Source organism: Accipiter gentilis, chromosome 12 (assembly GCF_929443795.1).
Source record: "Accipiter gentilis chromosome 12, bAccGen1.1, whole genome shotgun sequence".
Classification (NCBI taxonomy): Eukaryota; Metazoa; Chordata; class Aves; order Accipitriformes; family Accipitridae; genus Astur; species Astur gentilis.
The window spans coordinates 21,649,535-21,721,623 of NC_064891.1; the positions used below are offsets into that span (position 1 = coordinate 21,649,535).

Genomic DNA, 72,089 nt, shown 5'->3' on the forward strand with positions numbered 1-72,089 from the left:
CAGCTGGACTTCATGCTGCTAATCACAACCCTTTGAGGCCACAAAAACCAGCACAGCTGGTTTTTAAACCACCTCACTGTCCACTTATTTAGTCTGCACTTCATCAGCTCGTCCATGAGGATGTTACAGGAGACAGTGTTGATAGCTTTGCTAAGGTCGAGGTAAGCAACACCCACTGCTCCTCATCTCCTCCACCAAGGTAGTCATCACATTGGAGAAGGCTATCCAGTTGGTGAAGGATGACGACTTCTTCATAAATCCTTGCTGACTACCCCTGATAACCATCTTGTCCCTCTTATGTTTGGAAACTGCTTCCAGAATTAGTTGCTCCACCACCTCCCCAGGGATTAAGGTAAGGCTAACCAACCTGTAGTTCCTCAGACCCTCCTTACCTTTCTTAAAGGCAGGGATGACACTTCTTTCCTCCACCAGCCCCCAGGAATCTCACCCAATTGCCATGACCACTCAAAGATTATTGAAACTGTCTCCTAGTCACTCTTCACACAACACTAGGAGCATCTCTGTTACGGATTTATTAGTTGTGGGCTTCTCACTCCTCATTTTTAAGGAGGCTATAATAGCAGTGTAGAAAACAATCCACATTTTTAATTTTTCACAGATAAACCTTTTCACTGAAGCACCAATGGAATAAATACTAATTTACAGATTACTAGTCCCAAGGTTCTAATGACAAGTCACTGAAGAGCTTAAGACAAATTTGTATCACTCCATCTGGTGGAGGCAAAAGCTGAATGTCTATTTCAACAATGACCATGACACAAAAACATTTTGCCATTGTTTTGCATGCTCCCTAAGAAAAAGACCTGAAGGAAAAAATGCTGGTTTTGTACTTGACCGCTCTCCAGAGGCACTTCTTGACTTGAAATCTGAGACCAGTTCTCTGATCGTTATCTTCCAACACAATCTCATTGCTCCAAGTCATTCCAGTGGATAGCTAGAAACTTCCAGAAAAATGGAAATTCAAATACGTTCAGGACTGATGATAAAACTACCTCACTGGAAAATGTTGTAAGAATTTTAGTGAAACTGGGGTTATGCTGTGGTATAGTTCTATATCTCTTACACAAATGAGTTCCCTCAAGCAAATAAATAACATGTTAATTCATAAGCTTTCTACCCCCCCATTTTTCCTCAGGAAACTCTAAATCTCCAAGATGATAAATCACTTTGCCCTTCAGTTCTTTTAAGTAAAAATGCTGAAGTCCTATTATGCTTTTCTAGGGCTCAAGCTACACAGAAAAAAGTGGCAGAGCTTTATGCCTTGCAACAAGCCTGCAAGGAGCCTGTGGGGAGGCGGTTTATGGTAAACGTAGGAGAAACATTGTACTACAGACCCAGTCAGAGAGCTCTGAAGTTGGCTGTTCTTCCCTTTGAAATATTTTTTTCTTTCCTCCCACTTTAGTCTATCTTTGCATAATCTCTTTTATTTTGTTCAAGTGAAGCAGCAAAAAATTCCCCCTCCTCTTTTTTTTTTTTTTTTTTTTTTTTTTTTTTTTGAAATTGAGAAGAACTGCTGGTACTCAGCCTCCGGTGGGAAAAATCACAGACTGAGGCACAGTCCTGGCTCACTTCTCCCACATTATTCACTCTGATGCAGTTAGAAGCCAATGCGCACTAATTGCTGTGATCTCTCCATTTGGCTTTTAACTTAAATAACCATCTGTAGGACAATCTCAGCTGCTTTCAGCAGCCAGAAGCACTTGAAAACAGCAGCCCCCTAACATTGTTTCATTTTTACAACTCTGAGGTCACAAAAGAGACCACTAACTGTTTCAATGAAACTCCATAGGATGGGCTTGGCTGCATGATTTGTTTCTGCTTTAGGATTTAATTTGAACAATATGGACTTTTCTCCATTAGCATAAAATAAATCAGCACTTTGCACTAGTTTCCCACGCATCACTTTCAACAGGCTGCCAACACTAGGATCATGTGGATAGATGACAAGCACTCAAACTACTTACATCTATTAAAGTCCATTGGTCACATCAGCTCTTGGTTTTGATCATTAAGTTGCATATCACTGTTACTTACTTCCCACAGTCACCAGGTTTAATAGACACACATGCCTTGTAATTCAGCCACAGAGCATATTTAGACAGTCATAAATTCAAATCAGGTAGCAGGGGTTTGAATAATATAAGACATTTTCCCTCAGTAAGGCAGTTATTTGAAATACACCATAGCTATACTTGCAGGATTTCAAGGAGATCAAGTATCGGAATTCATATTTTCCTTTCCCAGATTTCCATATTCATGTTAGCACATAAAATGCTGCTTTATATATAAATGATTTTGTTCCATAAATCTAACTGAGGTAAGTTTGAGATTTACTGAACTGGAGTCCAGTTATGTCAGTTCATCTTTAAAATAACGTGGGATGAAACAAATGATCCAAGTTAATAAAGGTAAGCCATTGAGCTAGCTGGAAAGAAGAGAATATTTTTCCACAAAAGACTTACAGGTTTCTTCTTCCCCCACACCACCCCTGCCTTAGTGCACCGTGCCGTAGGGGACATCACAGGTAGACAAGGAAACGCACTGGATTGAGGCAAAAAGCAAAAAATTAGCATGTTCTAGATGCCCCTACTCCTTAACAGCTGTACCATCCCATACCCTTACCAATTACGAGGCCGCACGCAAACTCAGTTTGCGGGCAGGAGACCAACACTCCATGGACAGTTTGGTTTCACACAGGTGATCTCTGCCGCAGGGCCAGCATGCTGCAATACAACATGGCCGCCACCCCACCATGCTAGTCTGAGACTCCACCCACCTCGTTCCTCAGCGGCCCTCAAGGCTCCATAGTGCCCCCACCCCTTCCCCACAACCACACGCTGCTGCGAGCTTTCTGCTTTTGGCCACACAACACACCCCTCACCCTCAAGAGGACAAGCAACATCAAGTCTATCTCCCCTCCATAATGGCAGACCTCCTGCCTCCCTCCCAGGGCTGGCTGCCTGCCTGACCCACCCAGCCCACTCCTGGGGAGCTTTCAACCATTTTCTACCCAAAAGAATAGGAGCAGCAACTCACCTCATGCTGTGGGGTGCAACAGCAAGCTCTTTAAATTGCCAACAGGATTTTTCTGAGACAGGGTGCCGGCTACCACAGCTGGCACCAACCAAGCTGATTACCAAGGGGGCTGTCTCCTCAGGGGCGGCCAGCAGCAGCCTCTTTAAACACTTTTAAACTGCCACCAGGGAAAGCCCAAATAAGACAACACGTTTCTTATCTACAGTAATCAATATGGTGCCGTGTAAAATGCTGTACTTCTCCATCTCAACGAGCTGTTCACCACTTAAATTAAAAATACAAACACAAAATTGAAAGTTACTCCAAACTTTCCCATTATGCCTATGCCTATTGCGTTTCTGACCCATACCCGATGCGGAGAAGGTGTCAGTACTGCCGGGGGAGCCTCACTAGTCAGGACACTGCCAGGAGCAGCATATTTTCTGGGGAGAGAGCAATAACGCAGCCACAGGTGTTTCAGCCGCCAGCCTGGCGATATGCAGAGGCGATACCCTCGATAGAGCAAAACCAGTCTTTAGTACTTTGCTTTTACAACACAGAGGAGCCATGACTGCTTTCCACAAGGTGCACATTCAGTGATTAACACTGAATATATGCTGGGGCAGGGGGGAGCCGTGGCAGTTTGAGGAGCTCACGTCAGAGAAGCTGCTGAAAGCCCCGACTGAGCGGCCTCTGTGAAGAGGGGCAAGCACAGGAATTAATTAGTGTATCTGTGCAGGTCATCTCAAACAGCCCACGCTTTCTCCCCTGGCCTGGCTGCATCAGGTAGGACCCCTCCGGTGGTCACCCTTCCCACAGACCGCTTTTAAATATCCAAGACCCCAGGACTTTGCCACCCAGTCCCGCACCAAAGGAGGTAGCACAGAAAGTGGGTTCAGGCCGAAGCGGTCAGTCTCGCACTTAATGCTTGATTTCCTCACATGCAAAACAAAGCTAAGTACATGCAGTTTTTAGTTGTGTAACCCTGAGTTCTGCATACCAAGAAACCACTTAAAAATAACCACATTTTCTAGTGGTTTTTTTTTGTGAAGCCATACCATGTCCTAAACTATCGATGAGCTAAGACACAGGATACACAGGTTTGGGGAGATTTAAAACAACAAAAAAAAAGAAAGATAAAACGAATCAGGAACTGAACTAGGGCATAGGCAGGAGAAGCATGTGATTCCTGGCTCTGGGTCCAGCAGACAGGGTTGGCAATCTTCCAGGTGTGTCTGCTGCGGAGAGGATTTCTACAAATAATTTTGCAAACTACAGCAGAGATCCAAAATATTTACAAAACATTCAGAAACACAGACTGCCATTCAGCTTTCTGCTCCAAGTGAAAATATGTATCCTATCCATGTTAAGGGGCTTTACCTATACCTAGACATTTCTATGATCATCTTTCAAGATCCAGTTATCTCTGGTCCAAATTATCTGTCATGCTTCTTGTCTAGACCAGTCTGTATATTGTCTATGTAAATTTATATGCCAGTTTTAGTTACAAAAGAAAGATGCACTTGCTGAAGAAAGAACTTGAATATGTATCTAAATACTACAATAAAACAAACTGCAGATGCTTCTCTGAAAACCATGAGAGGTTAAATATGCACATTTTTTTCTAAACACTTCATATTTCAATTGGCAACTATAAGCCAAATTATTCTGCCTAACCCCAAAGCAACACTTCTACAGAAGCATCAAAATTTCATGCAGAAAAGTTTTTTGAAAATGAGGGGATTTTTTTCTTAAGAGCTTACATGGATAGACTAAACATTTCTAGGTTTTTTTAAACATACAAAAATCAGATGCTGTCCACCTGCTAATCACCAAGGTCAGATAGAAAAAATCCAAATTGCTCCACATTCACATCTGAATTTTTGTGTATGTATAAAAACTTCATGTTGTACAACTGTTAGAGCAGTTTGGATTGAACCAAATATTGAACTAAAGAAGTAACTTCAGATTTTGTTAACAAACAATCATTTTCCCTGTATCACTGGACAATTCCAGCACAGCTGCAACCAGCCTCACTGGATACAAAGTCTTCCATTTTTGCATTTGCCCGAGATTCCAGTGCTGCAACAGCTCAACGAAGGGGCTTTTTTACCTTGGTAGGAGTGCAGTAAGTCTTCAGAATGTGCATATGTTTGTATTTGCAGAGTAGGTTATAGCTGGGGAAAAAAAGGGTAATTTTTTGGTTTATGGGAGGAAAGGAGAAAGACCAGTGCCATAGACAAGACATTCATTAAGATAAAGAAATCCCAGTTCTCCAAAGGGAAAAAAAATTAAGCTTTGCTTGAAGATCTTTCATGAAACAATTGAAGTGTGGTCGTTATCATTTCAGTCTCTTAAAAAGTGATAGCTGCAGATTTACATGATTGTCTGACCCAGCCTTGAAATTTGAGTTCTTTAGATTGTTTAAGCCCTAAATTCCATTCCAACCAACTAAAGACAATTTTTATCAAAAAGCTGTTGCACTAGCATGTAATCTTCCAATGAAATCTATCAAAACCACAGCAATAGGCCTAAAATAAGACACTAAAACTTGACAACCAAAAAAATTAGCTGCAATTATGTATCGTCTTATCCTCACTGCATCTACTAAAGTAGTCATCCTCTAAAGCCCATACAGAGCATGTTTTTGCAAGTCTGCAAATATTTTCATTTTCCTAAAGTACGACCGAAGAATCTCCCAGTGATGTTAAAATGTTGGGAGCAGCAGAAGAAAGCAAGACATTTTTCATATCAGGAAGTGAAACAACCTGCATTAATAAAAAAAAAAAAGAAAAACAAAAAAAAGAAAAATTGGTTAAGATGGAACAAACCCAATTTATTTACATATTACTTTCCCTCATTTTAAAATTTTTTATGTAGTTGGTTTATGGCATTTTTCACTTTCTTTTTCCAGACCAGAAGTGAAAAAGTTTAGTTAAAAATAAAAAAATATAGACATGAAATCTTCTATAACATTTACAAAATGTCTGTTTCATGTAAAAGATGAAATGTTTTGTTGTCTTCAAAATCCCCTTTTCACTCTATTGTGGCTGAATCTATGTGCCAAAACAGACGCATGTTTTATAAGTGGTATTCCTTATGCTTACTTATGCTTATGCTTACTGATAAGGCAGTGTAAGAGAGCAGGAGCTGCTGTCTCAGAGCAGATATAAGTGGGTTATTTTTGAGGGAAAGATTCTAATACATAAACCCAGTATTATCTAGTTGTTACTAGTGTTTTTCACTTGTATCGCTCAAGGCATCCCTTAAAGGGAGCCAGGGTCCTTAGTAGGAGACCTATTATTCTTTTCTAAATAAAACAAACATCATCTACAAGGAGCATGTTAGTGGACAAACACTGACAATGGAGAGTAATTTTGAATAAAGTGCTGTACTCATCATACATTCTTAAAGCAAGATGGGAACAATTTTAAACGATTCTAATAGCTGACTGGAACAACAATGGAAACATTGAGAAAACTTCTTTCATTTTACTGAAGCAGAAACTGGCATCTGACTACACACGTATAAAGCTCCCTTCTAGCAGAATACAAGCATCTGAAGATCAGAACATTTGTATGTGTGGCTGCACACCAAGATCAGGTATTTTCAAACCCAGCCTAATACTCAGATGTCTAGTTGAACAGTTGAATGTCTCAACACCCCAGTGTTTGACACAGTTATTTAAATACCTTAAACACGTAGATGTTTTTGCCAATTTCTACTCTAATCTGCTTTCACTAAAGGAAAAGTAATGAACTAGTAGATACTATTTCACATTTAATTAAGGTACCAAGAGAGGAGGTGGGTGAAGGATGAAGAAAAGGGACAGAAAATATTATTCTAGACTACTTGGCCATACTTACTAACATTTCTTTGGACAAAAATTGGCTCCTCTGAAGATCTCCAGAGGTTCCTCCACTGATTGTGTATGAATGCTACAAGAAATACTAGGCAACTTCTACTACCTGGGATCCAGATTGTTGAAGATAGATGCCTCATGGAGTGAGAATAGCTCTTAAAAATAATAAAAATATAATGCCATAGGGCAACATCAGTGCCAGTTCTAATATCATTTTGCTTTTCTGCATAATAGTCTAGTGGGTAACACCATTGGCTGGGAAGTGGAAAATCTATGTTCTAGGTTTTCTTAACCTGAAAGGCTCTGAACTTACATCTTCCAACTTGTAGAAGTGTATCTTAAGCAGCAGGTGAAGGCCCTTTTGTGAGGGTTGAAGTGGAAAGAGGGGGCACTCTTCAGCCTTCCTAAGGCCATGCAGTCAACAACGCCAGTCATGGGGCCAGAAGAATAGTAGGCAAGCAGGACTCTGCGTGCTCTCATCTGAAAGAGGGCACAGTGGGGGATATCATGCTCTGCTACCAAGCAAGTGTATATATTTTACCCTAGACTGTCCCTGGCTATAACCCTAAGTGGGAGAACAGCTGTCAAGATTCATCAATATTGTTGGGCTGAACCTACACCCTACTTGCTTCAGCAACAGAACTAGAATTGACCAACTTCTTATTTGCTGCCTTGTTGAGTATTTGACTTTAATCTTCAAGTAATAGCATGGCCAGCCTTCAAGGGAGGCATGAAAAACAAACTCACTCTGAATTCACAGTACCTGGTGGCTGAGGTGCTTTCCTGAAATACAGATTAAAACTACCTTAGACTGATGCAGCCTTGAAATACAGCCCTACCCTCTTACTCTTGGAGCAGGTGCTGTAGTAACCACCACTGTAAGGGGTGGACAGACATCAATAAACTGTGTTCCAGGAGACCAGGGTTGTGTCTTGGGTGACTTTGGACAAGCCACTTCACCTTAGTTTGCCTCATTAGAATAGTTTCACTTTTGAAAACAACAACAACAACCAAAAAAACCCCAACCAATGCTAACAACCAAAAATAAATCAACTAAAGCTCACTGGTTTTAGCTACAGTAAATTTTCTTTTCCTCTTAGCCCCATTTTTCACTTTCAGCCCATTACTTAAATACCACAGCTGAGGCAGAGTAGACACAAGAGCTTCATGTTCTACAGTCACAGGAGGGCAGGGGCAAGAGGAAGACTATTTTCTGTGAAAAAACAAGGAATAATTGGATATTTCTTTTTTTTTTTTTTAAAGGATAGTTTTTATAGCCCACTGCAAGCAAAAAAATATATACTCCTTAATTATTGAAAGCCTCTGGAAATTTTCAGTAAGGTCCACAACAGGCCGATTGGAAGAATTACTATAAACAAAGAAACAAGTGTATTGGCAGAATGTCTAGTCAGGTTTTTCTGGAGAAGTTGTCATCTGAGTTCTTCCTCTTAATAGCACGTCACCTTGATGTAACGCGTACCATCACCCCCACCCCCACCCCATAAATTATATTTCACACACTGAAGTATAAAATTAGATTTCCCTGAAATTTCTAGCTGTCCATGAGTTTCACTTTGGTTTTGTGAAGAGACGTGCTGATCTTCCTATTGTCTGAAGAGACCATGGTACTTCAGTTGCTGATGAAAACGTGCCTGGCCAGAGTCATAGTATTCAAGCACACTTTTCTTTAGATACTTCTATTTTGGAATTTCCAGCAGGTGAAATACAAATTTCTGTTAAAAGAGGATTTTGTATGTTTAGGGTACTTTTATCAGTCATTTCATGAAGGAAACTAAGTAATCTGCATGAGCACCATGCATATTGGAATTGTTCAGGACACAGCTTCCAAAAATTTGAGCCCGTTCTAGAGTTTAATGTTTTTCATTGGAAGAGATTTAAGTTAGGTTGTGATGAAGCAGAAACTGGCTCCTGACAAAAAAATCCTCCCCCACCAAAACCACAAATATAAGGGTTTAGCAAGAATTCTCCTGAAAAGAAAAGAAAGATTATTACTAACCTTTCACTTATGGGTATAGTGTACTTCATTAACTTGCATTGCATTTGGTTGTTGAAATCCGTATGTGTGTCCACACAACCAGATAGCAGGGCTGTTGTGTAGAAATCACCATAGAAAGGGCTTCCACCATCAGGAAAAAAATAAGACTCATATTTAGAAATACCAGTCCTTCAGACAAAACTCCTATTTCCTTATTCACCCATTTTGTAACATTCAGAGACTGCAAGATTTTCTATTCCATCTTGTGAAGAAACATTGGAAAGAAAACAGTTTTATTGAGTTGATTTCAATTTGAACTGGAAATACCAGTTCATTTGGATTTTTCGGGAAAATAAACAAAAGGTAGGTATCCTCTCACCAGCAAGCTGGTACCAATATACTGACTCAAATATAATTGAAGCCTGTGCCCAACAGCTGTGTTTGCAAAGCTGCTGAAGGTACAAAATATATACTTTTTTTTTTTTTTAAAAGGAGAATGCTTAATCATCAATATTTGGGCCAAAACACCCTGAGTTCAGGATTACTTCAAACTACAGTTTTGTTTTTCCCCTTATAAAGACAGTCCTTGCTTCACACATAAGTCACACATAACCTATTATTCTGAAACACACTGGTCCTTTCTAACATTCGGACACTTCAAATCAATACTCCTGACTTCAGTTTGCACTAGTCTTTAGTTGTCCAAGGATAAATGTTGAGTTGCTTGATTTTACTCTCTAAATCTCAGCACTTCCCTTCCACTCCCTTCTATCTTACACCTTCAGCCTTCCAAGCCTCTACCTCCAGTTGTGTTCCCTCACTTCAGAGATCTCCACTTCTCAGACTTTATTGTTGGTTGCTTACTATCTTGGCTGCTTTCAACCTTCAAATCTCAACTCCCCCTTTGTTCTTCTAGTCACTGGTCTTTTTATACTCTCTCTGCTATTCCATCCTTTATACTCTTCTGGACTTCTTAGACCTATTTCTTCCATTTATGTAAACGATTTCTAACCCTGATCTCTGTCCTTGCTTCATTCTTGCCCCCCAGCATCTGACATTGTCACTAAAGCCCTTACATCTGAACCAGAATATTTATCCCATAGTCTTGCTTAATCTCTCCATTTCATTTATTCTTCACATGCTCCCAGCTCTCACTTCAAATTGAAAACACAGCTTTTTGCGTAGCATTTCAGAACTGCACTTTTTGATTTCTTACATCTTAGCAAAGGGGGGCATCTGTATCTGTATTATTTATATGCAGAAAGCATTTTGGTCATGCACGTTGTGTGACTACATAAAAATTGCATTGTTCTGTGTCTCCACACCACCTCTGAGGGTTCCAGGATTCTGTGTGGTGAAAAAGCACAAGGGAATTTTGGAAGATCGTATTTTCCACTGACAGCTCATTCTGAGCTGAAGTGAGTACACACAGCAGTGACATTTTTAGCTGTGAGTCCAAATGAATTTTTTTTTTTTGTGGTAAAAGCCAAGCTAGCCCTAGTATTCAAAGGCCTGCTGCTATATCCACTTTCTTCAGTTAATACTTGGCCCAACCACATCTACCTCTAACCTGACATTCAGCTTCAGTCTTGTGGGTTTTTTGAATTTGGCATAATCTACATAGCTGCAAAATACTTAGCGCCAGCCTCCACTAGTCTGGAGTTGTCATTAAAACATACCTAATATGTCTTACAGACAGGAAACTGAAGATTCTATGAAAAGCAGATATGTTCTCATAAAGACAGATCCTGCTGTCAGACATTGCCTTATGAGCAGCTAGGACTGAGCATAGCACCTCAGTCATACAGCGCACAATCTCACACCCATGTGCAATGCACCCCCAGGGCAGAGGAAGGGATGTTGCCCCATTTCTTAAGCTTGGGTAAAAAAAACAGTAGGAGAAAGTTCCTGGTGTTTTTCTCCCCTTTGCACCAATGTAAAGGGCAGAGAATGAAGTGCTTTAGTAGGAGAAGATATAAAGCATATTCCTTCATGAATATGGAAGAACTCCCTGATGTTATTTTTTTTCTTAATTGACTGGATTTTGTCCAGAGCAGAGAAATAAGCAGAACTGATTAATTGTAACATTAATGAAGACCATGTATGTTGGGCTCAGACACCTATTTGTTCAGTTGTCAGAGTACCTGAATCCAATACAAACATTTGCAAAGAGCAGAGACAGGGATTACAATATTGTCATAGAGTTCGTGACTTTCTTCCAAGACCTTTCTGCTAGGTCCCATTCATGCTTACTTCTCACTTCTTGCATTCTCTGTGAACGCCCTTCATGGCCCATGAAATAACAGTGCATGAAAGAAAGTTTTAAGACTCTGGAGCCAGGAATATGGAAAGTACAGCTTTTTCTTCCTTGCCTGCAGTAGTTGTTTCCTCCTCTAAACCCCAGGTGTTAGTTTTGCACAGTCATATCCTGAGTTACCGATTCAAGCTAGTTTATGAGATATGGACAACTGTAGCTGCCACAACCTCTCAAACACACTGCATTGCTCTAATTTACATGTATGAAAGTGAAGGGCTTTGCTGCTAACCCCCTCAAACACTTCCACAACTGGCAAAAGTTAAAGCAACTACCTTTATTTTGGATTCCAATTATCCTTCTGTTACTTGTCTGTTTGTTATGTTTGTATGGGCAAGCAGATTATTTAGGTAGACGAGACCTATACTGACAAGACAGGATTTTTGTGCATTTCATAACTCTGCTCACAAGAGAAGAGCAGACAGTTCAGAATGGCATACAAGTTGCAGTTTTGCCATGAATTCATTATCAGTGAGAAACTGGTGGCCTTAGTTGGCATTGGTACAGCAACAAACTGAAAGCTCTAACTTGGCTGAGGAGCTGAACCAGTAGGCCATAAAAAGGGGCCGAATCATCTATCAACGTTCTGGATGATTTCCACCTGAAGTTAAATGTTCAACTATTTTCCCCACCAGCACACAATCCAATTGTGTTGCCAATCGTATTTATAATTAGCACACGCAAACCTGCCTCATTTTCTCAGTTGGCTTCCTAGCAAGTACATGTGTATAGGGAAAAAAACACATGCCCCTTATTGGTACTAACCAAAATGGTTGTTAGTAAAATGTGTGAATGAGAACTGAGATCCAGATTTCCAAAGATACTGAAACATATGTGAACATTTCTATAATCAGTCTAAGCTTCCTGATAAATAAGTAGCCTGTGACCAAGGAGTCACATTTCTCTTTTGCTTCGTTAGCACAAAATGAGTAGAACGAAGTTTCTTCATCTCGGCTCCACCAACACAAGCTCATCGGGAGCTCATTGGAAAGAAACTATTTTGGATTTCCAGGGAAAACAATTTGTGCATTTCTGAGGAACTGACAAATTTAGATTGCTAAATCTCATTTCAACAGCACACAAATAAATTTTGATTTAATGTCTTAAATGTCTAAATGGCTTTCAAAAAATTTCTACCCAAGACCCTTATAAACTGCAACAGTGAGTGAAGCAACATTAAAATAACTTTTTAAACCTGGGGCTGAATTGAACACTGATTAAGGCATTCTCTCTCCCGAAGAGGAAGTCCCATCAGAAATTATTTAAACCTAGGAACAGGCAAGTCCTTATAAACCCTAGAATTCCAACTTAGACATCCATAGTAATTATATATAAATGGCAATGGTGGGAATTTTGTAAATGGTGGTGTAAATATGTAATTCAGCATAATAGCATCTATTTTAGCAACACCACAACAACCAAGCAAAAAGTAGGACAGAAACTTGCAAAAACTAAGTATGAAACCACATATTTGGTTTTATTGTCCCCCCTGCCTCCCTACTCTCCCCCCCCAAAAAAAACCCCACCCCAAACAACAAACCCAAACCAAACCCCACAACAACAAATAAAGTTCTGTTTAAAAGGAACACAAAATTGGAAATGACCGAGCATTGGCACAGGTTGCCCAGAGAAGTTGTGGGATCTTCATCCTTGGAGAAATTCAGAAGCTGTCTGGGCATGGTCCTGGGCAACTGGCTGTAGATGACCCTGCTTGAGCAGGAGGTTGGACCAGATGCCCTCCAGAGGTCCCTTCCAACCTCAACCATTCTGTAATTCTGTGAAATGCACAGATGCTTCAACACCTATGTTAGAATTCAGCAAAATAAAACAAGGGTAGTTGGTTTGTCCAACCTTAAACAATAAATCAGTAGAGCAATTTCTTGTGAAGCTGGCTGCTTGAATAGCCAAATTGCTTTTTGATAGTTTAAAGAGGTAAACAGATCAAAGACATATATGCCAAACTATGTAACAGAAACCACCTCAGTAGTTCTCTTTGCTGAACAATGTGGCTTAAACGTTTATCATTCATACCATTCAATCACAGATACTTTGTCCTGTCACTACTAAACAACTGTTGAAATTGCTTTCTCTTCCCCATTAGCCTCACCAGCAAATATTTTCTTCTTGGTGTGCTCACAAATTTGTGAGCTTTACTTTGATATGAGCCTTCTTTAATGGGTTATATTTTAGGTGAGAGCCAAACAGGCATTTTCTGCAGCACAGCCACTTGAGATCCTCTCCCTGCCTTTAAGTCTCTGATGACTTGCTTCCCTATCTCAGTACTCTCCAGTCAGGGCCCTTCTGACCTTTGAGTTTTTCAATTATGAGCGTTTGTGTGTATGTGTATACGAAAATATTCTAGATTCTGTTCTCACCCCTCAGCGCTGTTTTCAGATATATATACCTCATGTTCTCTTCCAGTACACCAAGGCTACTTTCTAAGGGGTAAATTTCTAAGGGGGAACAGATAGTCCTGGCTCCACTTACTGCAGCTGGTGGCCACCTTCTACTTTCTGACATGGCAATGCACTCCTCAGTCTTTGTTTATATTCCTAATTTGTTCACTGCTTTTCATCCATACTGGGTGTTCCTGCAAATGCATGTCTGAAAGCAAATGGTTAGAAATTTCAGTCACTACTAATCCCAGAAACTGATTCAACTTCTTAAACAAATGTGTTACACAAATATGTTTTTAATAGAAATTTAAAGGCTTTATTAAGATCTAAAAATACCAGGTAGGCATCTTTTAAAAGGTAGCTTCCCCTGGCCCTACATTTTGCCTGACTGTATAACAAATGCAAATCCTGATATTTTTAATCTTCTTTGAAAACCTTAAACACACTGTGCCCTAATTCCAGTTGTATATGTTCGCTGCTTTTATTTCAGTTCAGTTACTAAATGAAAGCTAGCCATAACCTCTCCTCTGTCTAGTACTGAATCTATGCACTTCAAAGAAGTTGATACTTCCTCATTTGCTATTAAAGCTTTTTGCAATGTCATTATTTTAATGAGAATCTTTCCCATGATTACAGACTATTTTTCTATCATCAAGGTCTATCATTGGTCTTGAAATTCAATATACAGATAAGAAAGCAAATCCAGCCTTCTGAGTCACTAGAATGTCTCAAGGTGCCAAGATTCAAAATGCAGTGGTGATGAATTCATTCTTCTTCTCATCACAGTAGGATCAGAATTTGGGATGCCATGTTAATCATCCTCACAAAAATCCCGTTTTAAAATGTTCTTATTTAATGCCGGGATTATACATCTTGATCAAAATGTATTCTCGGGTTACAATAGGGTGCCTATAACAGGGCACAGACAGACTGCCTAGGTGTAATGAGGCTGACAGATGAATAACAATGTTCCTATTCATATAGGCAGACCCTGCTGTATCTGAGCCATCTGCTGCTGAAATTGCAAATCTGTACTGAAGAATGGTAGATTATTTTTTCTCTTCTATTATTCAGACAGCCCTTTTCATTTGATATATCTTGCAGGCACTGGATCTATGCTTACTTGTTCTAAGTGAGAATCCGAGATCAACTTTTTACTGTCAGAAGACACTTTGCAAGCTCAGAATAACACTCAAGTGTGAAATTATATTCCTTAAAAGAATATGCCTAACTGGATGATACTTTAAAAGGAATCCCTTTGTTAACACAAATGAGATCTAAACCTAGAGTTTTAGTTGAAAAGAAGTTGTATGGGAGAAGAAAATAGCAGCCCAATATCTACAGCACAGAGCAAGACAAATGAAGCTCAGTAAATTGCCCACATGAATAGTCTTGATGACTCCAGTGGATTAGGGATGTGAGAAAATTTTGCACAGTTTGGGCCACAGTTACAATGAAAATTAATTTGTTTTAGAAGTCATCAGTAATACTGCTCCTGAAGCCTTGTGAATGCTCTGGGCTTGACCGCTGAGAGGCACAAAGCAGTATGGCTGACTTCTAGAAAGGTCACACAGTTGCTTAACACCAGTCAACGTCGGACACTAGTATTGCAGAACATCACAAAACTTGTGCTAGATGAAGAAGTGGTCTTTGTGCAAAGATTAGATTTTTGCCAACTACTGCAAGTGAGGGAAGAAACAACATCGAAATATATTTTTTCCTAGAAAACAAAGGTTAGTTTGCACTTTGTGATTCACACTTAAAACACTGTATCTACCACTGTTTACTGTTTGTTAACACTAGATTACTGTAGTTTACTGCTATCCCAGAACACCCTGTTAGTAGTAGCTATGTATCTGAAAGCCTGTTACAGTCACTTACTGACTAAACAGATTTGATTCCTCCACATTTTTGTTAGTCACTGCTAACAGCAGAGATTATTCTATATTCTGTACAGAGGAGAGGGAGCTGGACTTTGTTTTGTTTCATAGAGTTGACTTTTAACTGATGTTGTCTTTTATAATGAAAACCACAAAAGATTGGCACAAGTTCAGCCTCCAGAAGTCCTTCCAACCTCAACCATTCTGTGATTCTGTGATTCCATGTGCACGTGTTTATGTGTACAAAACCTCCCAGTCCTAACAATGCACGTGACTCGACCCTCGTGGGGAATGCTTTACTGAGTAAGAAGCAAGTTCCATTGCTCCTAAGCACTCTGCAACAGCGATAAGATAAAACACCAGACAGGAGGCTACCTCCTGAGTAAATTCATGACACCAGATACATGTACTCAGTGACTATGTTAACCAGAGTACATGAAACACAGAATTTTTTCTACATTACTTATGTTTACCTACCCAGTCTGTACTATTGAACTTCCAGAACTCCTGCTGGAGGTAGCTATAAAATATAATAGTCAACCTGCTGAAAATGTTAAGCAAAGGGTCCTCCAGAAATTTCTTTTTCCTTTTTGTTGAAATGGAGGTACAAAACTGCTGCCAGATATACCTGAAATATGTACAAAGTAGTTCCACTAAAATTAGCTCAGGCCTTCCACTTACTAAGGCTACACTACAGCTATGCAAAATGATCCCTCACCAGCTACAGATTTCAGGAAAAATTCTCCTTGTCTGGTGTACTTTTGATGGCACAAACCTGGCAAAAGCACCTCTGCTGCTTCTTGTTCAAAACACTTTTGTATGCAAAAAAAGGTTATGTCCAGAATAAAGTGAAAAAAGGGGTGTTCACAGGTTAACTAAGGCAAGGGAGGGGCACAGGAAAACATATCTCTACAGGGGGATCTCCCACAAACCCTATCAATAGCATACATTAGAGTACACCCCTTCCTGCTCTTGTACGCGGACTGGAGTTCCCAAATCAGACAGCACAGACGTCTTAACTCTGGCACTTCTCTCTACTGTACTTGAGCACACATAGGAGGGGATAGAAAGCCATAGTCAATTATTTGAATAGTATTAAAGCATGATTATAAAGCGGTGTGTGAAAGTAAAACTGGTTTGAGATTCTGTCAATAGACCCATGTCTTCCTATCAAAAGAACAAGTGCTATCAACAAAAACCATCCAGTTCATCTCTAACATGGTTGCTTCCAGCCATCCAGCCTGGTTCAAAGCTTGCTAGCAGGAACATTTATGACACAGAAAGATATTTCATGTGTTTGTGCGTGCGTCTTTGATGCTTTACTTCTTGGCAAGGACTGCTGAAGAACAGAAGTAGTCCTACTGATTTTTGACAATTCACTGCAAGGTGTTTTCACAGTCTTGTTTGAGACAGCGTGAAATGGCCTGCGGTGGTGATCACACCTACTGTCTGTCTAAAGACAGACAGACACACATATTGTTAATAATACCCTGGGCCCTTCAGTCTTTCTCACCCTGTATCATATTTACCATCTACAATATTGTCTGCTTTCATTTATAGGTTAGACCTCTACAGACAGGAAAACACACTGGCTGCTGCTGAGCCTGCTTCTAGCATGTACAATCAGAAGGGAAATAGAAAAAAACAAGTGGATACAAACAAAATTTTAAAGGCCTGAAGGGTGAGTTTGCATAAGAAAGGGTTTAAGAGTTAAAAATGCCTAAGTTTTTACTGCCAGGCTTTTGCCTTTAATCATATTGAAAATGCTTTTCTCTGTTTACGAGATAAAGGTTAATGCAGCTTGTGGGCGAATCCTTCAGTGTGTGTTCATCTTGATGTTAAGCAAGAGTAAGTCTTTCGGTTTGACCAAGATGGCTAATGTGTATAAAAATAGGGATGATACGCAACTAATACGAGTGACTATATAAAATAGCATCTATATTCTTTAGCAAAACATACTCAAACTGAAGAAGCATGCTTTGTTTGCTTCTAACTTGTGTTCCACACTGTAAGTGCAGAAGCTAACTTTTAAACATTTTGTAGAAACTGTAAAATTGCAATTATTACCTCAGAAAGTACAGTAATCTTGCAATTTTCAGCCTCCAGTTATTAAAAGCAGATGTGCTTTCACATTTTTACAGTGCTAAACTTTAAATCAATGTAGTACAAGCAACCCTGTTACTTCAGGGGACAAAGCAGTTATGCTAGAAGTCTATAATGACACAAATGACATGGAAAAGGGGAAAGAGTAACTGTCCACTGGTTTTGTTCATAGTAAAAAGAAAAAGAGGTCAATAAGCCTATTAGCAGATTTTTAAAAAAAGAGAGAGAGAGAGAAAAGAGATCTTGAGCTATGGAACTCACGTCTTCAGCGTGTTGTACAGGTCAAGTCTGCACTGCTGAAAAGGTAGCAAATTTGAAAAGGTTTGAATGTAAAGGGAGGAAGATTACATCTGCTCTGCACTCATCTTTTTCTTAAGGCACCTGTAACTAGTGTTGCTGGCTTCAGGGTACTGGGGTCAGTGGGCTCTAAGTATTTTCACTTTCTTACAAGTTATTCACAAATGGAGCTAGCTATTGTACAAACACAGCTAGCTAGCTGTGGTATTTGTTAGAAATTGGAAATTCAGAACTTGAAGGGATCTGCAGAGACTGTTTGATACAACATTCTTGGCATTGTGCCTGTGTTACGGGTTTGTGTGGCGGGGTTTCTTGGTAGCAAGGGAGGGTGCTACAGGGGTGGCTCCTGTGAGAAGCTTCTAGAAGCTTCCCCGGCTCCAAGTCGGACCCACCTCTGGCCAAGGCCGACCCCATCAGTGATGGTGGTAGCACCTCTGGGAGAACAGATTTAAGAAGGGGAACCTGCAGTGAGTAGTGGGATTGGAATGCGAGAGGAACCCCTCTGCAGACACCGAGGTCAGTGCAGAAGGAGGTGAGGAGGTGCGCCAGAGGAGGGGATGCCCCTGCAGCCCGTGGTGAGATGGCAGGCTGTGTCCCCCCAGCCCGTGGAGGGGAGCGGGGGAGGAGCCCACACTGGAGCAGTTGGGTGCCCCCCAAGATGGCCATGACTCCATAGGAAAGCCCGTGCTGGAGCAGCCTGTGACTGAAGACTGGCCCGCGGAAAGGACCCATGCCAGGGAAATTTGTGAGGAACTGCAGCCCGTGGAAAGGCCCCATGTTGGAGAAGTTCATGAAGGACTGTCCCCCGTGGAGGGACCCAACGCTGGAGCAAGGGAAGAGTGAGGAGTCCTCCCCCTGAGGAGGAAGGAGCGGCAGAGACAAGGTGTGATGAACTGACTGCAACCCCCATTCCCGGTCCCCTGAGCTGCTGGAGGGGAGGAGATGGAGAGAACTGGGAGTGGGGTTGAGGTGGGAAGGAGGGAGGGGTGGGGGAAGGTGTTCTAAGGTTTGGGTTTACTTCTCATTATCCTACTTTGATTTGATTTGTAGTAAATTAAACTGAGTTTGTTTCTTTCCCAAGTTGAGCCTGTATTCTGCCCATGCCTACAAGTGGTGAGTGATCCCTCCCTGTCCTTGTCTTGACTCACGAGCCTGCCTTTATATTTTCGCCTCATCCCACCGTGGCCGGGGCACGGGGGAGTGAGCGGCTGTATGGTGCTTGTTACCAGCTGGGCTGAAACCACGACAGCCTGGAATAGGGGTATTTCGTGTAATCTGCTTTTAAAAGTAATCTCCACTGAGCAAGGTTCCAACACCAGTTTGGGTAGTTTGCTTTTCCCTTCTTGTACTCAAAAAGATTCCTCTGCTATTTGATCTAAAACTTATTTCCTGCAAATTAACACAATCCCTTCTCATCTGTCCTATACTGGAAAAAAAAAAGTATAAATAAAGAACTTAAAATGAGCTTACCATTCAAATAAATATAAGGGCCATCAAACCATAGGTAGCATGTACTGCTGGTCTGACTTCCATGTCCGCAGCTTCTGCAAATCAGGGCTTTCCAGATTTCCACACACTTCTCCCTTTCCATTTTAATAAACACTTCGCCTCCCCCACCTCATGTCAGTCCCACATGCCTCATTTCTAAATCAGACCCACAGAACACGGTTCTTTTAAGTTTTCTGTTGCCTTATTGTCTAAACCTGCTTTTTCAATAGCATCTCCCCACTGTTTCTCAGCAAGCTGCTACTGCCATCTACCCCATCGGTATGTAATGCCTGTCAGTCTCTGCTGATCAGCATGCAATGAAACTGCAGTGCAACGAGCCAAACGAACCACTTCGTGAGTGCACGTGTCAGGCCATATGTTGCAGAGACTTCACTGACACAAATAATTCCAAGTTCACAGGTAGTTTAACTGCTAAGTAGTCAGCATCCACTCTTGTGGGATGAGCCACCCAAGCTAGAACAAATTTTTCTAATTACTTCAGCAATCATAAACATCTTAAACAGTGCAATAACAAAATATGAACACCAAATAAAGACTAGTAAATATTATTTTTAGTACACAAATTCTGTAAAAGTCCAGATAAAATAAAACCACTCTGAAAACATTTCCAAAAGCAGAATCATTCACATAGAGTCTTGCAAACATCAATTAAAAAGCACTGTAAACATGGTTTATATGAATTATTCCTGGCAAATGATCAAATGTTTGTTACTCTTACTTCCTCTGCATTCAACTAACACCGTTTGTTGCCCAGGGCACTCTTGATCTAGAAGCTATAAAAGCATTTAAGCACTAACTGAAGTTCTATTTATTGGAATGAAAACAGAAGATGCACATAAAAAAACCCAAACCATAGGAAGCAGCTATAGCACAACTCTCCCACTCCAAATAATACTGCTGCAGATATAATTCATGTAATTACCTCATTCTTAAACTCAGAACAAACACACAGAAATGAAAAAAGTATCTTTATCTATTGAGCAGATGGAAAAAGTGGTGAACTTTCGAATATTCCTTTGCACTTTGTTTCACTGAAGTCAACTGAAGTTCTTTGGCTTTCATGAAGTAAGTGCAGACCCTAGCAAGAAACTACTTTTATTTGTAGAGAATGTCAATCAGTACCTGAAATTGAAAGTTGACATAGTGGTATTCTCTAGTGTCACTGAGAGAAGTTAATTCTGGCTCGAGAAGATTTATGGACAAACAGAATCTGTGATTTCCTGCAAATTTACAGCTCTCAGCATAGCTTCATTTACTGTAGGACTGACACACCCCATGCTGTTACATATATTTATCTTAACAGCTAAATATCAAGTAGGGACATACTACTGGTTTTGTCCTATAGGCCAGGAGCTCAGTCTCAGAAATAAAGGTCACTTGCCAAAGCTCACACAGGAGAGTTTTGGTAGAGCCATCTCAGATGATCCCCTTACCTCTATGGTCCTCTTTCATCTACCACGTTACTGGGGGGGGGGGGGGGGGGCAGGCCTTTAGGTGCATGTCTTCTGGCCCCTTCAGCCCCAGATCCCACAGTTCCACAGCAGTCACTGGCTGCTGAGAGCACCTGAAACCAGTTAGTAAGTGCTACTCAATTAGGGGAAAAAGTAGTGGAATAATGACAGCATCATCCAATAGAATTCAAGTTTTACGCCTTGACTGACTCTTGATTATTATCATCATCATCATCGAGGGCTAGAACTAGAGGAAGGAAGGTCTGTCAGTTTATATCACCTGAGGAGCTAACCTTTTAGCTACACAGCTGCTGAATTTAATGGACATAATTTTATCCATGCATTAACTTTTTTTTTTGCGTTCTATAAAAATAGTTTTTCCTGAAATTTCCTTATTTCCTCTTTTACAAAATGGATGATGTGCTGAAAACTGAATTGCATGTCTTTTTTCAGGCTATGGAATTTCTCTGGGTACTAGTGGCAGCCTTGTCATAACAGGGGATTTCACACAGATTAATTTACACAGCCTCGCAGAGCCATAGGCCAGGATATGAATTTACATTGCACTAGCAATTTCTGTGTTCACTCAGTGAGGACGCGAAAGCTTTGGCCTAAGGTCAGGTGTGAGACTCTTCTGTTACTCTATTCTATGATAACATCTGCCTAGTGAGAGAGTGCAACAGAGTTCAACTCTGTAAATTCATGCTAAGGCACCATAATAAACTTTTAGCAACATGCCTTACATTCAAGCAACTGGCTTTTTAGACAGCTATAATGCAGCAGAAAAACAGAGCACAGTGAGTAAATGAAAGTTTGCAGTGGCCAGCTTTGTTTAATCATTGCTAATAACTGTCAATAAATGAGTGAAGAAGTACATCAAATATGTAATTTAAAAATAGCTTTAAACAATAACACTGTATATCTAGACTAGTAAATTAAACAATGCCCAGAAACTTCCAGTCATTGGAATAGTATTGATTATGCTGGTAAGCTGGTTTTGGCCTGAGCCAAATTTTGCAAGCTAGACCTTTCCAGGAGCCACTTCCAATAGGTAGTTCACATGTATACAAGCATAAATAAGGACTGTTCCAGCTAGTCTCAACAGTAGCAATGCTCTTGTGCAGGTTTAATTTATTAGAACAGACATAGCCTAAGTGTGCCATTTTCTGTAACTAGGATCTCTTTAATTTCAATAAATTAACTTTTTTTAAGATACAGCTCTTTTGAGAGTGCTGTTTAAATAGCTACAATTGAGAGGACTTTCTTCTTTCCTCCTGGAAAGGACGTAAGGAAAGAAAAACATGAATAATATTACTGAAATAAGGGCAGGATGAGAAATACACCTCATTGCAATATACAACAGAAAATACACAATAAAGGGCATAAATACCAATGATTAAGTTTCCTAGAGTGCCTAGTATCACACAGTTCTCAGAACTGGATTTAATTACGGTATTGATGAGGAAAGAGATTATAAGGCTTGAGGCTTTGCAGCAGTTTGACCCTTCTCTTGTTGCGTTACAGGCAATGCATGCCATGTTAGGTGGCATTTAAGAACCTCCCTGGTTTTAATGTTTCTCCCAGTTTAAATGCTTTGGTTAATAGCATTGATTGAGATTCTTTTGGTAACAGGATTTTCTTGTTAACTGACATTCGAATATTTTGGAGTGATTTGAAATGCTCACTGAAAAAGGGAACATTACTGACTCCAAGTCCCGTGGTATGCACGGTTCGGTCATACAGGTGGACAGACCAAAGGGTCATGCAACAGCTCGCCTGCTGTCATTGTAATGCTCTTTCAAAAGGCCACTCACATTGGTTTTCATGTGTTGAAATTTTTTTTAAGGATACTCCAGGTTCACCAGAGGGGCAGAATTAATTTCTGGAAGCTGATCTTCCCTGTGCAAGAAACACAAATACGTTATTATCACCGCAGTATGCATCTGAGCTACACAAATACAAAATCAATAATGTCAATATAATATTAGTATTAGTTCTGCTGGTATTTTTCCTTATATTAACTTGCTTCATTAATACAGTAGACTATTTTTGCATACCTGAATCTATAGTAAGTGTTACTGCATGTATTCTTATTATTAGATAAGTTACCTAATATTTTAATTTTTAGCAATCAAAAAACTTATCACAGATAAGACTATAGTTGCAAAATAATTATAGTATCCAAAGTGACTCAGACAGAAAAAACTCATTTGAACTGTCCAATTGTCATCTCTCATGCAGGACCTTTAATGACAAAAACTGTCATTAAAGGTAGAATAAAACTGCAAACCAGGAATGATTCCTACTAAAATGTGAGCAGGTACTACCCAGGAAGGGAAGCCAGCTGAGGTAAATTAAACCTTGATTACAAGGTGACTAATTTTAAGAATCCCATCCAGTGGCAAAAAAAATCCCAGCGGAAAAGCAACTACAGTGCAAATGAATACCAGAAATCTGAGTGAAAAGTGAAAAAAATTGGGAAGCTGACACTTCATATTCTATGATATATATAAATATACATACATAAACAAATACCCGAAGATAAAAGCTTGGACTCACCTTTGATTTTTTCCGTGCATACCAAACACCAACAATTACAAGAATAACAAGGAATACAAAGGAAATGCTGATTCCTGCCACTAGAAGAGCAAAAAGAAAGGTACCCATGACTCTAAGCCATTAAGAAAAGATTAATATCTACATTTGTGGCAGATAATTATGCAGCATAAAATGCACTAAAATCTAGGTCTTTATTTTTCCTACAAACAAACCAAAAATCTCATTCAAGTCTGGACTTGTACAGAAATGAACGAAGCCTACTACAGATCATTACAGTAAATGATTTTTTTGGCAGTGCAAAGTATGTGCTATATTCACCTCCAACCTTAATATACCAATAGTTACCACTGCTCACAATATTACTGGTGCTACAGATTTTACTGAAAGAAGAAGTCCCAAATACTAATTATGGTAATAAGAAAGTTAATTACTACGGTTTAGTCTCATGGAGTGATATTCTTATTACTCAAATCACCAGAGAAATACCATGATTTGCAGTTAAGGAGTATCTTTAATAGTCTTTTATAAAAACAGAGTTTTTCAGGCTAATGTAGGCAAGTCCATACATAGCTTTTGTTTTCTGTAACCGACCGCAGTACAAGAAGTTAAAAGTTCAAAACTTAGGTAAAGAAAAAAATTATCTAAGCAGAAGTACATATATTGAGTACCTAATAGAGTTGGCAGCTGTTCCTCTGTTAAAAGTAAAGGAATGAAAATTAGAAACATGAGAAAACTGTACAACTATGTGTAATGAAGCTAAAGCTGTTTTCTCTACCTTTTTTTTGGTGATTACAAAGCACTGAATTTACAGTCAGGTGTTAGAAGGAAACTAACTTATTATTTCCTGCCAAAGTAATAGATGGTAGCTATTAACTACTCTGTACCTACATTCACCATACTTGTATGCTGATTTCTGTTTACCCTCCTTCATACGTGGTTTGTCTGTTTGACAGGTAAGTCTTTGTGTGCCACAGTGCTCTCATATATTTAGAGCTGTGCATTTACATATATTTATAATTAGCATAACTAAGTCCAAGTCAGAACAGCAGCTTCTTCAGATCCTGCCATGCTGAACAAGGAAGAAGGAAGCAAGCAGATAGAAGACTGTCGCTGCCAAAAGTTTCCTCCTTCTTTTTGCCTTTCTTCCATCTTCACAACTGAGCCTTGAGTACTGTCTTGGCAGAAGAAGCACAAAGAAGACACGAGGAAGAAAGAGAGCGGGAAAATTCCTGACTCTTCAGCTAGGAACATTGCCCTAGCAGCTGCTTCAGAGACCACCACCACACAAAGCCTCACAAACGTAGGAATTAAGAAAGCATTAATGTTCTGAAGCGCTGGCCTGTACCTATACGGTTTCCTGCAGCTCGTAGCTGTGATCGTAAGAGCAAAGACAGGGCTTGTGAAAGCAGTCACTTCATAAAGCCGCCAGAAAGATCAGCAGGAGCAGGGTATCACTTGAGACATACACAGAGGCAAGTGCTGGTGATCCTGCACAGAGGGGTGTCGCAGAAAGATTCAAGACACTTAGCAGGTCTATGGGGCCTTTTTCTGTTGTTATCTTCGTCATCAGTTTTCTTCCTTTAGCACCAAACTATCCACTGCTCATGAAAAGTGCCTGACATTTTATACTAAATGACATATTTTCTGCTTCTTGACAGACAATTATTTAGGCTGTGTGATTTGAGATGTCCAAAACGTTCTTTGTGCCTCAGCTTCCACCTTTGTAGAAACAGGGGGAAACCTGTTTAAATCAATCATGGGGTTATATTGCTGCTCAGTTGGTTTGTGTTTGTAATTTTTGTAAGGCTTTTGGATAGAAAGAATCGTTGGGTGGAAAACAACAGGGGAAAAATGGAACAGTGTATTCACAAGTCTTGAGTGTGCACACTGAGGGGAGAACTGACCCACGATTTGGGGGAAGCAACAAATTAAAAAACAGACCTGGAACATCATATTTATGTGGTGGTGTTTCTGATTCAGGAGCTTGTGTAACTTTGGGAGTAGATAAGAAATTATGTGATGATACTGTGGCATTTGCAGCAACATCTGTAGCGTTACAAAGATATCCTAAAATTAAAAAAAAAAGAAAATTATTGCTGGAGTATGCCGTACTATTTATTATTAAGGTTGTCTGATAAATTCAGTTATAAAATGCTGCTTTCAAAAATATCCTGCTTTCAAACGCTCACAATTTGGACAATCTTGCCTGCTGTTTTACGTTTGGAATGTTTCCTTCCATCTGACTTTTCTGTATGAACATTTCAGCTGAAATTGTTAAGACATTTCTCAGAAAAAGTTTTGAAAAAACAAGACTGTCATTTACTCAGCTTTAAAAAAAATATTTTCATAGATAGTCTTCTCAGATATTGTTTCCTAGCTTTGGAGTAAGAAAATGAAATCCATAAAGGAATAGTAGCAGAGCTATAGCCTTTACTAGATTTAGGCACTCTGTGGAAATTAGCAAAACTATTTTCATTTGTTTTGATGGGGCTTGATAGAATACAGCATCTAAATTCACCTGGGATGTTCACTGGTAGTCATTGTCGTTCTCGCTTTTCCTCTTGCCCTACATGCTTCTCAAAGAGGAAGCAATCACATTAATACAGATGATGACACTCATTAGCTTGCTGTAGTTAAATGAAAACACCCTTTCTTTCACATTCCTCCTCAACTTCAATTGCAAATTAATGAAAAAGATTAGGGGAGGGGTGAAAGACACTTTCCCTCAACTTTTTCTGAATGACAGGGAGAGAGGAAAACTATATTCTTTGTAAAGTTATTGGAGCATTAAGCAGATGCTTTCTTACATGGTCTCAGTTGTGACATGAAAAACAAAACAAAACCTCTTTTATGCCAGTGAAGTTCCAGGAGGTTCCACATGGGAAGTAATTGACTCTGAAGCAGCACAAGGGGACAAAGCTGTGCGATGTGAGATTCTTGGAACATACAAGTTAAAAAAAATTAACACCATCAAACATCTTACATAATTCTGGTCTCCCCTGAGATCTCATTATCTATAAAGTTCTTCCTAGAATTATAATGTCATCTCCAGACATAACATCCAACAGCTTCTCTGGAAGGGAGCAACAGATGCACCTGTGATATTGCAATAAAAACAAATGGCACTTACGGGCAGATGCTGCCTCTCTCTCTGAGAATATGTTGCACTTGTTAGCAATGGGTTTAAGTTGCTCAGTGGCTAGGAGAAAAACTTGCTTTGTCACTTTGAAGCTTTTACAGGACTTTGCCAAGCAGAGCACAGGTCTACAGAGGGGGCCTGATGATATACTTATCTCCATGAACTCCTTTGAAGAGGGATGGCATAAGTTCTCAGCCAGGCTTGTGCTCTTGAGAGTGCATGTAGGTTCATGATAAGAGGTCCGTTAGCCAAACCCCTCCACCTCTAAGCATCTTCTTAAATTCTCCCTCTATTGCTGCCTTTAGTGGAACAGAGGTGTAAAGAAGGAAGTGCCTTATGTCTTCACACCAACCTAAGCCTATTTTTTCTTTTTCACAAGGAAACAATGTTGTAGTGAAAATTTATGAAACCAACACAATCGGTCATAAATTCTAACTGCTAATTTTCATTATTATCTAATATTAGACACAAATTATGTAAGGGGTCTCTGTTATATCACATCCAGTCACAAGTTCTGAGTATAAACCAACCCTTTTCATTAGACAGAAATTATATAAGAGGCTGGGGTCCTGCCAGTCCTAATAAAACAAATGGTGCAGTTGGGAAGAAGTTCATGAAACTTGCAGAGTGAGATACCACCCCTTCTCACTTCTACTCAGTAAATTTACAAAGTCTTTGTGGGACAATTAGAAAGATATGGTGCTTATTGTTAAATGGCCTGAAACCATTCAATTTTTTGCTTTCTTTGCAGCATCACTGAGATACTGCCACTGTACCTGTAACTAGCAGCGCTGACAAGAAAAAAGGGATGAGCTGTATGTGTTGTCATGTCTCTAGTTCTACTATTGATTATTAGAATATTGATCATTATTGATATTAACATTTATTTTTGTCATTTGTTAATGAATCCAAGATTACTAATGTCACAAGAAGTCCTGCCTTTTATCGGTGTCTTTCTGCACCTGCAAGGGATTTCTTTAAAACACAACAACCTAACTTATTTTTGAAGTTTTATTATTAGGGGTGCTACAGATATTTGTATGGCAAAATAATTGTATGCTTTTTAAGTCAGTTATATCTTACTGATAGACATGTAACTAAAGTAATCATTCATGTGGTACAATATAATAATGCACAGAGAAAATACCTTCAATGATTGTACAATGATTTATAGATCAAGTTATATGAATTAACAGTTAGAATATACTTAGGAATATCTTCAAAAAGTAATTACAAGTATTGAAGAGAAAGTAATAGCTGAGAAAACAAATATAAAGAAATGTTCACTCACCTGTAAACAACAGAATGAACAACAGTATTGTCTCACACATCTTCATTTTTTCCTTTTGTATCTGGAAAAGAGCAACACCAACAGAAAACAAACCTGAAAAATCCCCAGGTCACTGTCTCCACAGCAAAGAAGCCATGGTCATTACGCCCCAAGGCAACAGACATCAGAAGCCTAACCCCGCTGCACTTATCATTTGCACAGCTGCTTATTGGCAAAATCAGATTGCTTCCTGGAACAGCTGTTACAAGGGCTTAGATGCCACATTGGCTGTGTAACTCCAGGAGCTTTGGATGTACTGAAAAGAATTTACTTACTACCAGGTGAAGTGTGCAGGGAGCACAAAAATTACAAACCCAATAGCTACATGACAAGTTCTATTCATATGTAAAACAAGTTCTGAACTGCGCATCTACTAAAATACTCTGGTTGTGATGAGGATATTCTCATGTCACACCTACAGAGAAACTTTGTGTAGATCTCAAAGTGCTTTGTAAGCATGGAAAATGTATCCTTTCACAGGCGGAAAAGCCTGGACAGATGGAAGTGAAATACCTGTTGATCACAAAAGACAACCAGTTTCTGTTGCACTAGTCACAAATCATAATATATTCCTAAATATTCAGTGCACCATAAAAATAAGTATTCAGAGCAAAAACACTGCCAGCCTGTAAAGTGTAATGATTAGTCACATACCTAGTTATTTAGGATCATTTAAAGAAATGGTATTACGCCTTCCATACCTGCTTCCCAAGTGCATCTCAAAATTGTAGGTCAATGTTCCAGGTGGTCTGACACAGGTATGTACTTCATCTGAGGGTATACCACAGATGATGCTGAGTTAACTACTGATAATTCGAATAAAAAGGAAATAAATTTGTCAAGCAAAAGGAGTTTGCTTGGCAAATGATCATCCCACTATCAAAAATGCCACCCTCTTTCTCTGCTGAGACTATTTCTTTCAAAGCATACAATAGTACAACATGGAATACTTGTGTCTCCATGGACTCACACACTGTATGTACTACAACTCATAGTTAGTAGGCTTTTCCTGGATGTTCCTCAGCCATGAAACTCCACACATGAAAAACCTACCAGTTAGACCTTCAGGATTGACAAGTTGCTGTCTCACCAAATACTAACAAAAACCCCCACAACTGTTTACAGTGTCTCTATATGAATAAATTGCCAAATAGTACTAAACCCAAGCAAACAGGAGTAACAAATACTTGGACAGACATCTCCATTCCACAAGACAGCATAAAGCTTGCAACAATGTTACATTAACAGCTTTTTTTCAGTGCATTTCTTTATCAGGTCATAGCAGACCTTTGCAGTAACAGATGCTGGCACAGAGTTTTCTGCCTTCCAAGTCTATTGCTAACCAGCACAAGAAAGCACTCTCAAAATGCATCCTTTTTCTTTCAAAGACTGCTGCCAAATTATTGTGTAACAGACATTTTCTTCTCAGACTTTCTTTGAAGAATATCTCCAAGAACAATTATGTTTTCTGTCCCTTCTAATAATATCTTATGAACACTTTTACTGGAGTAAGGAATTAATATCTTCATGCATCTCCTACGTACACCAAAAAATGAAATCATGCAGATTCAGTACACAAGGGAGAACCACAGCTTCTTCTACAGCCAATGGAAAGAGGCAATTCAGAGGGAGACCCCCCCAAAAGGCATTGTGAATTTCTGAAGTGCCAAAGCCTGTCCATCCCTTCAGATGGATCCTAGGAAAGACTGGCCTCTTTTGCCTGAAGCCTGACCATCTAGTTAACTTGCCTAAAAGCTGTCTATTCTGCCTATCTTTTCTACATTCAGACACTCACCTGTAAACACTGAGGAGGGAAAAGGTACAAATAATGAATGCACCTACACACAGGAGAGGAAGAGGCTATACCAAAAGTGTAGGATGCTCATTTGCAACTAAACATAACAGAAAGCTTCCTTTGGACCACAGAGGAGCTCTGTAACCCATAAAGGTCAGTTCTGTATTGATGGTGCTTCCATTTCTCCTGGCTTGAAGTGTAAAACCCTCAAGCCCACTGGTCCCTGATAAAAACGTCTCAGTACTGACAAAATCTCTTTCCAATGTACACTTTATAAAATGGTACCAAAAATCCCAGACCTCCTCTTTAGGAAAGACTCCTCATCTAGGTGACCTGACTTATCAGGGAGTACTGATCCCTATTATTTCATGACCTTTCCTGAATTACTTCTTTGCCTTTCAGAAGCACTTTCAGACAGAAGGACTGGGGATGAAGCAGTGTATACAGGAAAGATAGTTCCACCTTTTTACAGAGGTCAAAAGTTTAAAGGACAAATATATTTAATACTTTAGGATCACTGTGCATTGTACCAAATTTATATCCCGTAAACATCATGCCTACTAGATCACCTACACTTTGCTCAATGATGAAAGTTCTACACAGTGTTAGAAAAGGGAAAAGAGATATATACATACACGTGTGTGTGTATATATGTTTTTTCTAACTACTTGCTCTTACACTCTGGCTTTGGAGAGTTCAGTTTCTAATAAACAATGCCAGTTAGATGGCCAGGTAATTATATAGCTGGTGGCTACCGCATCTTCATTTCTCCTCATACTTTGCAGCAACCAATTAGATGTTATGCCACAGGTACAGGTCCTTTCCCTATTAGCTCCTCTCCAAAGTTTTGAGACTCGCTTTGTTTGCTCCTACTAGAATTGTTTGGGAAAAAAGCCCTACAATGTGTTTTCATTAGAATATTTTGATTTTGAAATAGTTTTAGGGATGGTTCAGTTCTGAAATATCTCTGATGGAAAACCATTGAATTTCTGCCTGCCTGGAAAGCTGTGGTCCAAGAGTTTGCCACTTCATGACAGACATACATGTGGATTCTTTTGGACACGGGAATGCACAGAAGTCAAGCTCATAAGCAGCCTGATGATAGGTAGCCCCACAACCAGGATTTTTTGAGTTCCCGGGTGTATTATATGCAAGAAACAAGTTTAAAAGTTTTAACTGAGAAGGCATATTTCCCAGATTTCCATCCCTTTGTTGTCTGGAGGCTGAAGAGAGCCTTGAAATCCTGGGATGTCTGGGTCAGCAATACTGTACAGCTGCATTTGTGGCACTCAACATTTAGAAAACAAAGTAAGGTGCTTAAACTTAAGTCACATATCTCTGAAATCAAACACAATACAAAACCTACAGCAAATCAAATAGAATTGCTTTGTTTTGTAGAAGTTATTTATATATGAATTTGGCCATGTCTGCCAAATTCTATTTATTCTCAGTAGAAATCATAGAAACAGTAATTAATCTAACTGACAATTTTTTTATTAAAAAAGTGGGCAGTAGTTTTTATGGGTTGTTGGTCTAAAAAAATACTTGATGGACACCATATGATTCCACACGGTCTACCAGAATGTGCACTGCCATGCTGTGGGCACTGTACAGATGCTTGACTGGGAAACAATGCTTGCTTAAGAAATGCTTGAGCCTTACACTTCTGACCCTATATACCAGACACATAGTCTATAGACATCTGGATTCAGGCACAGGTGCCTGAATGAGTGTTTAGGACTCATTTGACCTGAACCCAGGCCAGTGAGTTCAGATTCAACCGTAATTCTGTTTCAAGTGCAGAGACGAAGTACTGAGAGACAGGCCGTTAATGTATTTTCCTTTCTTCCTTGCAGGGAATTTGAGTCTCCCCTGAGGTGGCATCATATACAGATCTTCTCCACAGAAAATCAACAGCCAAAATGTCAGTGGAATTGTCATTGACTGGTTATTGACTGCTGAAGAGGTGAATTTTGCTTCTAGTGTGATTTTATGATCTTGATCCTTCTTTCAATTCCTCCATCTCTCTTAGACACCATATTCTCTATAGAATGCTCTTAATCTTCACACCTGTCAATCTCTCTACTCTCGTTGCCATATCTTGCACATCTTCTGAAATCTGCTGTCATTGCCACTGCTAGCAAGAACGCCAGAGTGAATCCAGTCTTCTAATTTTAAAAAGTGCCACAGCAGTAATAGATGCACGGTATGACAAAACACAGTGATTTAAGAAACAAAGTGGAACTGGGAGAGAAAATTCAGAAAGACACCTGTAAACAACTTTGCTGAAACTGCAAAATTAAGAAGCATTTTGTGAGCCCAGTTCTCCCTAGTAAATTGTCTAAATATCTGGAACCCTTCTCCAATCCTTCTCAACTCCATATTCTCATGTGAAGTAATTCTCTTCTCCTCACACATTCAAATACAGGCACCTCAAAATTTCTGAAGTGACAGCAAATATAGATACAGGCAACAGAGGAATAACTAGCCAAGAAAATAGACCATATTCATGGTGGCAGCAAGTCTCATCATCCTGAGGTTCAGGTGAATGCAGGCCACCAGGTGAAGGTACAATTGAGCTCAGGTAATGCAAGGAAGAACTCAAATCAGTACACTTAGCAACTCTTCACATAAGTACATTAATCATAAGTAATAAAGAGTTATCTGCAGCGGTTGACGTATTGCCAGCATGTACAAAAATGATCAGCCATTAACATCAGTGGAGTTGCATTAGCTACTGCCCCTCAGGAACAACTGTAAAAGGTAAGAGTATGATTAAGTATGAAGAACAAAAAGCAATGAAGCATAGTATCTTACTACTATAAAAGTTGCCCCTTCTCTTTCTACAGCCTCTTAGCCTATAGAAGTAATTGTATTTAACATTAAATGAAATCTTCTAGCTCTATGGGACAGAAAGCTTGTCTCCAAATTTGTGGATAAAGAAGCTGGCTCCTGTATGCTGTAAAAAATCAACTGTCTTTTGGTAAAAAAATGTTCCTGACAACAAGTACTGGAGAATAGTATGAAATGATCCTCTTGAAGTAACTTGCAAAATGTCTGAAGAGCTAAAGATTTTTCCAGTGACTTCAGTGTCATGTGATCATTCAATGGCCTGTTACAGCATTTAAAAAACATACAGCCTGAAGTTCTAAAATTTTGGATTTTTGCAGATTAATATTGCCAACAGGAAAGTCCAAGTTGTAAATTGAAAAAACCTCTCTTATTTGCCCTGTACCTCATGGTAATGCTATGTTATGTCAAAACAAATCAATGCGTCATTCCTTCCATCTTCTAAACAGACCTCTTGAAGTTAATTTAAAAAAAAAGAATTCACTAGGAATCACTCACATCACTCAGTGTTATCAGCACTGCTTTGCATCCTACATAGCAGGTTAGGTTCTACTTACAGAATTTTTTTGTTACTATTTTCAATAGTGCAGAACCCTCCATATATTTAGAAACTTCTTAAGTATCACATGATTGCAAATAGCAGGTTTTGCATCATGTGTCACACACATTGATTTTCGTGACTGGGAGCTGTGAATGATACAAAGTAGCAGATTGGTATGAACAGAAAATTATGCTTGGGAAAAATAATAACCATTAAATTAGAAACTGTATTACATTTAACGATCTATTCCCAAGACAGCTTCTACTTACTTATAAAATAACATATGGCAAACCTCCTAAACCAACAGACATTTGTAACAAGACATTTCCTATAAGGTGATTCAGAATCATTACTGCTGCAGATTGTCATACACTTTGTAGTCTACCAGTCTCTTTTTCTGGTCCCCATACATATATACACATACACCCACAGTTACGGTTCTTTTTCCAAGAGAGGCTGAAGAGAAGCTCCGTGGATAGACCTGCTGAATCTTCCTCAAAATTAGTCCACTGAGGAAACAGAACTTATCCCCCTGAGGAATGAGCTGCCAGGATCTGTCTTTTGCAGGTTTTCACAAAGCTAGTGGCCATTTGTTCCTGACTTGTACAGTATTCTTGTTACACAATGCCATCACCCACAACTGAGATAACTGAACAGAGCAGACTTCTTGAATCTCAGTTGTTAACGAGCAACATTGTTGTCACATGTGGAAGAAATTTTGCCTAGTCTGATCTGCAGCGACTTACCAGTAGGTTCTCTCTCAAAGGTTTATGCAGCGCCCAGTGGATATAGGACATGGAGGTAAGTAGTTCATTCTTCTTCCTGCTGACCTTGGCATAATTATGACACCACACAAGAAGTCTCAGTATTATGGACAGCAAGCAGAAATCACTGCTGTCTTCCACCTCATATTTGGAGAACTTCAAAATTCATCCTATTATCTTTGCCTTTTGAATTAAAAGTAACATGTTGGCCTTTTACATTAAGTCATTGACCCAGCTGTCTGTACTAGCGTACCAAATGTTGTTTAATTTGAAGAAACCGTCCTCTTTATGCTAGAAACTGCAGACATGTATAATACAAAATCTCTGTCTCAAAGCACTTTTTGTTTCATTTAGGTCTGTCGTGTTTCTCCTACCTGCCAAAACTATGGATTTCCCATAACGCCTACAGGACCAGACAAGATTGATCTGTATATTGAATTAAATTCCCTCTACGTTATTCCACAAAATGATCCCATTTATTGCAGGAGGATCTTTCACAGGCCTGGTGAAAAACTAACTTCTAAACCAGATGAAAGTTTGCCTCCTGTAGCAACAGCTCTCATTTTCGTGCTTCCATGTTTGTTTTACAGTGGCATAGTCCTTCGTTCATAGACTGCAGGTAGTAGTTTGAATTCAGCACCATATACAAGTTGCTGAAGTGAGAGACTGTCAGCTATTTATTTTTTCACATATGAGCATTTCACTCAGGAACTATAAAATGCTTCATCCTTTCTGCATTTTGTAACAGAGAATAACATTGAGCCCCTTGTGTTTTAGTTCCCTTGATCTATTGACCACACATTTTAAGGAGAGGCTGACAACTAGCATGTCAGTTATGTTCAGATATCTGTCTCTGTCAAATTCAGAAATCCCAAGAAAATAAACGAAGTGCAGGATTATAAATACATGTGAAATTAGAGCTGTCATCACTCTCAAGGATTTTCCATTGTGCCTGCTGCACTATTTTTAAGCTAAGATTTCCCAGATGTTTAGTCGGAATGTTTAGAGAGTAAAGCATTTCATTTTCCTGATGGCTGCAACATTCTTAAAGTTAACCTATTCAAAATCGGGGTGTTGTGCCTGATTTGTTTTTCTCAATTGTATAAGTGGAATGGAATAACAAAAACAACATTTAGCAAGCCTACATAGCTCTTGATGGCCTGAGAGCTGTTGTTTCAAATTTTCAGGTACACTTAGTTATTCAGAAGACTAAAATGTGACAAAGACCCCCTGAAAGGATGCTTCTGTGTGTGCTTACCCTGGTCTTCAGAGGCCAGCACTGGGTCTGTATTGCTCTGAGCCACAAAGGAGCAGAGCAGGAATTATACTCCATAACATGCTCCTTCTGCTAACCAGTGGTTTACTGAATGCAGCTCAGACAAGACTGATTTAAGTTACAAATTTTAATTATTATTTAAAATAAGAAGAAGGAAATTTTATCTGAAGTTTATCTTATTTTACCTTGCTAATTGATATAATTGAATACCTCCATCTTTCTGGTCAAGCAGGAGGATAGCTATACATTTTAATGTAAGTAAATATAGTCTGAACATACTTACTTAGAAACCTAATTTTTTTCGCTGTTTGAGAATATTGACTGACCCATTTTCTGTGTCCCCTAAAATGGTTCATTTTTACTTGCTTTTTTTGTCAAACTGCACTTAGAAGGAAATTGGATTCTAGCTGAAAATATATAAAAGAAAAGTTCTAGAACTACTAGATCTTATATCCTTACACTCATAATGAGTCGTCTTGTGACTTTTACTCTCCTTCTGGCTCAGACAATGGATGATCCAGTCACTAACACAATCTTAAAGGCAGCAAATATCCCCTCTGAATCCTTGGAAGAGGCTGCCATTACCAGAATAGGTCTAAGGTACCCACAGCCTCCAGGTGCTTGAACAGTGGTGCCCCCACCAGAGCAGTGCATTGGCTTTCTTTAAAACACCAGTGGTGCACATTTACTACCTGAGTACCATTTTTCAGTGAAACTTTTTTTTTAAATTTATAACAGTGACTTATCCCTCAAACTAAGTTCCCAAGCTTCAAATTCAGCTGTATATGGCTGCTCGGTATGACATGGGACATATGGCAGATATGTGCCTTCTCAAGTATTAGGGTACTGTAAGACATGCCAAATGGCACTACACATGGTGGGCAACTGAATCAAGACCCTACAGGAAGCCTAGTAATAAACTGCTGTAAGAATAAGCAGGAGAATCTACTATGATAGATCAATAATCCCCAAATTTCTTTTTTCACAGACTCTCCTGAAAAATAGGGACTGATGCAGTTTTCATCTTCATTGGCTTATGTCAGGCATGACAGGCAAATTGTGTGTTACAAGCAGGGATGATGAACAGGCTCTCAGGGGCAAAGGGGCTAACTACGGCAATGCGCTTCCCTTTCTGTGACACATGAATCAATATGCATTGGTAGTAAGTTGTACCTCTGTACTGCTTCTGAAAGGGTGCCTCTTGTGTTCCTCGGGCAATGCGCACAGCGCTCTGGATTGCTACCACCTTAGAGACCCTAGTCAGAGGACCACTGCTAGACAGCCAACAGGATAAAAATATTTACCTCAAGAATGTTCTGCTCATGCTTAAATTAAGATTCAAGCTGTTTCCTATGCCTTTATTAAAATAAAAATTTCCCCATTCCAAAGTTTTCCTGTACTTTGTATACAGTCAGCTACTGTAATTTAGTGTCCTGTTAAGTTCTTATATAAGCTGCAGAAAGCTTAAGAAGTTGTAGCTAGGTGGCTTGTGTTCACTGCCCACAGTCATCAAATTACGTCAGAAATGAAGTCATGTAATTGGTTTTGCCACCGAACACACCGATTTTAAAATTGCAGTTATGTCTCTCTATGTGTAAGTGGATTTGGCATAGTTTATATTACAGGGAAGACTAGCTTCTGTACACACCTCCTTTTCTTCCCACACTCTCTTTTTCTCTCTCTCACACATACATACACATGCTTTTACTCAACAAATGTTCAATAACTATAGTGCTAAAGTTCTTTGACCCTAGGCCATTAGCCCTCTCAAGACAGACCCAATAAACAACTGCAACAGCTAAGAGTTTTAGGGCATCTGATCTCTGGAGAAAACACCAGAACTCTGCACCAGATGTCTGTGCAGTGACGAGTGAGATGATGGCAAGGCGGAGTGGCAACCTACAGAGCTTGCATGCTGACCTCTGTGCTACTATCTGGTAGGAAATGTTCATGCTGCAACAGTAACGGCTGTCCGCGACACTGCAGTGCTGAGCCTCTCTGTGGCTCAGACACTTGACATAGTGCTGCAGGAAGATGCCTTCATTCGCCCAGGATTCTCAGTTAAGAATCCATTACAGGATCCTTCTCTTTTAAAACGTCATCAGAAAAGAGGGCAACTGTCCACCTCTTCTGTAACAGATTACGTTTCAGAGCACTCAGAGATTCAATTCCTTTGTCAATATGAGAAGACTCACGTCCACATTGCCAGTGTCCTTTACCACCAACAAGGAGACTACTGTGAGTCTTTCTTTTAAAACTGGATTACAGTGCACAAAGTGCCTAAGAATGGCAGGCAGGATGTGAGAGCAGAACTCTTCTTGCTGTTGGTTAGGGTACAGTCTTGGAAGGAGAGATCTGAGATTCCCAGCCCTGCTGTAAGCATAATTTCTGTACTTTATCTTGTTTCTATTACAATACATATCTACAAAGTATTAATGCATAACTTGTCTATATATAATTTTCTACTACTTCTCTCTAGTATGCTTCTCTCAGAGCATAACACTTCTGTTAACACTGTTAAACATGTTATTTGCACATCACCAAGCTAACATTAGCCAAAGAAAATTTCTCATTACTAAAGTCTGAGTGACATACAGAGATCCACTTCAAGGAAGATATCCATACATCCTTTAGAAGTTAGATCTACCAAGGCACTTTACCTAAGTGACATGGAGTTCCTGTACCCTTGTAACTGCCCATCGCTTCCATAGATGACAGGATAGCTGTGGAGTTCAGAACTGCTTCACAGTTTGATCTCCATTTGACAATATTGTTGTGAAGGAAATATATGAGATACGTTTTCCTATCTTTATGCCTTCCCATAGGAAACAACAGCCTGATCTCATGTCACAGTGTGCTATATTAAAAGAAAGGTCACAATAACTAAAATCTCAAGCTCTGAACCATTGTGATCTTTGAGTGGGTACTCAGGCAGGCCATTTTCTCAGCTAAATTCCTACTGGCTAATAACAATGTTACCTACTTAAGCCTCATGCATGGCTTGCAGGCCATCTTGAGCCTCTGCATTGTAGTCTGCACTGGCTGAAGCATGACATCTCCAATGTAGGTTTGGTTCCTTTTCACAGAGTGACAAACGCCTGAAACAGATGATCCAAATGTGAATATTCTTCCACAGTATTCATTTTTACAAATAAGTAATTTTCTGTAGTCTTACAATTAGCATAAATCCTTTTGCTTACCCTAATACACTATGTTTCTATATTATTACTTTGCATTTAAAATATTGCGAACTGAAAGCCGATGTCAGAATTTTTAGCACTGAAGAAAAGGACGCTACTGTATTTCATGTTCTGGCAAAGAAATGCTTTGGAGAAACTTTGAATACCTGTTCTCTTCCTTGGGCACTAGAGGTCACCAGTGGTACAGACACGGGGAAAGGGATTCGTTTTTTTTATGACCTTCAGCAATACAGAGAGCAGCCTCAATCCCTCTCCTGTGACTTTCATTTAAGTTGTTACTGGAAGTCCTTTGTCATCTCGATTTTTGGAAAAGCGAGAAGATTAAACTATTTCTTTCAAGCTCAATATGTCTCTGATACGTAGCTGTGTATCTATTTGAACGGGATGGGTGTCTCCTGAAAATATGATTTATTTGTCCCTCTGATACTTGAGAGTTCCTTGGCTGATACCTGCTGTATTTGAGCTCTGAGTAATGTTGTTGAGACAGAACCACAGAACACCCAGCAGAAACACATGTTGTTTCAAACGAAACAGCATGGCCCATTTCAAGAAAGAAACAGTGCTCCTTTACTGGTTCCATGTGTGGCATGTGAAGGGTTCACTGAAGCAGAACATTCAAGAACACCAGTTGCGTTTTTTTGACTAAGAGACCACACCATCTTTTAATACATTCAGGACTTTCCATTTCTATGAGTGACGCTTATGACAAAATACCCCAAGTCCTCTTGCATGTGAAGAGGCTCAGAAATGCTCAGAAATCTGTGCTAGAGCACAGCCATTCCTTAGAGAAAATATATCCAGCTTTTAACGTCTGAAAGATGGATATTTGCTTAAAATATTTTTTATCAGATCAGTAGTTAAATTTAACAACCATCAAGTTTGTACAGTCTATCAGCTATTTACATAATGCACGATACCAATATAATCCTAAATAAGAAGCGGGTTTTTTTAGTAATGATTCGTCCTATAAAAGCGTTGAACTGGTACACTCTAATAAACATACTACTGCAATTACAGAGACTGAATATAATCAAACACTACTACCTAACAGAAAGTCTTCTTGGTGCATCGAAAGTTATTCCTATGTTAAATATCAACTCAAAGATTGTTTGTCAAAAGATTTCATAAGATTTTGGATATTAAACCTATCACAGATTGAAATTTTGGTGAAGTCTATTGCAACTCTATAAACCCTGAAACCTGCAGTAAGCAGCAATACCACACAGGCTTTTTTCATGCTTGCTTTCTTCACCTAGGTTTCATCTAACTTTGAACTCCTTTTACTTTGAGGTGCAGTACAGAAAGAATTTTTGAAGTCACGCAAAGTTAAAAATTAGGCAGGCAGGAGAAATCTTACCCTTGAAAGAAGTAAAAACAACTGGACACTATATTCTACATATTTTCACTACTTTGTTTAAAATAGCATATTGATGTACTTAAAACACTTCAGATCTGTGTGTTATTTATGATGCTGTAAACATACAGAAAAGCATGAAAGTCATATTTTCCACTGCATCCAAGGAGACAAATTTAAAATTACAGCTATTGGAAATCTGTTTTACGAGCTGTGTGAAAGGTGTAGTTAAATGCAGTGCTATAAACTTTGGTTACAATACCCTACGTATTTCAACTCCTAGATAGTGTTAATGAAAAGAAAAATCAAACTAGATTAAGACTTCTGGCTATGTTCTGATTTTTCTACATGCTTCTGAAAGGAATGTGAGAGCACGTGTGAATCTAGCCCACATCTTACACATCCTTGTAATTAGCAAGACACAAAATAAGAATACTGCAATATACAAGTTAATGCACTACTAATGATCAAAGGTAAGCAGGGAAGACAGCTCAGCTCAGCAGGGAAGACTATCAAGGGGTTGTGCGAAGCTTTGTGAGTCAGGCAGCAGATCTGGGACTCAGAACTTTGGTGGAGGGCCTTTTCTTGTGAGCTTCTGCTCATGGGCTTTTTTCCCTTCTCCTCCTCCCCCTTCTCTCACTAGCCCACAGCAATGCCAGCTGAGTGTAAGCGGGGCATAATGTGGCATACCTACTATACTTCCATGCCTGTGTGTAAGACAAGGTATCTCTTATACCAGGACCAGTGCACACGGGAAGCAGGATGAAGCACCAGCAATTGCCAAGAACTGTGCTTGCATGGGGAATTCACCATGGGGCAAACCTAATTGCTTCCGGCTTCCTTTGGCCAACCCATCCGCGCAACGCAGCATCAATATGCATCAGATACGGTCTTCGCTGCCCACAGTATTTGTCCAGTAAATCTGAACTGGACTTATTTAAACAAATGCTATTTTTTTACTTAGTGCGTTCATAAAAAGGCTGGTACCAGTGAAGAAAGGGAGTGAGATATTAGATTATGAGATACAGTTCTGCAATCACTTTACAACAACAACAACAAGTTAGCTTTCACCTGGATGACTTCTCTGTTGCCTGTACCCTGTAGTCAGAGAAGTGTGTGTTGTATCAGCATAAATCCTGGTGCTGGCATAAGATAGCAAACACAGGAAGGGACAAATGGGACGAAGCCTTTTGGCGAAAGTCTGAATTAGTTTGACTGAAAAGTCTTCACTGCAGCATGTATTTTATGAATATGCCCATGAAAGACAGAAGTTGGCATCAAAAGACCTGAGAGTGGGCCTCAAATTTCCCCTTTAACGTAAAACATCCACTGGTGTTGATATTCAGGATATGCTACTAAGCTCATCCCATGCCTTTGTGGATATGGCTCTCAGCGGAGGGTAAGGGTATTAGCATATGAGATGGGGCTATGTAGCTGGGTTTGAAGAACCAAGGATTTTTTTCTTTGCTGATCTCTGGGAAGCTTCTGACATTTTTACTGTAATAATTTATTACAGTTTTCATATTTGGTGAATATATGAAGGTCCTGGAAAAGCTCTTCTGTATTTATAAATCTACTATAAATAAGACTCATTTACCTTAGTCCACCCATCATATAGCTCCGGAACTAGAGGAAGTAAATATTGGACCTGGCAAATATAATAATTCATGCCTCTGGTCCCTTCCCATTTTCTTAACTTTCATCGCCTTCCAAAATTATGTTTCTATTTCAATTATTCAGTTGTTGTGCTGGCTTGTTTTGGTTGTTTGTTTTTTTTTCCTAAAAATCTCTGCTTGACGCGAAAGCTCTGTTCAGCTGGAAAACAGCATTCTGATTAGGACAATATATGTTCAGGTTGGTGAACACAACAGATGGGCATCAGTTTTCTGATTCTTTCCTCTAAGTAGCTGAAAGCCTCACCGGTTTCCACAGAGGATCAATGTGTTTCTCAGGTCCTTAGCCTTGCTCTACCTGCTTTGCACTGATCCTGCAGACTAAGGTACTTTACTTGGGCATTTGTGGCTCTCCCTATAGCTTGTAAGGAGCTCCCCTCACCTGGGTCCAGGTCTGTGCTCAAAGAAAAGAGGCTGCACTCATTGCCACACTGGCTCAGAGGAACCTGGCTGCTCGTGTTTCTTAAGAGCTCTGGCTTTCTGACTAAGTCAGGGTAACTTCTGGCACACATAAATTGCTTAGACTTGAGACCTGAGCACATAGCCTTGCAGCATCAGGGAGGTGACAGTGGTGGCTTAGAGCTCCCTGCGTGCTTTATTCATGCACCTCAGCATGAGTTTCCAAAGTTGTTAAGGTTTTCCACCAGACTTGTGCCATACCAGGAGTGAAGTTAACCATCACGGTTACCTTTGCTGTCAGAGCCCCTGCAGTCAAGGCAGGAATGCAAGTACAGGCTGATAGCCAGCTATCCTGAGACTGTGTAGTTGCTGGACTTCAACAGAAATCAACTTGTAACACAGAGACTATGTTGGTGGGGGAAGGGACAGCACTCTATCCATGGCCACCCACTGCCTAGAAAAAGTCTGGCAACAGGGGTGTTATTCTTGTTCCATTGGCAATCGTGGGACTTCTGCTAGACTTGATCCTAAATGAATGCATTTTTCTGACCCAGAGTCCTTTTATGTGGTTCGGCATGGAAAACTGCCATGGTATTTGTCACAAAAAGTCCTCGCTGGCTAATCTGTTTTTAGGATTGTTGATGGTTTATAAATTAGAATTATTAGTCAAACATTACTCTGTGTGTGCAAACTCCTAGTACAGACTGGGGCTATAGGGCCAGCATGGAACCACCTTTCTATCTAAGGCAAATTGTTTTGACACAAGGGAAAGGTAGTTGGAGCAAAATCTGCATAAGCATTTTACCCCTGACATGTACTCTAACATATCTGAGTCGTTGTATGGGCCACAGAGCATTTATACATCTCCAATAAAAGTGAACTTCCTATGTACCAAAGCCTCAGCAGGTCCCATTTAAATATGCCATATGCTCTGTGGCAACCAACTGCCTTGTTATTTCTCTCCATGTTAAACAGAACAGGGACACATTAACAATTTAGAGGCAAAACTGGATGAGTCTGCTAGCTCTCTTTAATCAAAGGACAAGTCCTTCAGTAGTGCACCAGCCTGTCTTTCCTAGGCATAGAGGATGCCCATCCTAGAGGTGAGCTGAAAGAGGCATTAAGTGGTGAAGAACCCTTCCACATGCATGACCGTAAATCCCAAGTCAGGGAAGTTCTGTTACTGGCAATAGACTGAAATAATGAGAAAATGAAAGTTGGCAGGCACTTATGTACATCCATGTGTTGCTGTGCTAACCCAACTTTCAGATGTTGCACGGCTAGATTCTCTTATTCCCTTTGTATTCCAAATTCCTTGTTTATCCAATTAGCATGAGTAAAATTATATATAAATATACACATAATGCTAAATTCTATGACAAATGTAGATCTGAGTCTTGAACCGCAGAACGTTCAAAACAGCAAGAACACCTCAGGTCATATAGACCCTGTAATTTTTTGTCATTCCACACCTGGCTGAGTTTTGGAGCCTTTTCGCCCGTTCTCTGAATGGACCTTACATTAAAATGTTCTTGCTGAAATGCAGAGTAGATGATAAACATAAAACCAATATGGATTCATTTTTTTAAAAATAGAGAATTTTTTGCCTTTTTTCATCCCTGGCCCTAAAATTCAAAGCTTGAAACTCAGAAATGGGGAATGTCATCAAATGTGGAAGAAAAAGACCATGGTAGCTGCTCCTGAAGCCCTAGAAGTAGGCCACTTTCAATTGAATGATGTTTCAAATGAAACATGGATCTTTTGTACTAAGTGTCATACGCAAATCTGTCCCTGCAGCTGTTGGTAACTACTTTTTGCATCAGACTGGTCCTGATAAACTTTTTTTTTTTGGTCATATCCACACAAGCAGATATTCACAGCTTTGGGAGAATGACTTCCTTGACCCATAGTTTTTCTGGTGACGGAATCCAAATTCTGTACATTCCACTGTTTTTCCAGGAACACTAACTACAAAATTAATACAACGTGCAAAACAAAGGACAAATCTAAGAGTCAAATGGGGGGAAAAAACCACCAAAACCAAACTCCTGTTTACACTAATACAGAGTTTAACACCACAGAGTAACTATGCTTGCCATTTCCCCCACCCAATTTCATTTAAGAACCCACTAAATATATTTGCTTTGACATGCCTTTCAGCCAAAGGATTTCACTCTCTTTTCTTTTACAAGGCAACCTGAAATATGTTATTTGTTTTGTGTTTGGCAAAAGATATTAGAAAGATTAGAAACGCTTGTATTATTCACAGTCACATTAGAGTGAGAGCGTATGGCAGCTGCTAACTGCCTAGTATTTAAGTAAAAATTCTCCATTGAGTTTTCTATATACATACATACATGTATGTGTATTAAAAAAAAAAAAAAAGTATATGTATACATACACACACAGAGTATATATAAGTATGTAAGGTGAGCTTCCAGACAATTCCTCTAGAGCATTTGATACAGCTGCTGATAGAAGCAAGTCTACAAAGCTATATGAACAACTGGTAAATCTATAGTGGCAACTTTTCCTTACCAAAATTTGTTGGGTAACTTCTCATGTAGAGGAGGGTGCTGAAGCAGACTTGAATGGTCTGAACCTTCACCTTGCTACGCAGCCAGAACCCCACACCATTTTTAATCCTTTTCACCTCACAGGGGAGAAAGGGTCCTCAGAACTGTTACCTCTCTAAAAGACGCGCATATGTCTGAGTGGAGATCAGAGTTCCTTGGACTTCTGGGCAATGAAGGCTTTAATGGTGTAGTGTGAAAGGAAGGAAAGGCTGTCTTTCCCTATTAGTACTTGATGTTGTTTTTTAATCTAGCACTATCAAAAGCCAAGTTATGACACACAACTAAGAGAATTCATTTCATGTGAATTCTATGACACTGGAGATGTGCTCAGCTTCTAAAACACAAACATAAAAAACTCCCAGAAGTATGATCTGTAACAGTAATGTTTAATGTCTCATAATTAATATTCCTTGATATCAAACATCTCTAAAGGACATGTCTGTGCAGACTAGAATAAAACCTGCTGTATCAATAGGTGACAACAATATCTGAAGTTGAGCCCATGCTCTTCATGTGCAGAGGAAGATAATATGCACAGAGCACCAACCTGCCATACATTCTACCGTATAAGTGAACATGTTTTATCCTTGTCTACAATTACAGCTGAGGATAAGCACACATTCATTTGCATCTTTTAGCGGTACACATTGTCAGCAACACGTGATTTTCCAAGTGTTAACAATGTGCCAACTTAAGACATTTGCAGTCACAAAGCATTATTTTGTTTTTTCTAAAAAAAGTGAACGTGTGAAAACAGGAAAGAAAAACATAAATTGCTGAAAAATGCAAACTCATAGACTATACAGTTCTGACCATAAGACAGACTGCCATTTACAGTAATGGACTGCACCTACCACATAAACCTACAGAAGAACTGAAAAAACTTAGAGCCTATAAAGTGGCTGGGGCTGAACTTGAGATGTGAATTTGGTTAAAATATTTCCTGCTTTTTGGGTCCTTGTTGATTGTTTTTTGTTGTTGTTATTTTCATGGTTTAGTTCACCTCAGTCAGTCAGTCAGTCCAAGTTAAGACTGTGGTTTTTTGCAGTATGGACACAGCTCAAGTGCCAAGGGTAGTGGTGATTAATACACCCACGTTTTTCCAAGTCTAGCTAAGCCTATATGATCTTTCTTTCCTTTCTCTTTCTCAACCTCCCTCCTGTTTTAATTTAGAACATTCTCTAAAACAGAAGATAGATCCTGAGTAGAGAAACAATGGGAATTTCATGACTGGACAGAGGTACGTTGGATCTAAAATACAGAAATTCCTCAATTTGACATTAGCTGCAGTTGCTTACAAGCCGCTGCCTCAGTCATGGTTTAATACTGTTTACAAGAAAAGGAAAGGAATGGTCAACATATGTTGTGGAAAGAATGAGTGACCCTGGTGGAATGGGTATCAGAGATCATGTATATTGCTCACCAGCAAGACATCTGTTTTCAACTATGGGGCTTTTATTCAAGAACTGATGAATAAAGTCTCATGATATCTAAGTACCATTGCTAACTCTCATGACAGTCACAGAATTTCTCAAACATCAGTCCTATCATCCTGCACTAGTGATGTTGCCCATGACAGCCGGTTTGCAAAGTATACTGCAGTCAGTAGATGTGCATGCTTGACTGACTTCTAACTTGGAGTTGCTACTACTACATTTCATCTCATCATGCCAGGCTAGGCCATGATGGACCTAAGTCCAATTAATTTAAATATGGAAAGTAGAATGGGACATATAAGCAGTATTACATCTCTGAAAATGAATTAACGCATAGAATCTTCTTCCCCATTTTGCTAAAAACAGTCCTTCAAAAATACTTACAGTACAACACAAGTCTGAAACTTACCTGCATATTGCCACTGAACTGGTTTGCTGCTATACAAGAACCTTTACAACACAGAAAAATCAATTAAATATCCTTTGAAAGGACAGTCAGATGTAATGCAGACAAAATGCAAATAAGTTCCAAGCGCCAGACTTTTTTAAAAGGTAATTCACTGTTATTGGGAGGGAGGAGATGTTTATAGTAGTCTTATCCCAAAAGGCCTCCACATACAATATTCCCACTGACTTTAATAGTTATAGTAGGTGCAGATTTATGGTTGGGTGTAAGGACGTTTCAGTCTTCACCTCTTCACCTCTTATTAGCACTTGTCTTCTGCTTCCTTGCCACAGTTTAAGCAGTTACAGATGCTGTGCTGTCCCATCAAGCTCCCATAAAACCAGAAAAAAAGTATATTGTGGAGTACATTGTGAGTGGTAGAGATGGGGCAGGAGGGCAAAGAGGAAGGATTCTCCGTGGAATATGATCTGATGAGCAAAGGATGGCCTCAGCTCACTGTTAGTTAAGAGTTAAATCTAACCCTGCCCTGAATATACAAAAATTTTCAAGCTTAATGCTTTCATTAGTACAAGTATCTTCAGCACAGCTCAACCCATTTAATTTCTTAGTAAGAAAAGATAACAGTGAGGAGATAATGCATATTAATAACCTAAACATCAGAAACATGAAAAAAACCAATTCCATATAAATTTAAAATGATTATAAATTTTTCACTACTTTCATGAATGAATCTGTTGAGGCATTTCAAAATTACAGCAATTTGGCCAGTTATAATTTCTGTGATTAGGATAAATGAAACTATGAAATATTTATATAGAATAAACCAATTAAGGCTAATGCAATTTTGTTTGAATAAGAATGCATGGGATTTATTTTATCCTAAAGTTGCCATTTAAAAATATCTCTTACATTGCTCTAAATCTGGAAGAGGTTCCTACAAAATGTCTTGGGCTGTAAAGTAATGTGGAGAAATGGATATAATTCTCTCTGGAGATGAATATATTCTTCTCAGAGTATTACAAGTCTTGCAGTTATGAATGATACTTTCCACAGTGCTGCGGTAAACAGGATTTTTAGCTTACCATATTCTAGCTATAATTAAGAAAGATGGTTTATTCGCTATGTCTCTTTCTATCTTCGCCAGAAGGTCAAGATTCATATAAAGATACACAACCATCTCTCCAGTATTCTTTTTCTTAGTAGCCAAATGCCTCTCCCTTTTCTGGCAATCACACTCAGCCCTCGTTACTGTGGAGTCAGAGATTCTGGCTCTAATATTACTATTAAAACGGCATGCAGGGGGCAATTTGATAAGACAATGACACATGTGCATCAAATGCCATCGCTATTCAGTTTTGAAACTCCTTCAATTTTTTCTAAGCCATTCCCTACATCAATAAATAAAAGCCACAACAAAAAAATACCTTTTTCTTATTAGACTGCCAGAGATCCCAAAATCTAGTTGATATCTGTTTCCAATTTGTCTTTGTGAAAAGGAGGCCAAAGAGTTGCTTTTCTTCCTCCTTGCAGAATGCAGCCAAAATGTAGTCTAACCTGGGTGCACCCACCCACACTCACCAGTGTATGCATTCTAGTCATGACTCAAGTTAATAAATTTGATTAGCTCGTACAGTACTCCAAGCCAGCAGCCCACAAGGCAGGTTCAACCAATACCTTTGCTTCACTCACTGCTCTCAGCAGACCACCAAGGCTCTAGTTTGTATTTTTAAACCTGGGTTAAATTGTGGCATAACCACAAACCATTGTATGCGATTAACAGTGGGGTTCCAATGACTGACTGACAAACAAAATCTTAGCACACTGAGTCTGCTTCTCCCAGTAGTAAACACATGTTATTAATGAAATGATTCTAACAGGCTACACAATTGGAAGCTTTTTTCTTGATTGACAGACTATGCTTTTCTTAACAGGCCAAATAAAGAGGGCATTAAGAGTACACTTGTATTCTTTACTTTGTGAAGTAAAGATGTGAAATTATTGCAATAGTTTCTCCATTCAGTTATAAGCTAATGGAATGTTTCTCTGGCCAGTCACTGAGTGATGCATTACCTTGATACACAAGCTCTGTTACTCTGAACAGAAGGGACTAGCATTTTTAAAAAGCACCGCCCTCCAGTCTCTATTGCTTCCTTTCCATTGCTGTCCCACTCCTCTGTGATCACTGACATAGCTTTACAGGAGAACAGTTGATTGGAAAAAAAAATAAAATTACATCAACATGCATGTGGCATGAGATCATGACACCATCACTCAAAACTACTGCAGACTGGTACAGTTTAATTGCCAGCTGCTTGAAACAACACTCGCTAAGCTAGACTGGGTATTAAAGAGCAGGATGAAACAGATGGGCTTGCTCATTCATAGAGCCTATAGCTCACACTCTTCAGAAGAAACAGCAATGGCCAAAACCCAGGATGAGTAGTGTTACACAATTTCACCACATTTTTTTTCTTTCCACAAGGAGTGGATGAACTACATATCCAACAAATCTTTAATGACACAATTCATACATAAATTGTCATCACAACTGTCAAGGCCCCTAAATTGGACCTACAACATTCAGGCATGGGATTTAGTTACACATTCAGTAGCTATGTTCTTCAGGCTATTAAGCAGTCCTCACTACTTCAATGTCTGCCTTGACTCTTCATATGTGCTACTAGACCGTCATTTGCCAGGCTGGTGGAGGACAGAGAGAGGAAGCAGGGGTTTGTCTCAGTGCTGCTGCCAAAAGATAAAAATGCAAGTTGAACTCTAGCCTTAATCTGATGCAACTTCCCCATTTTATGGGCAGTTCACCCATCTGTATTATCACTACATCCAATGATGCTACTAGCCAGTAAACAGTAATGCACATGCATACTGTCATAGTAAACTTGCTCCTGTGTTCGAAAAGAAGGTTTGGAATATTTGTCTTACACAGCCTGTCATGCCATCTGTACAGAAAAAACACTATCATTACACCACATGCTTGGCCTCCAGAGCTGCAAAGAGAGGATGAGATTAAATACTTGACTTTCAGGGAAGGGTCTTACTAGGGAACAGAAAAGTAGTGTTTTATACTGAGCACATTCAGTACTCTACTATCATCACTATCTCATCACTTTTTTTTTTTTTTTTTTTTTTTTTTTTTCATTTGGAACACAGCAGCAACTAAAAGAAAAGGTCAGTATTAATATTACTATTTTGAGGTTATTACAAGAAATTTTTCTGTTGCATCACCTACATGTGAATGGCAATTTTGTTGGAGAAAACAGTCGGTTTTCATGGGATTCACTGTTTCATTTCAAAGAAACAAGCTGTGAATGCTGAAGGGAGATTTCTTCCATGCAAAAGGTCAGAGTGCATGTTAGAGCAATCCATCACAGTTGAGTCAGTGATATTTCCATGCTGCACTATTCTCCCTGTATGTGATGTACAGCATGCTGAACTGCCTGAATTGGTATGGTCAGGCTAGAAAAGGGTTTGGTTGGTCACTTTTTTTATTTATTATTGACCTCCCTCTTGCAGACAGATCTCACATCTCCCAACTTTGCAGCCTTCTTGGGCAGACAAGTAAATTTATGGGTGGGAGGGAACAGAAAAGGAAGGACTGGAGAGAATGAAACAGCAGTGGTGCAGTCAGGCAGGATTCTCTGTCAGGCTGCTTTCTTCTAAAGGTCCCCAAGAGATGGTGTGGATTCCCTCCAAACAACTAATGCAGATTTTCCTGGATGGTTCCTGTAGTCTGATATCTACTGTATGTTTATGCACCCACTCTTGTCCTTACTCCTTCCTGTTCATGTGGGAATAAAATGCTTCCTCCTCTGCAAAAAAGTGACTACACCCAGAAAGCCAGTTGTCCCACTACTGCTGTTCACCACCTCGTTTTTGTGGCTTAGTAGCCGCCACAGGCTTAACCTAGAAGTTCTCTTCAGATTCTGCTCCTGAGGATCTCTCTTCCCAAGAAAAGAATAATTTTTCTTCAAATGGAACTTCAGGGAAAGAGCTAAATTGCTTTTTGCATGCTCAGTTAGTGTTGCATTATCTTCTGTTTCCCTCATTAATAATAGAATGGCAAACAAGACTCCCCCACCTTCCACAGAGGAGAGAAGGAATGGCAAAACAATAGAAAATGATCCAGCTGTAAAGTGCTTTAAACACTAGACTTAAGCAAGGATTTCAGTCAAGGCACTTCTGAATCACTCATGGCATGGAGTATTCTAAAATAAGGTGACACCCTCACATTAAACCTTAGAAATTAACAAGTAACTCTCTTAAACCTTAAACTTGTTGAAAGTAGTTTCAATGGGATTAATGGCTTAAATGAACCAGTATAAATGTTGATACTAATTTTCATTATTATACATTAGGAATCATGCTAAAGGTAATCTGAGATATTGCTAACCAGGTATTCCTGCCTCTCAAGGACCAAGGACTGAGAATATGAAGTCTGAGTTTTATTGCTCCAGCTTGGCTGGCTGTGATGAGGGCTTGGTTCTCCTATCATAAAGCACAGGCACATCCTGTTGTCAATTAGGCTCACCGGTATTCTGTGGCAGCAGCATTGGGCCCCTGGGATGTTATATAGTTTGTTTTGCTATGTAAACAGCATGAAGTAATCCAGGCAGTGAAGGACACAGATGAGCAGACAATTTGCAGCATACTAAGTGAAAGAATAAAAGTCTGTGAGTGAGAGTCAGAGAATAAACAGTAACAACATCCCTGGGATATAATATCCACTGGTCTGAGGTCATCAAAAATATATACAAAAGAAAGTTAAGGGACTAATTAAAGTAAAATATACCCATTCTTTTGCTTCTGTGGATAGAGCAAGAGAAAGACTTAGTGTAGGGAAAAAAAAAATATCGTTATTTATTCACTTTGATTTTAGTACATATCAACTACAGCTTCCAGGTGGATTTTTTTTCTTTTATATAGTACCTATTCCAGGACCTGATCCAAAACTCAATCAATTTGTTGAAAATCTTTCCCCTCCCTTCTTTTCAGTAGGCTTTGAATCAGGGTATAAAATCAAACGTTCATTCTGTACCTGTAGATTTATCTATTTTGTGGAAGTAAAATGTAAGATAATGTCCTTAGACACATTTGTAAATGGTGCAACTTAGGCCCCCTTTGTTTGAAAACACAGTCTCATGTTGTATTAGAAAAATTTCTCTATTTGTGATACTAGCACAAACTTGTATAAAAATGGGACTGCAACAGATTTAAGAACGTGCTCCTGAGTCTTTCTTTCTCTCCTTTTGGACACACAGAAATGAGATATACAGGACATTTAAAATCTATAAGAATTCATCAATCAAAGAAAACATATAAATCCATGTTTATTAACAATGTTTGTGTTTAAATAAAACTTTCCACAGCACACAAACATAAAAATATTTCCTTTAGTCCCTTGGCGCTCATTGTTTATGGCATTAAGCAAAGAGCGCGCCTTCCCACCCTCTCATTTATAAATACTGCTTCCCCGATGGTAGTTTTCTATTATCAGTTTTACAACAGCATGTCATTCTGTCTTTGAAATTTCTAGATAACACTGTGGAAAAATTGCATGGTTTACTGTTTTGAACACAGGCTTGAGAACCAGGACTCCTGGTTTCTATTCCTCTCTCTGCCAGCACTTCGCTGTATAACTGTGGCCAAGTTACTCATCTTTCCTACTCTTTGTTCTGCTGCATCTGCCATTTTCCAGATCCTTCATGTATCCTAATTTCAGATAGGTGCAAGCAGTTTTCTGGAGTTTTCTTTCACCACTTACAATAGAATAGAAACTACTGAAGGCAGGGATAGAAAAGATACTCTCTGCCCCAATGGATTTTTTTGTAGTGAAGAGACCAGAGATTGCACAGGAAATAAAACCCAAGCAGCAATGAGAACAGGCCTATGCACTGTCCAACGCACCTGGGAAGGAGCAACTGAGCACTCAAGAAAAAGTGTGGGAAGAGGGGATGTGGAGATGCATGGCAAAGAAAGAAATTCAGCAAAAAGGGAGATAAAAAGTTTTTTAAAAAAAGTACAGTAGAAGCTTCCTTTCTCATGTAGAAAAATAAAGAAATTAATCACTCCCTATCCTTCACTTTCCCTCAAACAAAAGTATAGAAAATGGGGGGATAAAACAGAGTAGAAAGGAAGGAAAACAATAATGAGCCAGGATGATAGCGGGCAAGTCAAAAGCCATGTATTTATTGCTAAGGTACAGAAATGAGAGCCACAAATGGTAGCCAGGGAGTGGGGGTTGAGCAGGAGCGCTCCTGATGTTACAGGAAAATTTCCTTTAGAATTTACAAGGAATGTCCTCAATCTACAAACCCACATTTTCACATTTCAAGATGTAAAAGGCACATACCTCAAAGATTAGAGAGGGAGCTCACAAGAAGGTTCACAGTCGGGAGATGACAATGGCTTCCCAGAGCCTGCCCTGCCACTCAGCTGGCCGTGCAGCACAACCCCAGGACAACCCAGCAGTGCTGGCCCTGCTGGCTCCTGCTGCTTTGCTTCCTCCCATAGCCAGGGAAGTCAATAACCAGCAGCCCATGATTACCCAGTTGTTCCTGACCAGCTGACACGGTCTGGCATGGAAGATGTGCTCCAACTGCTTGATAACTGCAGGCAGCTCTACAGCAACAACGTGGACATCCCTCTGACAGACAGCATTAAAACTGCTTGCTAGGAATTATCATCAGTGTTTAAGTTTTCTCTCTCTCCCCCTCATTCCTTCCTATCAGAATGAAAATGTCAGCTCCTCATTCAAGAAGGCTGTTGCAAAAACAGTTGGCCCAGAGCCGGCATCTTTCAAGGACTTTTTGTAGTCTTTCCTTTCAGTAGGGAGACTTTTGAGGCCTCCATAACCAATAGTATTGTAAAAGAACTGAAATCTCCTATTTTGCTAAAAGCGCCTCACATTTTACATAGACATGGGAGTTTAGCCTTCTAGAAAAGACTGAAAGGCAGGTCACTATTCTAGAGACAGTAAATTAATGGGGAGGTAACGCATAAACAGATTCAAACTTAACATTTTTTTTAGTTCACACAAAGACAGAATAAAAAATAGATTATTTTATGACAGTGTGAGCAATGGATCTGCCAAACTGAATTTAAACTCAGCTCCATAACAGAATTATATCCCATCAAGTGGCGTGACATGTAATATTTCATTTTCTGGCTCACTACTATGCTGTCTGTGAGAAAACAGAAAACCAGTATCTTTGCAGACGCTACTATTCACATATTCTGAAACTGTGTGGTATTAATTAATCCGAAAGGAAGCCAGAATTCTTATGCGAAATATCTTTCCATTTTAATCCTAATTAAAACAAGCTGAGCCCCAAAATTGTAAGAACTGATCATGATCACTAATTGCAAAAGAGGAAATAGGGAATATATTTACCAAAAAGATGTCCATTGATTCACTTTTAATTTAACTTCTCTTTTTTCCTGAATGAATAATGGAAAGATGACTTTTGTCCAAATAATTAATCTTCTATTCATAAAATTGAAAAAGTCAGATTATTGCACTGGAGAATAAGTTTCAGAACATAACGGTTAGTTTTGTATTTAAACAAATGATTGCATTACTTTAGAGCCATCCAGAACCCCACCTTCCTGTGCTGGCACTACACAGCCCTTGGGATCTCCAGAAGAGAAGTAATGCTAGCAAAGATATCCTTGTTTGAACATATATCCCATATTTTTCACAAATGTGTGCATATATTTACATTCCTCAGCTGGTGGACTTTGGTGAGGTAATTGTTCATACTATTGAACTCTTTAAATAGCAGATAGTACATTCTGGTCTGTAGGATATATTGCAACAAATAATAAGCATCCTCCAAGTATAATATTCACAGTTCTGAAGATGGCCACGAGTGTCAGGTCTGAAGTGATTAGGTAGTTTACTATATTATATCAACATCCAAAATTGAAAGCATTCATCAATAATTATGGGCTAGACAAGAAACATATTTGTAAGGTACAAAATTGCAAACTATGTCAAAACCATACTCTGAGCAAGATTCATGTTTGAATCTTTGAAACTTGAGACGACTAAAAGCATAGTAGCAGAGCAAGACAACTTCAGAGAAATGTTATAGCTGGCTCCTATTATATGTACCTTTATTTTTTCATTAAAAAAAAAAAAATTCTATTAGCACGGGAAATAAAAGCTGATGACAAATCTATCAGCCAACTGTCTGCTAACTGAGTTTCGATCTTCAGTAAACAACAGTGCTCATAAGCATGGAATGATAGCTTTCTTTGGAAACATGTTATATCTGTTCTAATTTCTACGTGAAATATCTAATAGACATATCGCCTATTGTTTTTACGCACAAAACTCTTGGCAAACCAGAAGAGATTTGCTTGGTGGTGAAGACAGAGAAGTGGCTTTTTTCCCAGTCTTGTGCTGCTGCTGTCCTGCACTCCTTCACATCTCTAACCCTTCCTAAATAAGCAACCCAGCTCCCTATTGAGGGCATTTCATATGACAGACTCCCCCGTAAATACCACGTTACAGCCTTTCTTCCAGCTCTTTCTTAGAAGACCCAGTGATTTGGACAGAGAGGATAGCAAAGGAGAAAAAATCCAGGAATATCTGGGGGAGGATACAGGAACAGAAGGAGAAAAAACCGAGTCATTGCATTCCCCTGTGTCATCTGGCAAAACTCCTCTGGGGATGTTCCTAGGGTGGGACCTGGTGAAGACCTATTTGCAGATGAGTTCAGGGAAGTAACATTCCTTTTCCTTATTTTCCTCTTGAGGTTTTGAGTTTTTTATTCACCGCCTAGATTGTATTTTAGCCCACCAGACAAAATAGTTCTGCTAGAGCTCTCTGTATACCTCTTGGGCTCGGGGGATGGAGTCACAAGCTGTCTGTCTACCATTTACTACTTACTCCACAGGAACCCAACTGTACGGAGAGATGTTTGGTTTGCTTTGCTTTCTCCAGAGCATTTCTCCAAGAACTAAAGCCTTAGGAGACTTCTGTTCATTTACATAGGGAGCTGATGTTTCTAGATTTTCATTGTTGCCTTCCTCCTTCATTTATATAACAATATTGTACTTACCCATTCATATACATTTGAGTTGCTGTGAATACAGCATCCCAGAACTCCTCAAAATACAATGATACACTAGACGAGGCATTTTTTTTCAGACAAAATCTGCAGCAATTAAGACTTAAAGAGTGACAATAAAACCACTGAATTTAGAACACTGACCACAGAGGAAGTTAAAACCAAAGGTGCTGAAAGACTATTACTTTACTTCCAAATCTATCAAAATAGTTAGCATGTTTCTAGTGAAAAGAGAACACAGAAAACTGAAGGATGCTGATATTAAAAAGTTGTTGAAGCCTTTAAAGAAAATCACTTGGCCAAAATTTTTTTATGCCTGAAAAACTTTGCAAAAAACATTTCTCATAATTTGCCACTTTGAGACTATTCTAAAGTGGTTACAAGTTGCCACAGATAATGAACTGTTCGTTGACTAAAATAAAGAAGGAAAACCAGGTATGTCTACTGTGGAAATGTGCCCCAAACCTGAAAATAATTGTGGATCCCCAATGGCCCACCCACAGACTCAAAAGTAGAGCAAGTTAAAATATTTATTCCTAGACTACAGTAACTTTTGCACATCTTTGATCAATAAAGATCAGTGTAGCATCCTGTTAATGTAATACAGGCTGTTCACTACAACACATTGCTATTAAGAGGTGACAGAGTCCATTGAGTACTGGACTGGGTCTGGGGTGATTCTCTTGCTGGATATCTTGACAGTCGTCTATGATCTTAGAAAATTACCATACTTCTTCGTGCCTCAGAGCAAGAGTTAGCAATAATACCTTCCTGCCTTTTCAGAGCATTTAGTAATCTACACATGAAAATGTATTCTTCTAAGTATTTCGTGGTACATACATTTTATACTAGAAATTCTAGAATTTGGTAGATTTTCATACAGTAATAAAAATCTGCATCTCTTTCTCTGCCAATATTCCAGTCCAACTATTTTAACATAATTTTTTTTGTACTCTTCCACTGTTATTCTCTGTAAGATTAGAAACACAAGAAATACCTGTGAATCAATAGGAATATTTGGGGGCCAAGTTTTCAATTTGTACACATTGTCCAACTAAAGTAAATGAAACATACCCTAGCTGAGAATCTAGTCCTTGAGTCTACTTACGGGTACTGAGGATGTCTAAACACAGTAACGTACATGTACATGTAAGCAGTAGTAATTTTGCAATCTGGTATGCAATCTCAGTCTGACCGGTAGAGCTGTACAGATACCTTGTCAAGAGCTTATCATGCAATACAGGAGTTTGCACCACACCTAGCAATAGCAAAGCCCACTGTACTGTCCCCTGCAGTAAATTTGTCCCTGGAAGTTATCTAGGTTTTCTGTATGTTTTCAAGACATTGAGCAAAACAGCAATCTCCCTCTTTTGGACATATGGGGTAGAATATCACACCACTGAAGAAAATGCCAGTATTTCCTATTAATTTAATGGGTTCCTGGTATCTCTTAGGGATAAAAGTTTCTTTCTTAAAATTTACTTTGGACACCAATGCTTTAAAAACACCCACTGGAAGCACATTACACTAAAGCTTCATTATTAAAACAAATGAAAGATTTAAGAAATGTCTTTTTACCCTACAGACTTTTAAAATATAAAGTCTCTTCCTATCTAAACCATTAAGAATCAGAATTGTGCTGAAGTTTTGAAAAGCCATGGCCGTTTTGTTATTTGGAATCTGCATTCCATAACAAGGACTATGGACTTGACACAAAGAACTGACTGCAATGGGACACTAGTAAAACTTCAACTTCATACAGTTGAATTTGCATCGACTATCCCTTCCTTGCTCTTTGTTGTTTACTTTTAAACACTGAGGAGTGGGGTTTGGCACTTCTTTTTAAAGGAAGAAGTTGCTCTAGTCTCTGATATTTTCTTCAGTGGTATCTTGCCAGTTGTGCTAACTGTGCTACATGGTGTAATAGACAAAACAGAGTCATTCCAGGCTGCTGAACTCATTTTCACTTTTCAGTAAAGTAAGTTTTAACCAATTTTTTAAAAGGTGAAAAGCCAGTGCATTAACATACTAATACAGACTGTGAGGTTTGCAGTCTAGAATTTAAAGTCTTCCATTGTAAAACCAAGCAATATATTACATGTCATACAGATGAAGCTGATCCATAAGCCACCTTTGTTCCAGAGACTGTTACCCTCCATAGAATGGAATTCTCAAATCTCTGTGGAGAAAGGTTCTTTTTACAGAGGAAGAAAATATTTCCTAACGAGAGTATTTACTGGAAGTACTGTAAATTCATGCCACATAATAAAGATAACTGGTAACTCCTTCAGTATCTTCAGGAACGACAAAAAACAAAGCCAAATAGGTGTTGAATTACTTCAAGGCTTTCCTTTGCCCAATCCAGATGAGAACTTGAGGTTTTATCACAAAGGGAGAAAACTGGAAACTGAACTGACTGGCTTGCAATTGTTGAGAAAAGGCATCAACATCTGTTTCTGGTCTTTTGCTGAAGAATCCCTTCAGCTGATCATTTGGATTGAAAGTAAAATGGTTTGTTTTCATAGGTCCATTTCTTCCAAGCTCAGATAAAACAAACCTCTCCTGTGGGCCTGATGGTTTGTGTTCTGAATTCTTGGTTCATGTGGCAGAGATTCTCTGTATTATATTGCTAACATATTATCCATCTTGAAGAATACAAAGCGGGCTATGCCTTGGCATGTTTCTGTAACTTTCCTTGTCGAGTTACAAGATCTTGTGAAAGCCTCAAAATGGGATCCTGATAAATTCCCTACGGTCAAAGAAAAATATGTGTGCGTGCATGTGTTTATATATATAAAAAATGACATTTGTCACAAATGTCAGCTACAGCATTCTAGAAGGAAATCCAGCAGTTCTCCTCTGCTAGCAAATTCTACTCCTAGACATGACAAATACTGTTTAGGTCATATTACAGCCCTGTCTTAGCCATGAATTCAAGGTTCGGCTATAAGGTTCTCAAAGTTAGTGCCCATGTGCAACTGGAATTATGTTCAAGTCCCACCTCCAATGAATAGGAATTAAAACCAACTTTGTAGTCTCATCCCCTTTATACAGGTTTTCAGAAACTTTCCTGAAAGCCTGAACAGGGGAAGAAGAGTAAAATGACACTTTAAAAAAGTATGTCCTCAAGGATGGTTTCAATCTTAAGCCCCAAAGCGCAATGAAACCATAAAACATGAATCTTACAGTGAGATTCCCATTCTGATGATTCTCCATGGGACTAAGTACTTTCTTAAGAGCAGAAAAATGTAAAGACAACAGAACTTTAATTGGGAGACAAAATTACAAATATACACCCATTCTAAAGCTGTGATTTGTTGTGAAATATTTTACTTGAGCACTGTAATAAATGAAAAGTTTTCAATTTCTTTACATCTCAGTGGGAGTAATAATATAAGAAGAAACAGGAAACTATCAAGTCTCATGAATGAATGAGAAATTATTGTTACCATAATTCATCAACAGGAGCAATTCTATCAAAGATGCTCCTTCTGACCACATGTATAATTTTTCAGGACACTATTAACATGGGGCAACTACACTCAAGCAGCTAGTCAGGGAAAAAGCAGTATTTTAATGTAGTTTAACATCTTAATATAGGATGAATGAAATGACTGTTCCTTTCTCTTTTTTTCTCCAGATTGATGACATTTACAGGATGGTATTTACATTTTCATCATCTTACTTCCCAAGAAAGAAGAGCAAGTATTTTCTTTGTTTTTATTACCGTATTAAAACCCCAGAGGATCAATGGAAAGCACGAACATTTTGCTTACAGTGCCTCCTGTTCAGACTGATATGGCTGTTTGAATGCTTTTAGAAGGGCACAATGGCAGCTGAGGCACTGTCATTGCAAACTGTAGGAGTTAGAAAAGGCTGCCATTGACCATCATGTTCCCACCTGGTCTTGTGTGTTTTTGAGGAGGTTCAGTAGAGCACTACTATCAGGCGGTCGGTAGTAGCACCCCCCTCAGCAAACCCTTTATTGGCTTCCCTACTGACTTACAACCTCCTGTCAGGCCTGTTGCCCATTCCATAACAGGGCTCCATGCTATCAACCTGCTCCTACCTGTACAGTACAACCTCCCTTCTTTGCCATTTTATAGGATAGAAATGCATGTTTCAGTGCACTTCAAGCATTTAATCTTTTTTCTGGCTGGGGTTTTGTTTCATTAGAAACTATATATTCTTTAATTGTGTTCAAGAAAAAGCTGATTAATTCCATTTTCATCAAAAAAATGGAAAATACTGTTAACTGTCTCAACTGACCACTATCATTATTTTCAGCAGCACATGCATGAGATTTGTTACATAAATACAGTAACAGTTTTGCTGAAAAGAAGATCAGCATCTGAGATGTCTTTTAGATAAATGCAAGAAACTACATACATCACAGTTCATTCACAAGTCAAGGTTTAAATGGACATAAAAAGCCCTGCTTTTCCAGTATCAATAGCATTTGGAAATGCAACCAAATTCTGAGTGCTGTGAGCCATAGAGGTACAATAAAACCCAAAACCATAATTAAAATACTATTGTTTTGTTATTTAACTTCAGCTATACACAGACTTTTAAATGCCAACTGAAGAAGACTCAAAGCTTTAGTCTGATTTCTAGTCAATGTACAAATATGGACTTCTCTGTATATAATGATCACAGTTTTATTTCTGTTGAGTAAAATAGTTGTTTCTGGAACCTAATCTTAATTTCATTGCACCAAATATAAAAACACAGTTACAACTTACTGAGAGGTGGTCCCTTCCTTTGCCAGGTAGCAAACAAAGAAAAAGGACTTCATTCAATTGAATAGATTAAATATGTATTTTAAAAAGTGAAGAAAATGCTTACAGACATTTCCAAAATCTCAGTGAAATCTGGTCTGAGAACATACACCTCAAGAACCCCTTCTGATGTGCAGAAAATCCTGCAAGAGTGGCACGTTCTTGTAACAAAGGTTATTTACAGTGTGAAAACAAAACATGGGCAATCCAGGATGACACAGTTACCCAAACTTCTGTATTAGGAAGTCCAAAAGGAAGAAATAGTGTCTACAGACATTTACAAGCAGGCAAAATAATTATCCAGGTTAGAAATAGCACTGTTTTAGGGAAAAAAAGTCTCACAGAAGACTTCAGAATTTCTGACTGAGATCTAAAATTATATACCTATTGGTAAAATTTCAAAACCTGAAACATAGCCTTCAGAAAGCTTAGAGAAACTTTTTGTATTTCACTGGAAATGCAATTTTACATTAGAAAATTACAATTCTAGTAAATATTCACTTCTCCTTAAACATTGGTAAGGACACCTAAATTTTGAGAACACTTCTCTCACTTAAGAGACCTTAGTACCCTGCTAAACTACCTACTTTACAGATACTAAGTATGGAATTCTAAATGAAATTAATGTATTATGCTTTTTGAACTAGAAATCAGTTCTGTTAGCAAAGGATGATTTATTTCTTTCTTCTAATGATTGTAAATGACTTTGTCATCCAGATTTCTATACACAGGCCCACCATCTTCATTCAAGACCTGGAAGTGTGGCAGCTAAGTAACAGCAGCGCATAATACAGCATTCCTCTATGCCTGCCTGAACAAAGAGCAGGCTGGTGTTGATAATGCAAACGTGATACAGTGGACAGCATGAAATGGTGAGTCACCAGACCACAACCAAAAAATAAAAGGGATATTTCTTAAGGCTTACTAATGACTCAAGAAGCTGTATGTAACCAGTAAATCATCACCATCTTTAATACCTACTAATACTGTTCCGAAAATTTACTCACATAGGTCATTTTTAATGGCCGAGTATAACATTATTTTTCCACCTTCATCGACTTCATGGTAAAAGATTTTGGTTAAGAAAGTCTACTCCACAAGCTGGGAAGGCTTCTTTATAAAACCATAAAGATCATATTTAGCATTAGATTTTTCTGTCACTTCACATTTTAAATTGTATGCTACATGCACAGGCAACAATTTCATTTGCCTGGCATTTTTTATTGGTAAATAACCTAGAGCCATCTATGGGGGCTCTGTACAATCAGAAAAAGGATGTTTGCATTTTCTGATTATACTTTTTCTATAAGACACCATTTAGTTTTCAGTATGAGCATTTGAAACATGAAAATTATCTGAAAATAAGTAAAATGAAAGTATGCTACAAACATGTTAGATCACTCAAGAACTGCAATTAGAAATCTTCATTCTTGACTCCATGTAGCTGTCTGATGAATTGTAAGTGATTCTTCAGCTGCTGGAACTTAAGAACCCAAAATTTCCAGTGACTTTTCTATTATATCCAATTATGACTGGTGTTTTCTTTAGGGTTGCCAGCATTTCTCATGAAAGTAGCTGAATTTTCCAGATGTGTCTTCAGTAAAGAGAGCTACTTCTGCTTTCCAGTATGAAATCTTTCCTAAATACTACCATTTTCTTTTCACAAGATATTATCAAACATGACTACTATCACTATTCTTCCAGCTTCACATTTTGCATTTACACTGTTGAGTTAATTTAGCAAAAACCATGAAGTAATTCAAACATGGCACGATCTGCTTGAATTGAGTTCTGGGTAATCTTGCTGTTCCTGAACTAATGACAGCTTCTTTCAGCACTCCTCATAAAACAACCAAGTATATCTCACTGGCTTTGTCATCTAACTTATAACATTATGGGATATTGAGACTTACTTCAAAGTATTTTGAAGTTTTGATCATTGAGAATCCTGCAACTTGCATCACCATTCCAGTAGATTTTCAAGTGTCTGCTAAACTTGCTTTTGAGCATACTACCTCCTGAAATGTAACACTGCAAATCCTATTAGGAAAAAAATGCCTTAATAGTTGATCAGGCAATAATCTCCTTCTACTTAATTAATAAAGCATATAAGGCATTAATATCTGATATACTAAATATCTGAAGTATACAAAACAATGTATTTATTTACACATCTGCCAAAACCAGAAATACAGAACTGCTAGCCCATTTATTTTCTTGCAGTAAATGACATAGGGCATAGAGTAGTTAGAATGGAAAAGAATAAAAATTCAAAATGTCATTAAATATTAATTAGAGCATTATGAAAAAATTGTTCCACCAGTAATTTTAAATCTCAAATTGCTTGCCTGCTGTTGATCATCATCACAATAATGCTAATCATTTCAAGGCAAAATTGAGACGAATTAAACTGTTGCAATGCTGAACATGAGAGTACTGAAAGACAGCCAGTAGATGAGTGGGACCTAGACTGTTACGTCTGAGACAGTTCTCAAGAATCCCTTTATAGCCTGTGGAGAAAAATCAATCCTATTAAGGCATGAGACATCTCATTCCAAGGTTACACAGGTTAGATGAATCATACTCAAGAAATGCCTATTTTTTTCCACTGTTTTTAAAGGGAGTTTAGTGACTAGTTCCTATATCGGTCCTATACTGCTGATGTCTAGTTAACCAAAGTGAATCCTGCCCAGGATACCTGAACTGGAGCTGCTGGAGGACAGAAAGGAACATGATGATTTGAGACTCTAATACTTTGTGAAGAAGTAAGAACAGAGCCTGGATCTGTGAAGTTTCATGAACACATTTAACTTTCTTAGTGCTTAAATGAACCAAACCACAGAAACTTGAGGCTTGCCCTTCATGAGCTGGCAGATTAATATTTTTTTGGCACTCCATTTTTGGGATGATGTCAGATTGATTATTTTATCATAATCAAATTCTGAATGTATATGACATTTTGTTTATGCCAGTCCTCTTTTTGTTCTCCATGTGTATAAACAGATATACCAGTGCTAAACAACTACAATTTTGTGTCACAGACACAGATGTGGAGCAGTATGGAGGCTTTCAAGAAGTTCAGAGGTGCCAAAAATAATCTTCCACCTATCATCTTGTGCAACAGCATTTCAGAAGACTGTGTACACCACATATACTGCAACCTACTACTCATATGAAGAAAAACTAGTATTTTGCAGGATTGCACAACAAAGAAGATGGCACACCTACAAGTTCTACAATGAATATATACCTAAACATACTTTAACAAAGTTTCAGCCTCATTCTGAACGTCTGAATTTTATCAGAATTTCCTAGTGTTGACGAAAATTGTTTGAACTTCAATGCTCTGCACACTGTAAGACCAAGCTGCATCTTAATGTGTTTAGTTCTGTAATTGTAATCGGTCTTTGCAAGAAAGCAGTTATTTGTGGTGTTTTCCCACAAGTACATGGGCAATTTAAAGCTCCTTAATTCAAAAATAGCTTTTAAAAAAACCCTAAAGCTTGCAGTCTACAAAGGTGAAGTTCTCACTGAAAATACCTTTATCAAATCAAACAGCAGCCTCCTTATCCATTGGTTCTCTGGTGTATCTTTAACAAAAGATGTGCCTACGTTGCAGCCAGAGGTGTGACAGTGGTATGTTTAGGCACTCCTGAGCTAGTCCTAATCTTGCCAATAGCATTGCAAATGTAGCGGCAAAGATTTCAACACAGGCTGTATAACCCCGTGAGATTGTGGTACTCATGCCAGCTGAATTAAACCTAGCTGGGATATGTCTCTTTTTGCTGCAGGCACACTTCTGATTGCTTTGCAGACATAAGTCACCCTGCTTGATTTTGTGTATCTATGACTGAGTCAAACTTTCCTCATGCTACCAAGCCTTATGCTGGCAAGCTTTCTTTCTGTGTACAGTGAGTCAATATACTCTGACTCTATTTTCAAGATTCTAGAAAGACAAGGCTGGAAAAGCAGTATAAATCATTCCATATTGGAAATAATTACTTACATTTGAATTCTGTAATCCTTATTTGAACAAAACTCACATAGACCTTGGTGGGAGTTCAGCTCAGTTAATGACTGAAGTACTTGGCCCTTAATTCCTTTTTCTGCCCTGCTATCAGATGTATTATTATTATGAGAAACATCTGTAATAATACTTTACACTTCCATAGCCCCTGACATCTGGAGGCTTCAACAAACTCTCTCTGAAATTACTATTAAGTATTCTTATGTTACTAAGCATGTCAAGTAATTTGCCCAGGCCAGAGATACAATGTTTATGCTTTATGCAGCTCTTAAAAAAATAAATGAAGTTGCATTGATAAATACTATCCATTATGCAACCCATTTCTTTATTAACCAACTGGAGAGAAAGATGACTGAAAAATGACTGATGCTGAAGATTAAAAAGAACCATAGACGCCTAATATCAAATAATGTCAAATTCAGCTATCTGTACTTGAAAATTCTTGTTTTGCTTTTCAGACTCTAGAAATCACTTAACAAACACGAGGCCAGAAGTCTGAGTGGGACAATAATGTGGTTTCTGTTTATGCTTGCTAGCTTGTCTGTCTGTGTTTATCTGTGGGCTGCAGCCAACTGATCACATACCATATCTGCTCCACTGTGGCAAACCAGCACTATTTGCTTTGGGTTTTTTTCCTCAAGGTACGTTTAAAAATGCTTCCAGATATCAAGCAACCAATTATTTTAGGAGATCTTGGACCTGATCATGTTCCATCACACAAAATGTGGCACATGGTAAGCAAACGCTCAAAAAATGCACATGAAATGAGGTGCATGATGTACATGTGGTCATTCCAAAAGAAAAACTAACAAACCTATGTACTATAAGGAAAGAGATTACAGATTCATCTCATTATATGAGGACAAAAAAAATAGAAAAGCTGTAATATCATAAAGAAAGTATCTGGCAAAGCAATCATAAACAGCAACATGTTCACGACAATGAAAGAGAAGGGTCTATTTTCAGTCCACAGCTCATTACAATTCATACCTCATTATAAGGCACCCTGTTATCAAGACTCAAGAATAATAGTTCATTGTTCTGTTAGCTCTTTTAGACACTCAGAACCGCAGGACTGCAATTCTCCTCTGAAAAACACTGTCGCTGTAAAAATACAGAATACTTTATAGCTATGTATGTCAGCTGTTATATCCCCTTGTACCTTCTTTATGTAGGCTCTCAGGGTGATAAGGCAGCACAGTACCTCACTTTCTGGACACTTCTAGCTGTAATTTGTCCTTTATCAGATGAAGAAATACTGCATTAAGGCTGAGAGTAGCTGTTATGCTGAAACATGAATGGGCCCAGAGCCAAAACAAGTACTTCTGCGTTAAAATATAATGTATGACTTACCTGTATTAACTTAATCATGTAACAATCTACAGACAGAAACAGATTCAGTTGTCTTAAAAATCTGCTACGATGCAGTGCCTTGCTGAAGCATTTGAATGGCTTAGAAATGTAAAATGCATGCTTCACAACCCTAAGCCTTCACATGCATGTTCTTTTAAGGGTAGAGGGCTGTCTGAAAGCATTGCCTTAGAGGAGGGGGAGTGAAAGAAAGTGAGACCAAGTGTGCTGCCTAGCTGCCTACAACTTTTGGCAGTGGATCAGACAAACAAGTTCAGCAGAAAGTCGATGTAATTTTATTGGACCACACTGTCTCAAGCAATTAGAAAAATATTTGTAAAACATCAGATGAGAAGGGGAAACGTAGAGCCCAATAATGCAAAACAATGTTTATAAGACAGAAATTGTGAAACTGGAAGAATAAACACAATTACTCTATCAGCACCTCCAGTTCTTCTGAAGATTACTTAGCTTAAAAGCAAAATGTTTTCCTGTTGCATTTAAAAGAATTCATAGTTAAAAAAACCCTACAAATGTACACGTATATAAAGAAAAAGTCTAATATAGAGATTTTTACTGTGACACTGTCAGTGCTCATCAACAGAAAATTACATGCTACATGAATGCACTTTATATACTGACTTTCACATGCATATTTGGGCAAGGAATTCAAATCCACGGTTGTGCAAGAAAAATAATTTTTAGATCCACAGATTCTTTTTAGAAGAACTACAGATCATCCAACGTATGTGTAAGCTGCTCAGCTAAATTAATACTGTGTGAGGTAAAATATTTCTTTGCAATTATTATTCCCCCCCCTTTAAATGTTATGCTGAGAAAAAGTTTTGACAACTTGCATAGTGCGAGCTTAGACACACACAACAGTAAAGGTGGCCATATGCATTTCTTTTTAAGTTGCTGACAAGTCAGAAATTTGTCTGCATCTTAAGTTGGGACATTTGTTCTTTTCTACCAAGTAGAAATATTTCATTTTCTGCCCCAATTAACATCATAAGACTTGTCACATTAACTGTTCTGTTAAAACTCCAGCTACTTAGGCATTAGCGCATGGCGAAGATTTATCTGTTAATTCTAGGATAACACAGTACTGCCTGACTGTTGGCAGTTATCTGAGTAATAGGATTGAACAAAATGCAAATATTACTGTCCATTAGAGGTTCTATCAAGATTAATGATGGCTGTTAATGAATCAGAAGAAGATTCTGAGCTCCCTGGAATTCAGGTGTATTGTGCATATCAATTCAAATCTATCTTCAGCCAAGATGGAAACCTGCTGTCCATGCTTACTCTGTGTAAAGAGTCAAAGAATTCAAGCTGTTGAAAGGACTGTTTTGACGTGAATCTTAATGAAAAACACAACATGCCAAATAAGATATTCAGGTGAGAGACGGGTGTCCTGAGCAAAGATTCATGCTGTTGAGTGACAGAGGCAGGACTTTCACAAATACAGGCTGCTTCAAGCTAACAAGATGGCAGCCCAGGCTCTTTAAGAATGCTGCTGTTACAACACTGGGAAGAATTCTTAGTACAGCAAAGACAGGGACCCAGGAGCTGGAACTGCTAAAAGTTTCAATAGTTTATAGACTACTACAGTTACTCAGTTGCAACCTCAGCAAAAGCGGGAACAGCCCTTTATAACACCAACCATCAAATTTACCTTCTGGGCTCGAATCCAGTGCCAACATATTCAAATAAAATACAGAGAGAACAGCCTGTGTTGCCCAAACAGTCTACTTGTACCTAGCTATACAGCAATGATTTCTGGGCAATGGTGAAAATTATCTACAGTGTAAGAGACTTTCCCCACAAGTACATTCACAATGAAAACAAGCTGCGAATTTCAGGATAAACGTAAGTCTAGAGAAAGCAGCTCTGTTTGAAGTTGTGTTTACAGTGAAACTTTGGCAGTCCCAAAAAACAGCTAAGCTCCGATTTCCGTACATCTATATACTCTGCAATATATCTTGTGTGGACTAGAAATGAATCCTTTGCATTCCAGAAGCATCAAAGAACGACTGCTGAAGAAGACTAAAACTTCTGTGAGTGATTGCTGGGGGGGGGCGGTGTGTGTGACATAGCTGTAGCCAGACAGGACATTAAATGTCCTAGCAGAGCTGTTGCTTACACACATCCTTTAGTGTACTGTCAACACTGAAAAAGAATCTGCACTGGAAAATACTGAGAAATTATATTTTTCAATACATATTACATAGTCAGCTGAGCTAAGAAGCACATGAATAAAAAGCTGATACCCTAAGTTCAACCAGCAGCATGGAAAAAACTATGAAGACAAAAATGGTCAGAGAAAAGGAACTAGGCAGATGGAATGAGAGCATGGAAGATTAATCAGAGAGAGAATGGTATGAATAGATTGCATATGGGGTTTGCATGATTTTAAGAAAAAAGTTTAAAGTCATATAGGCAAATTTCATTCTGAGAGAAGTACTTCAGCAGATCAATTTTCTACTGGATGTTGTCATTGACCACACAAGATTTTTTTTTCAAGGATTAATGCTGAGCAAATACAGGGTAAAGGAACTCTGTGCAAGAAGTATTTACAAACATCCATTTGAATAAAACCACAAAGTGCTTCAGATGGTATTTGGTTTACCTCAACATTCAGACTCTAAATAATTAAAATTACTTGTATATGCAGCAGAAAAAAAATTTTCTCTATTAATATTTTTGAGATTATTAAATAGAATTAACACACAATAATACCTTTAAAGTTTGTGTCTGGAAGTTACAGTTGTATAAAGGGTGAGACACAACAGCTATGTTTATAAAGTCTTTCAGGAAAGACTGCAAGTGTATGAATATTGTTGGCTTTCCCACTTACCATACATGTACCCTTCACCTCTTCAGATAGCTTGCAAACATAATTATCTGTGTGGCATACTGAACTACCTAATAACAGAGCAAGCCATCATATATGTTACACATGCTGCCTTCCATGCTTGCAGGCTCACAATCTGGAGAGCAAATGTGGCTTCAGTGGAACGTTCAGAGAACAGGCTAATGGGTACCCCGTGCTTTTCTGTCTTGGTAAGGACTGCCTCGTTCCCAAAAATCAAGGCCAAAGGCATTAATAGAGCTATCAAAACATATCTGACAAGGTATCCTGTGCATATGGGACCCTGAACCTCACTGGCCTGATTCCTTGAACAATTAGTGTGCTCCATAAATTTATCTTTCTTATACAAACATATTTTAAAGTTAAGGATTCACAAATTTAGCATTTTTAACATTTAAAATTTCCTACGTTGATTATGTCCTACTTTCCTGCCTCCTTTAAAGAGGTCCCACCCCAACCTTGAAAGTAAAAGAGTTTGCTGGAGTTTTTCAAGATGTCCTCCTCCTTACAAAGCAATGTTGCTTAATTAGAAATAACTACATTCTCAGGGAATTCAGGAAAAAGCAAGATTAGACATGTCTGTGGATAATGAAAATATCAAAGGTTATGTTAAATTTTACTTTTTTTAGGAACAGTATAAACTGATGTACTTTAGGAAATATGGTAACCTACAAATATTTTGAGGACAGAAAGTTCCTTTCTGGACATAATATTCTTAGTCTTCCACTATGTTTTTTTTGTTAATTGAGGTGGGTTTTTTTTTTTTTAGTCTTCTTGAAGCATTTGCTATTGATCGCTGTCAGGACAGAGCACTGGCCTAGATAGCTTAACATCTTACCCCAATAAAACAATTCATATATTGTTATGCATTAAGTCAATAGTCTGCCTCGACAGAGTATTTTTTCCAATCCAGAAGGGAGGGAAAGGAAAGAATCATGCTGCCAATTTTTCCGGCCTTACAGGTCATTGTTGTTTCTTGTTAATCTCTCTGCATCTTTTCTTCATAGCATCTCTCTGGAACACAAGCAGCAGCATTTTTACAAGGCAGGAAACAATCTCATTCTCCAAGGACACATCTTCACAATCACAAGTAGGTGACAGAGCCAGTGACAGGGTTCCTAACATATCTTCCTACAGGGGGACATTAATTTCCCTGAAGAACTGGGATATTTCCTATATTCCTCTTCATCTTTCCTTTCATATTCTTGATGTACAGGTGGGGTTCAGGGACTTCTTTGTAAATGAACAGAATAAGTGCATATCTTCCTTATGTTAATAAATATGGCAAGATAATTTCTTCTGAAAATGCTTCCTTTTCACACAAGCACAGAGCAGAGAAGAGACTAATTCTGAATCAGTTTTGCAGCTGAAGGAAAAATATGTTAGGCTATGCCAAATTTTTATTTTTCTAGACAACCTCTTTTTTTCGGCATTGAAAATTTGCTTCTAGGGGCAGTCAAAGATGTTCTACCTTTGCAAGTTTTGGACAGCTGGTAGTCCAGCTGGTACTGTTGTACAATTTGTAAAGCGGCACTGCCACAGCAAATGGACATTTCTACTGCACATGAGATTTGTGCATGCATAGTAAGTGCAGTGCTTCTCAAATACATTAGATCTGCTCATGTGCACTTCTTTCCTTTGTCCATGCATTGGATCAAATACTTGCCACATACTTTACCAATGGTCTAAACTGTGTTTGCATGTATTCCTCTACTGGAAAACTCAGGTGCAAACTTGGTAGCCTTACATATTGGATGCCTGAGATGTAATTATTAGAACATTACCCCAAGATTAATTCAGGCAGCCCACCCTTCTGAAACATGTAGGTTAAGGTCAGAAAGCTACTGTTCTTCAATATGTCAATGAATTGTAAGACAATATGGAAAAAAGTCTAAGATATGAGTATCATTTTCCCACTGGCACATTAATCTCTCTTTCCTCTCATGGTGAAGAAGTGAGAACTAACAGAAACAATGCTTTAATTGGGATGCTCTCTACGTTACATAGAAATCAGGGATATTTCACACAGAGTTCTAACATAGCCTTTGATTCAAATGGCATTGTTTCAGTCTTCTTCAAATACAAATTAGCATTTTTCAAAAGTTTTTTTCCTGTCACATCTCTTACAATCTCAAGAGATACTATGCACTAAATCTACATCTACCCCAAGGTAGAGCATAAAAGGGAATGATTAGGGTGATCTTTCTCCTGATGTAGTCACATAACCTGGCAAAGTATATACCATGACATGATTGCAAACATCCCAAAATGCAATATACTCAAGTGCAAGACAAAAATACCATTTCTGAAAACATTTCAAACAAATCCAGTACACATTTGGGAGAAAGTCTGTACTCCTTTCCTCGTTTCCCATCTTAATTACCTCCACAAAAATGTCAACTACATTTGGCAATAGATGAAGAGTAGGAATCTACAATACAGCCAGAAAACTGAACTGGGAAAATGCTGTTTCAATGGAAACTAGTTCAAATTACTGTAAAGACTTGTATGTTAACTTCACTTAGAATAAGTTACTAATCCTGAATGCCAGTTCATTCTAGCTGTTTAGGTATGAGGCAGTGAAACAACCCATGAACAAGAAAAATACACACAGTGGTTCTGCAGTATGCACTAAATAATCTGAAGCAGGAGGCAGCAATAGCAGTTTTATCTTGCAAGTTCCTGCAGTGGTTCTTTAAAGAAGGTAGGATAAAAAAGAAAATGTACAGATCATACTTTTACATTGAAAAAGTAAATGGAAGAGGGTTTCAGCTGGTCATATACAGATGCATTAGCTTAAACCTCTCAAATAAAAAAAGAAAACCAAACAAAGCCATCTTTGTCTTGCTTACTTGCATCAGTTGACAATCATAGTCCATCACAATCAGCTTACACTCAGGTATAATAAACAGTATTGAGGAGGTTATATTTTTAATGTGAGAGATGTAATTTGCTGCTGGTGACAGGTTCAAACCATGCCTGTAAACCCATCATATAACACATCCTCTTTTAGTCCTACTTAGATTAAAAATAATAATACTGAAGAATAGGTTTTGGCTTTGGTACTCACTGCAGGCACTTCAAAAGGACACACAGGGAAACTGGATGCATTTCGTTTGACTCATCCAGAGGGCCTTCTGGGTGCATCCAAAAAACCAACTTAAAAGAAAGCATGCACATGCTCCCATCACATAATGGTGCTCCATCACTTTAGCGCATGTGGGGATATGCATGTCTGTGTAGGATACAGAGAAAAAGACACAGAAGGAGGAAACTTCTCACCCCATTAGGCACTGAGTGCTTCCAGAAGCTCTGCAAACCATAACAGCAATTTCCCTTCCTGCCCTGCCCCCAGGGTTCATCTAGCCCTTGCACCATCAGAAAAGCAGGAAAGCTGTAGAATCACACAATTCTTGCCCCATTTCTTACACTTATTCCTTAAGCATCTTCTTGTTGACATCTTAGGTTAAATAGACCTCCAGCCTGCTCCAATACAAGCATTGTTACGTTTTGATGTTATGTTCTTCTCTTTTCCTTTGTGGAGAAAGAAACCTGTGAATTCAAGCTGAAGAAATTCCTGCTTTGATGTATTCTCTTGCATTAAATGACATAGTGTTACAAATTAACTGCCCCAAAACTGTAAACTTAACAGATTTAGTAAATCTGAAGAGTGATTTATCTCAAATAAGTCTGGAGAAACTAGTTTGCCTCCAAATATTTGCCCCAAAACTAAAACAAGTCAAGCCTTTGTAAAAATTTAGTTCGTTTATTTCATTAATATTTTCCATTTTCCTATCCCTGGCAATAACCAGGCCAGATCTG

At 38.7% G+C, this 72,089-nt stretch overlaps 2 long non-coding RNA genes across 4 annotated transcripts; both read right to left on the bottom strand.

Moving 5' to 3' along the window:
- Positions 1-2,987: 2,987 nt before the first annotated feature.
- Positions 2,988-12,690, bottom strand: LOC126044983 (uncharacterized). Its single transcript, XR_007507872.1, has 3 exons — positions 8,916-12,690; positions 7,212-8,631; positions 2,988-5,804 (listed from the first exon to the last, which is right to left on the bottom strand). It is a non-coding gene; the product is annotated as an uncharacterized LOC126044983 (long non-coding RNA).
- A 53-nt stretch (positions 12,691-12,743) lies between these two features.
- LOC126044982 (uncharacterized) lies at positions 12,744-28,071 on the bottom strand. 3 transcript variants are annotated; one of them, XR_007507870.1, is made up of 6 exons: positions 27,834-28,063; positions 24,292-25,470; positions 23,404-23,483; positions 20,827-22,743; positions 13,696-13,812; positions 12,744-13,010 (listed from the first exon to the last, which is right to left on the bottom strand). It is a non-coding gene; the product is annotated as an uncharacterized LOC126044982 (long non-coding RNA). The 3 variants fall into 3 exon arrangements; XR_007507869.1 differs by having other exon boundaries at positions 12,744-13,812; positions 27,834-28,062; XR_007507868.1 differs by lacking the exons at positions 12,744-13,010; positions 13,696-13,812 and having other exon boundaries at positions 19,939-22,743; positions 27,834-28,071.
- Between the last annotated feature and the right edge of the window lie 44,018 nt (positions 28,072-72,089).